We start from the raw sequence: 60948 nt of genomic DNA, 5'->3' as shown, positions 1-60948 counted from the left end.
TTGCCGATTAGTTGCTGAAGCTCGCGTTTCGTCGCTCGCCGCTTTGGAAGCCAATATTCCAGGAGGTCGCTTACTTCTTGTAGCTTGGTATCGTCTAGGGACAGAGTCCGTGTCTGCGCGTTTATCTCGATCCCTAGGAATGTTAAGCATTGCGTAGGCTCGACCACCTTATCCCAGTTTATGGAAAAGCCAAGTTGCTGAAGTAGTTGTAGCAAGGCCTTAAAGGCTTGTTCGCACGCTAGTTTAGAGTCCGCGATGATTAGGAAATCGTCGAGATACACGATTACGACATCATACCCTTTCCTGCGCATCATTCTAGTAATACTTTGCGTGATGCGAGTGAAAATTTCCGGGCTCTTCGCTGCACCGAATGGAAGGCGTGTGTCGACCATGTATGTCCAAGTTTTATGCTGCGTGAATTTGTAACGTAGGCCCGTAGCACGCTGTGAGTCAATACTTATGGGTACAGAGCGATAAGCGGATTTCAGGTCGACTTTGGCCAGATACGATCCTGGCTTGCACATAGCGACCGCGTGATCGATAGTTTCATATTTGAACGAGTTTGTAGATGCATATGAGTTCACGCTTTTGCCGGTAGGTTGGCTGCAATCGTGAATGAGTCTAACCTTGTTTGATTGTTTCTTGGGTATAGCACCGAGGCTGCTTATAATGTGCGGTTTACTGTTCGTGATCTTGTAATTTCCTGCTGATATCTCGTGTAAAATTTGTTGTTCAACCGCCTCGCAGTAAGCTGGATCGGTGCATGATGCATAGTTCGATCGTTCCACTTTTTGAAGGGGGGTGCCAGGGTCGATGATGTCGAAACCGTATTTTATGCCGTTTAGAATGAAGTCGCGATCCATGTCGTATTTGAGTTCGTTTCCCATTTTTCCAGGCAATCAGTCAGAGGGCTAGCTACCTTATGCTAGGCTTGACCACCCAGTTCTTGGCTGAGCAGCGAATTGTGGCGGTGTTGTGGGGGGTCTTTTCGGCAGCCGTCCTCCATGCACACGTGCGCGAAACGGCAGGAAGTGCGGTTGCAGCCGGCTGGTTTTGGAAATCAAAGCAGATTTCGGTTTCTCGTGTGACAAAGTGGCGGCGCGCAGTGTCCTTCGTAGTGTTTTTCTTGGGCGTATTTCCGTTTGCCTGTCGTTTATCGAGGTGATACAGTGATAAATGGAGGTCCACGGAACCCCATGTGATTGAGTCCGTCGCCTGTTTCTTGCGATACTCGTGATCATACGATAAAACTGATGATGTCGTAAAAGATTGCGCGTAATCCCCGATGTTAATTGTGTGATCGAGGTACGCCAATGTGTCCTTCGTGGACATGCCGCGGTTAATCAATGTCTTTAAGATTCGGGCGTTGGCTGATATCCACTGAGGAAGGGAAACTTGGTCAGGTTTCGGTCTACGCTTGGCGGTCCGCATAACTAGCTTCATGTCCCCTTCCGCTGCTAGTTCCGTCTCGTCGGAAGAGTCCAGTGAAGCAGTCTTTGTGGTTATATGGTCCGGAATCAGTAATGGTTTACGCTCATCCTTCGTTAGATTTTGGGATGTGGTGCGCTGGTCCGATACAATGTCTTTTAGCGCGTCGTTGCTGAAAGCTTCGAGGAGTTTGTTCAACTCTTCATCTTTGGCGAGGGACTTTGTAGTCGCCCCTGATGTTTCTGTCCCGTGTGTAGGTTGGTCTTGAGGTGCCTGTTGTTTTGCCGGTTTTGCGTCTAAGTTGTTCCATGCCCAGCGGAGCAGTCCGCGTTGGCCTATAGGCAGTTTAAGTCCGATGATGTCTTGATTGTTGAGCCGCTTCAGGACATCGGTTGATGGGATGCCTTGTGTAGTTAGCACGTCATGTGTATCCTCCGTTAGGCCTGCTGCCTCACACCATTCGCGGAAACTTTGTGCTTTGTCTGACATTGTTGCTATTCGTTGGCGGGAACAATAGCTTTGTGGACAAACGTATCCACATGTGAACGCTCTGAGGGCGAAGCCAATACTGATTAACTATTAAGTGGCCTCGTCCGGAGACCGTCCCACTCACAGCCTCGAACCCGGCCCATTTAAACTACAATAAAACAAGTATTATTGTTCACGGTATCTCCACCAACTAGACATACGGATTCGGTCACGTGAACGTGTCAATCATTGTCTCGCGCTGTACCGATGCCAAGGCAAGATGGCCATCGGCAGACTAGCTTTCACCGTGCTAGCGACGGATAGCCATAGTATTCAGAGTTACTTAGAGTATTTACAAATAGATTTATGAAGTAAATGCAACGACACGATCGAAACAGTAATTCTCATTCTCAGATATGCCGTGGCTTTCAAAATATCACACAAGTTTACGACCTTGGCGAGCGCGAAAGATTATGTTCGATGCCGGGGTTCGATGACACACTCATTCTGCATGTCTTTGCCCACAACGTTGCCGTCACTGGTCTCAGCCGGTGTGAACTGGTCGAGGTCAGTCCCGATCTCGGTCCTCAATATTTTCGTCGTACGGACTTTGATGTTTGCAGTGACACATATCTAGCCCGTGGATACATACTAATTTTGTTATTTGACGGAAACTCTCTTTTGAGTGTTGTCTGAGTCAACTTTCGAAGTACATGGGATTCCACAGCGCTGCACACAGCTCGACGACAGCTTATGTCTTCGCTACAGCCTTATGCCGCGCTGCAAGTTTGATTCCGAGCAGAATCCCGGGCAAGAATTTACGGAGTTTTAGTGCGATTAAGGATATTGATCGTTGTAAGTCGAATGACTTTATGCTTGTGCCTCCTATGTCGCTTCCCCGAAGATTATAGCGAGCGCAGCGAGAGAGCGGCCGAAGGCCGCTCGCGAAGCGAGCATTAAGACTAACACGTGTACAAGAATGGAATCTCTATATACCTACGAGTTTGAAAAGAGAGCACTAATCCATGGAGGCGGCCATTTTGAATACTTTTACACGGATTGCGTGAAATTAAAGATATCATCTACCACAAATCCTACTCGACAATGTGTATTTCCGACAAAAGAATCTCTCTGTTTCAAAGAAAGTGTGAAATTTGGTTCAAAATGACTATTTTCGATCACTTTTGAAGGCCCGGTTCGGTCATCACTAGGCGCCGCCATTTTGAAACAAGCCTATTCTCGCGAGAACGAACGGTCAACTCACGCGAGAATTAAAAATCTTGTGCTGAGAGCTACTGACGGGAATATCAAGTACGTGTTTTACATTAGACTGCCTCTGTTCCCGCCCCTGTTTAATATAATAAACTGATCGGAATCATATAATTTACCAGTTTTAAATAATTTCGCTAGTGAACTTGGCATTTCCGAGTTAAATTGCTATAAATGTTATTCTAGAAAACAATTCACAACAATTCAACCTCAATGGCCAAGATATGCATCATGCATCAAACACAGAAATTAGCATGCTATTGCCTGAAAACATCAATGACGATATACCCTACGCTGCGCTCGCTCTCAGGTCAGACCTGTTACATATTACTGTCCTCATTTATTCAGTTTAACTTACGTTGAGGTGTAGGTTTCGGTTTTATCGCCAACCGGGATCGTAAGGCACGACGTCCACATTGAGCGTACACGACTTGACTGGAGCCGCGACATTACTGAGCCATTAAAATGAAACGATCGTCGGTATCTCCATTCGATTCTCGGAAAAAGCTATAGTTTTAGTGACTTGAAATTTCGTTGGAGAAATATACCTTCCATGTTTCCATGTCTGGATTTATCGGGTCACCATTTTGTAAAAATAATGTGCGAGCTTAGCACGGCATCGATCACAATTAATCTGTTTGTGTCACGACGCCTGCAACTATGCACGAAAAAGTTCCGGTTGATGACGCACAACAGGGTAATTCGGATTTCTTATCTGCCCTGTTCTACGTCACACAGGTGAAAATTCGGGCCAGTTCATGTGCTAAGAATGTTAACAGTAAGAGGTGACACTCTTAAAATTTAATACTTTTGCTGAAGATGCCAACATTTTTTGCTTCATTTATTGGCACAAAGACGGGAAGTTTACATAATTTAGTGATTTTCATACTATGATCACAGATGCCCATGACGTGTCATGGTTCATTGTTCTCAAACCCACTGTTGCAAATGGCCACATCAAGGATTAAGCTTGAAGATGTATCATTTCCATGGGTGCAATGATTCACATCTGTTCTTGTCACTGTGGGTCAGAATACCAAGTATTTGTCCATGGTTTTTCAGGTAACACGTAGGCATCATTACAGACCATCACAGATTTCAATACACATTGCTGGTTGCAGTGTTTGTCCCACTGATGCATGCCTTGGTATCCACTCTTGGCTTTTCTTAGCTAAACTGGCCAACAAGTTGAATGTCTTCATCCTCTTGCACTATTCTACCCTTCAGTTTTATAATGCCCTTAAAGAAAGCACAAATAACATTGCGATAATTATAGGTACATTATCTGGTAGTCTACTGGTGGTGCATGTACTGGTCACAATGCATCATGGGTAAGGTTAAGGTGGATCCCAAACACAAATTCCAGAAACTACAGAAAGTAACAAGTCTGAGAGTTCCCTCCTCAAAACCAGTCTGAGGCTCTGGCCAGATAAAAGACAATTCCGTGTTTTTACATATGTTCCAGTTTTGTGTTGGATTGACCCTTCATGTTCCTATAAACTAGATGTTCAGATGATCGCTCTCTATCTTTCTTAAGACCCTCTGACACAAAGGTCAAGAAACTTCTTGGTAAAGCAATTAAAAGGTTAAAGATTAAATTACGCCTTGGCAGACACATTTTCTTCCACTGTCTTAAAGCAAGTAGACATGCCACGTGGAGCTCTCAAACACTCCAGCCAAAAGTAGGACTGTGGGTGCAACGATGTATGTTGATTTCCTTTTATCAACTCCCAAATATTTAGAGGACCACTTTGAATGCAGTGCTTAGATATTTTCAGTAGAATTTATTTATTTTCTTTCGTTTTCTTTGAATTTGATTTACCTCGACTCTCCGGCATAGACAATGAATGATGCCGTTTTTCACAGCTTCATGAATAAATCTATCTTAACTAAAGCAACTGAAGGTGGTTATTTCTTGAAGTGGTTGGCACGTAGCGGATACAAAAGTAACTGGACTCTGCCACAAGTTTACTTGCATTGGAGCTCACGCATACCATCAGCATTTGCACTGCAGTGCAATACAGAAAATATTATGTCATATTTTCTGTTGATACGCACTCGTAACCAACACTACTGTTGTTTGTAAACAACCAGTATCTTATATGCAAACTGATCATCTGCAAGCTGTACTACTTCACAAGAGAATTCTAGATCCATCTTCATAAGCACGGAGGATTGTAAAACGGTATCTATGACGAAGATTAATCTAAAGAGAGAAATTTTATTTCTGGAAGTTTTGATAAATTTATACAGTGCCAGCAGTGTTATCTCATATTTCTTTCCCTTGCCATCACACCAGCTCTCACAGGCTCCAGCTCCTTCATAAATGGTAACAGTTCACCTGTGTTGCTTTGTCTCTTATATTTCTAACATGTTTGTAAAACATTTAGCATTGACCCTGTAAATTACAAAAGAGGAACTATTTGCTCTGTTCTTTCACGCCTTGATTGCAGCAAAATGCTTGAGAGAGACTTGTTCCGCAAATACACAAACCTTGATTTGACCTTTAAACATGTAAATAACTTTACAAAATAAGTCAGCGGGTGTGTGTCTGTGTGTGTCGTGTGTGTCTGTGTGTGTGATGTAATTAGCCAAATGAGAATTCAATGTCATCAGTGTGCCTGAAACCTGATTACATGTCGCGGAATCTCCACGATATTACTTGTGTGAACATTTCCAGTGTGGATAGTATCGTGAAATAAGTTGGCTCTGAGTAACTTAACTTGTAAATATTCATGAACTCTGTGTAACTTCTATGCGCTTGAACTTTGACTCTTTCTAATGACATGCACAAAATTTGCATGCTCATTTAGATCATTTGCATAAATCCAAATCTTTTCTAATTCTTGTCTAGTTTTTCTCTATTTTTGATTGTAAATACTGTAAAGATGGTTTTGTCACAATACAAGAAAACAAACTATACAACTGGATATGAGATTGGAACTCCTGGAAGTAGAAATGTTTGACTCTGCCGATTCTAAAAGATGTCAACTGCACAAAGATTTTTGTCTGTGCTAAACGAGACAGTTTACTAACTGTAATGTATAGGAGTTCTTTCTAAGTGAATTAAAGTTATTGCTGCATTATTAACTTTTGTCATGTGATTAACTGTGATGCCCTCAACTGCTGACCTGTGATGCTGCCGAAACTTAACTGACTTCCCAACATTACAAAAATTAGACCTTGAGATACATCATTTGGCCAAATTTCAGACAATGAAACACAGCCATTAAGGCATCGTTTTTGCATGTTTCAACACAGGTGACCCAATAAGTTCTGAGTTTTTCACACTGTTTTCTCTATCATTTTCTCTTCTTTCTTCATGCTCTGAATGATCGGAATAAATAAATAAATGGTTTATATAACCTAACCTAACCTAACCTGAGACTCTTTATTTATTTTACACTCCATTACAAGGACGTATATCTCTCATACACACATGCTGTAATTAATTAGTCAACACAACTAATTATGCTAATCCGTGGACTTATCAGGGATTTTACGGGTTGGTCAACATCGCGAAAGATAGGAATGGTTACTAAAACTCCTTTTTCATTAACATCACTATCTTTCCGATGTTGACCAACCTCTGATAAGTCCACGGATTAGCATAATTAGTTGTGTTGACTAATTAATTACAGCATGTGTGTATGAGAGATATACGTCCTTGTAATGGAGTGTAAAATAAATAAAGAGTCACAGAGGCTAGGTTAGGTTATATAAACCATTTATATTATTTATTCCGATCATTCAGAGCATGAAGAAAGAAGAGAAAATGATAGAGAAAACAGTGTGAAAAACTCAGAACTTATTGGGTCGCCTGTGGTTTCAAGTAATAAATAATAATGAACCTACGGCGAGTTGGCAAGCGAACCATACTCTGGATATTTGCACTGGGACTTAATTTCCAGTGTATTAATCTGGCATCTGTCCCTGCACTTGCTAGATGGTCAAGGAGAACAGCCGTACAATACATCACAATTAAGCCCTTGGGCACTTGCACTGTCTCATCATGGGGTTCTGCCATAGTATGCAATGAAATGAGATCATACACTTAAGAAAATACCATCTCTCTAGTTTTAACTCTGCATGCCAATAATTGTGCATCCCTGTTCTCAGTTATGTGCTCTTGTGAAGAAGACAAAATAACATAAGCTACTAACCTGATTTGAAATTCCATGATTACTAAACCTGTGAAAGGAAGGGTGAGCATATTATATTATATCATGCTACCATGCACCATTCTGATTAGACAAGACCTCATTCCACCGGTGCTAAAATACTATTTTAGCACTGATAGTGGTGGTTAAATGGCCTCCTAAACCAGCATTTTCGAAAATTGCCCAGTCGGTACATGTGAACGTATCTGTCTAAACCATAGACCCTCCAGAAAAACCGAAACAGTCCGCTTTGTTTCAAAGACCGAAGACCGAATTTTGATACACAGATAAAGTGTGGGTCTATAACTCACCTCTTGGTGAAAATAAGTTGGGATTGATGATGAAAGACATCTCTGAAGCAGCACATTTGGGTGTGATGTACACAAATTATTGCATTAGAGCGACAGCGCACCTTGCACTTTGCTTGATATTGCGGGAGTTGAGACGCGTCGATGATCATTACAAATTTAAATGCAGAAACAAAACATTTCATCTTTGAGAGATTGCACTGTTGTCCGTCTAGTAATTCATTGCCATTCTTAGTATAATAATGATTTGCCTTAATACGGCTGAAACATTTTGAAATTTACTCTACTTTTAAACCTTGATTGCATTAGAGTAAGGAAGAAGAGCTGAAAAATTTATATTTTTGCTTGAACTTTTAATTCTGACTGAAGTGAGTGGCTATGTCTGTATGTCTACTTACCTCAGGGCTGGGAACATCACTATATATGTGTGGAAGAGCATTGTAGTAATGTGGAATACCGCTACCACTACATGTACCATCAGTGCCATCACTCAGGGTTGTGACAGGCTGAAGATAATCATCAGCATCCATCAGTAATTCTGACTCCTCATCAGGAACTAAATTGCCGTAATATTCTTCCTTTGATGGGCTGGGCAATGGTTCTTCACATTCACTCTGTTGGAAAGTGATGTAAAGCTTCGTTATATTTTCTTCTACTTTAGTTTCATTGGTAGCCATTGGCACCCTGCATGTATGTAGTTTTCCTGCATGATGTCACATGTCACCAGGGGTTAGGGTTCAAGGATTGAAACCTTATGCGAATGACTTCATTTGACTTATTAATGGGACAAAGCAGCCATTTTCATGAATTTTGTTTGATGCAAGATACTTCTTATGTTGTTTGACATGTTGAAAGATACTGAATGAATAGGTGACCATGCAAATATTTGACCCTGGTTTTAGACATGATACATGAAACCATTGTGAAAATGAATTAATGGTACGTCATGACCATTAATTTATTTTTGCGATGGTTTCATTTGTCTAAAACCAGGATATGCATGGTCACCAATCCATTCAGTATCTTTCAACATGTCAAACAATATAAAGTATTTTGCATCAAACAAAATTCATGAAAAATGGCCGACTTTGCCCCTTTATCCGATAATTCAATTATATACCGGTATGCTCAGCTGGAATCTGACCTGTTTAATATTTGAAAGCTCGCATTTATTTAGAACTGGAGCTTCAGAGCTCAATGCGCCATGGTGTTGGACAGATCTACAGCTTTAGGTTAATTTTCATTGTTAAAATTGAGTCAGGCGAAGCTCAATGAACTCACAAATGAAGAGTTTGCACAAGCAGCTACAGCAATGAAACAACAACATAAGTTTTTAAATTTCTTTTCGAGCATTTTTGAAGTAAATTTCTTATAAGATGGATGTTTAGTCAATGCGTTGCATTACCATATTGTATGGAATCAACTGTACACACATGTGCCTTCCGACACATTCTCTTTAGAGGTTCTGTTGAGGCTAGGCTCATGAACCCATTTGTCCCAACTTTATGTAAACATCAACCACCTTCCCCCAAGTCTATTAACCCTTTCACCACCATGGTTTGTCCCAAATCCATTGTTTTCTATGGTAAAGTTGGACCTGTATACAGGGAACTGGGGGTGAAAGGGTTAAGGTAGAAGACGCCTCGGGAACACAAGTTTAGACTCTCAATCTTTTACAATTCTTTTCTAATATACTACTTATGGGGGTTCATTTTAAAGCTCTCGGTGTAAGAAAACCTTACACCAGCTTAATTTTTCAAAATTTGAAAATTTACTTTACTCCATAGAGTTAACGCAGGGATGAGAGCCATTTTGAATTTCAAATATCGGTAAATGTTACGTAATTTGTGTCCCTATAAAGTAACAAAATTTACACTGTGACCCCCAATTTTTATTCTTGATTTTGAAAGAGAATGGTTGAAAGATTCATCAGGGAAAGTTTGAGCAACAGTTTAAGTCTTTTACTTTCTAAGGCAAACTACCTTAACCATGAGGTTATCCTAGAAAATGTCCCCTTCCTCATTAAAATGATATAATAATGACAAAATAATCACCAATGATAACCCAAGCTTCAAATGAAGTCATCAATACTGAAAGCTGGGATAATAACAAAATAACCAAATATTGGTAATAACTAAATAATGATTGAATAACCAAGAAAATGGTAAGCTGACACTGACAGAAGTTCTAAATAAAGAGATCAAACAAATTTTGGCAGATCTCATCCATTTACTTCCTTGACTCATCAATCTCTCTTGAAAAATAGAATTTATGCGTGAACATTTATTTTGTGTAATAACCGAGAGCTGCTGTAGCCCATAACAGGCTTTCAAGCAATTCTGATTAAATCAAAGTATCTAAAACAAATTACGCAGCCTTACCTCTAGCATCAAGAAGCGTTGTGGATCCCGTGCCATTTTGCTGAAAGTTTCAACTAACTCTTTAAAAGTGGGTCTGCTTTCTTCATGCAACATCCAACCTACCAATGGTATTACAGAAAAAAAACCTATGAAATGACATTCCTATAGGATGGCTATCAGTTATGGTAGAAACAATAAGTTACTGAATTTGATTCTGTTTTTTTCCACAAACAGTCAGCAAATTTCAAATCACTTTGGTAAAAAGTTCTTCACCACGGTAAAAAAAATAGGAAAAGTGTTGAAACAAATATGAAAAATTAAAGACAGTACTATGAAAGATTAAATTTCCATAACTTTAGCTGAGGTAACTGCAAATTGAAAATCAGAGCAACCTTAAGGATAGTTTCTGAGTATATGTATACTCTATATTCGCTTGACGGAGGGAAACATTTCCTTGTTTTGACTGAATTGTACGAAACAGATTCGAGTCATCTGCATAGAGTCTGAAATTGAAATAACTGGAAGACTTCGGAATATCATTAATGTACAACAAAAACAATATGGTCCTAGAATGGAACCTTGTGGAACACCACAAGTGATATTTAAAAGATGTGAGTCTGTGTTCTTGATCCTGACAAACTATTGTATGTGATGTAAATAGGCCTAACTACTGAATCATTTAAGATCCAGGCCTCTGATTCCTTAATGTCCACAGTGCTCCAATTTAGCAAGTAAAATATCATGATTGACAGTGTCAAGCGCCTTTGAAAAATCTATGAAAAAGCCAAGTATCGAGTTTCCTTTGTCCAATGCGTCCAGTAAAGACTGTGCAAAACTGACAATAGAAAGTTTACAGCTGTGTTTTTCTCTAAATCCATACTGGTGCTCGCTTTCAAAACTTTTACTGATGACAGGGAGAATCGGCATTATGATGTCATGATGATGGCTTGACACATGAAAAACATTGCAAAAAAGTTCCTGGAAGCCATAACTGGATCATTTTAAAAACCTAAATCTGAATATTTGAAGCAGTCATATTGGAAAAATAGATGAACAATGCAAATGAAGTTGAACGAGTTAAACATTCGATATTTTGGTAACAACATTATCAATTGAAATCTGATTTTTACATCAGTGATGTGACTACCAAGCTACTTACATTTCAACATTAGCATATAAACGTCAATGGTGCATATTGCAGGTTGAGGAAGACGTTCTCCCATTTCAATTAAGTTGCGAACATGTTTTGCTTTGACTCCTTCATAAGGTCTACCACCAAACGTCATGAGTTCCCATGCAGTGACTCCAAAACTCCAAACATCACTTTGATGAGTAAACCTTCTGTGAGTTATACACTCTAATGCTAACCATTTGATGGGCATCTGAAAACATGTAGAGGATTGGTGATAAAATCTCTCAAAATAGTTTCAACATTATATATTTGTACAAAATTAATGTTTACAACAATGCAAATGAAAGAAATATGAATACTTTTCCTTCTAAAGGTTATAAAACTGTTAAAAATCTTTGCACAGGGAATAATGGTACTTTTCTTTAAACAAATTTTAAATATTTGCCCTCCAGGTGAATATCTCACAATATTGCCTTCAGAGTCAATACTTCAATATATGCCTTTCCTGATTGAATAATGACTTCTAACTGTGACTCACCTTTCCACCCTCAGCTTTGTATTCCTCTTCATTAATTTCTATGAATTTTGCTAGTCCAAAGTCAGTATTTTTACTTTTGTAGGGCTTTCCACCAGTACATTCCTTGCTGCCAGATCACGATGGACTAACCGATGCTCTTCCAGGTACACCATACCCTTGGCAATCTGAGTACACCAATTAGGAGATGCTGAGAACTCACTTTGTCTTTGTGTTCACGTATATAGTCGAGTAATGCTCCAAGTGGCATAAGCTGAGTGATCAACATCATGTTTTGTGCCATGCAGACACATAGCAACCGTACCAAGTGATCATGGTGGACTGTTGCCATGACATAGGCTTCCTGTAACCATAGAAACCATCTATTATGATAATTCACAAACAATATGTTATGCTCAGAACAGGTGACATATTAACACACAAGTCATGCACATACACACACAAATGCCAACCCGAGGAATGTGCTAGGCTGTACCTCAATTGTACCTGTGTGCCAAAATTACTCTGCCCTGTTTCTCAAAAGAGCAGATTCAGTCATGATATAGGCACCTGTAGAATCTATATCACATACAGATATGTACACATTTATCTGAGAGTGTGTGTGTGTCACTGACTACAAAGTCTGGACTTACCTCTAACAATCCTTGGTTTGAAAGTGTGTCTCTGTGTGTCTGTATGTGACTGACTATAGTCTGGACCTATACCTCTAAAAATTCTCCGGTTTGAAAGTGTGTCTGTGTGTGTGTCACTGACTACAAAGTCTGGACTTACCTAGCAATTCTTGGTTTGAAAGTGTGTGTGTGTGTGTGTGTGTGTGTGACTGACTAACAGAGTCTGGACCTTACCTCTAACAATTCTTGGTTTGAAAGTGTGTCTGTCTGTGACTGACTAACAGAGTCTGGACCTTACCTCTAACAAATCTTGGTTTGTAAGTGTGTCTCTGTGTGTCTGTATGTGACTGACTACAAAGTATGGACCTATACCTCTAACAATTCTTAGTTTGAAAGTGTGTCTGTCTGTGACTGACTAACAGAGTCTGGACCTTACCTCTAACAATTCTTGGTTTGTAAGTGTGTCTCTGTGTGTCTGTATGTGACTGACTACAAAGTCTGGGATACCTCTAAAAATTCTCGGTTTGAAAGTGTGTCTGTGTGTGTGTCACTGACTACAAAGTCTGGACCTACCTCTAACATTATTCTTGGTTTGAAAGTGTGTGTGTGTGTGTGACTGACTAACAGAGTCTGGACCTACCTCTAAAAATTCTTGGTTTGAAAGAGTGTTTGTTTTGTAACTGACAACAAAGTCTTGACCTACCTCTAAAAATTCTTGGTTTGCCTTTGTTGACATGCCTTCTCTCATAACCTTGATTGCCACAGGAATACGGACATCATCACCTTCTGGTAACCATATACCCTGATGGTGGAAAGAGGCTCTGTGAGATATTTTTGTACTTTGTTATATGACTGTCACATTGCATGAGAATTTTATTTCTAACATATCTGTGCAATAATGTTTCTATGGGAATAATTTCACTCATGGCATTAACTTCTGTAATCTATTTAATCGATCCACTCAAATTAATATTTTAATAACTATACAGCACAGATATAGATTTGAAGAGATAATTTGTTCTTGTAGTTAAGCTACTCTAAAATCATCAATAATTTCTGAAAGCTCCAAAAATGTGATAATTGCACTGTTAACAGGATATTTGTAAAGAATCTTGCCAACCTTGTACACGGTGCCAAGGCACCTGATCCTAGAATTCCACCTTTCTTAAGTTCTGTTTCTTTGATAATACGAAGATATGCTTTGTTGGGTGCAGCACCACTTGGAGCGAGAGGCTATGATGAAGAGATGTGTACTTGATTAATATTGGTATAAATGCTTAACATTGTCACTCTACATGATTTGCAAGTGTCCATATTCACTGTGACAGAAAACCTGGATGCACTTTATAATAATTATATTCAATTTGACAAATGCTGAAATAAGTTACTTTTTCCTGTAGCAGCAGTGTATTGAAAGAGAAGCTCTAGTTTAATGAGACAGGACTGAACTGTTATGAAGGATAAAGCTAAAGGAACTGATATCACTGGAGATAACAAAAACCAACATTTTAGTTCATAAACTAACAAATTTTAAAAAGCAGGACAGCAGTTCTTGAGGTTTATAGCAACTCATGTTGTCAAAAAGCTAATCAGTCTTAAAAATGGTTTTTCGAGAAAGGTTTAATTAACATTCATTAAGGTCTGGTGAAACGCCCATGTTGCAAAATCACAGAAATACAGTTGATGGTCTATAAAACAGTTATATGCTCATTTCTTTTTTCCTTTAGCGCGCGTGATTATGAAATATGACAAAAGAAAAATGCAATGTGGGTGTGTCCCCCAAGCCTCTCCAGTCGACTTTTTTGGCCTTTCGAAGTTTGCCCGACGCCGTATCTCATGACGGGAAGTAACTATTTCACACCTCCGTAAGCTCCCCACAGGGGTAACTTCTAGGGTTTCTGCTTACATGATCAGTACAGAGTCCTCCTTCACTATGGGAAGACATTGTCGGTTGCATGCACCAGAATAAATTTCAATACATCAACCCTGTATCCACTTGTCTTTATTTGAACACTGAAAATTACATGATTCTGGATCGCGATGCAAATCGACAGTAACATATAACGTAAGTGGCACTTTGAATAAAATGCACAACAACACGGAAGGTTGGGACCGCGATGCAAATCAGCTGCATGACCAGCAACACTGAATGTTGGGATACGGTGGTTGGGACTACCCATACGGGACGACTGCATTTTAACTTGCATGGTACCTGAAACTGAGTCCTTGCCTGAGCAACTCGGGTGACAAACAGAAGACTTTAATCCCCAAGGTGAATGTTCCATTGTTATGTTTATCTAATCCAGCAGGTGCTATTGTAGTGCCATTGTAGGAAAGGCAGGTCTGTGAAATTGATCCTCTAGGGAAGTAGGGTATTCCTAAGTTAATGGAGCCTTCCCGTAATGCATTAAAATGAACAACAACAACACGGAACGTAGAGATTGTGATACAAATCATCAAGGTAGATTTCTACCTCCATGATACAAATCGACAGCAACACTGAACCCGTCGTTGGGACAGCGATTAAAATGAAGAACAAGGGGAATACTGGACCATGAAGCCCGCCATGAAAATCGACCGCAACATGAAACGTTTAAGACAGCGATTAAAATGTACAACATGGAACAACTAGACCTCAATGCAAATCAACTGCAACACCGAACGTTGTGGCCGCGATTAAAATGCGTATGTCTGCTATGTATAGCAAAAGTTTCAATTCTCGCTAGCGAGCGTTCCTATGCCTGCTGTACACTAGACAAAATGACGTCAAATTTATCGCAAGGGCTTGATTGCAAATGCCCAAGATGGATAGAACGCAATAATACGGAAGTAGACACAGTTTTTTGCGAATCGCCGAGAGAGAAGCGTAGATCAACAAAAAACAAAAAACCCACGTTTTTGTCTTTATTTTGCCTTATATTTTGACAAAAATCAGTTTCGCCACTGTGGATCGATTGTTTTTCGCCACTTTGGATTTCAATGGCATTGGCGAACGTGGTGAATGGGCAGCGTGAACACAGGTGGGTTGCACTGATCGCACAAAAGACTTAAACTGACTTTGTTTTGTTAGCGGATACCGGGCAGAGATAAGGCGCTGTGGGACTGTTATTCAATGTAAATGAACACCACTGTGACGTCACAGTTGGCCGACCATGACTCCCACTGTGGGCGCGTGACCTTAGTGTCACAAAATGACCCCATAAAAAACACGCATAGAGATATAAAAAAAAATTAACATCGAGCTTACTTTTAGGTTGCAATTCTGTTGTGAGTGTAATAATATTGCCCTCCTGGAAGATATTCAGTCACAAGAACGGGATCATTTCACCAGACCTTTAAGTTTGATGAATGTTGAACAGTAAACGTTCAAAACAAAAGATAATTAAATGATTGAAACCTGTCAGTGCAAGCTAACTACTGATTGGTTCTGTCTTACTGGGTTGTTTTCTGCATCATAGAAACCGTAATCAGTTTCAGTAGGGTACAAAATAAATTTTTTTTACAAATTGAATAACTTTTGCTTTTCTTAGATGACGACAACATCCTGCACTGTGGTGGTAGGCTACATAAATGTGCCACTCAAATATGCCGCAAAATTCCCTACACTACTTCCAATTCATCATAAATGATTGGTTTATGGAACTTGTCATCTTAGTCATACGCATTATTCAAGCACAAGTATCTCATGACTTTTTAAAAAATGTTTAATCTCACTACCTTGAGCCATTATAGCAACATAGTAATGTAATTATATTATTGTAGTAAACTTGTACATGAATCACGTTGTACCCATAATATTATACATTAAAGCATGTCATGTCCTTAATCAATCACACAATAATTTCCAGCAAGCTAGAGAGTCAAAATATGATAATTACCTCTGCAAAAGTATCCATTTTCTGCAACAATCAATGCATGAAATACAGAAACAAAAAAGGGAAATTAGTTTGGAAATTGATATATCTGCTTGTGACACAAAATAAGGGAAAAAGATTACACGAGAAAGTGGCTTGCAAACTTGTAATTCTTCCCTTTACATGCTGTAAATAGTTGGATTTCTTTCAAAAGTATGTTCAAAGGGAAATTAAGTCTTTGTGTACTACAAATTTGTTATGAATTGAATGTACATGAAAATTAGAGAATTATTACCGTATATAAAGTGGATTAATAACAACAAGAAGTTTCACACACTGCTGTATGTAGAGTTAATTTTATGATGGTACTTGGAGATTTGGATATCCTTGATTTACATTGAGGTAACATGGCTATTGTGATATTGGAAGAAACAAAGCATCGTTAAAATAGTGCCATTAAATGTCTAGATTGAAAACACAGACAGTATGAATACAATAATCTCAGCCGAGCTAGCTATGTAACTCAGAAAAAAATTTCAAAATAAATGTTGTATGCACATGGCTGACAGTATGAATGATTCAATATGCCTGCATGGCAAAATACCACAAAACTTTAACCTGTTCACCTTTGATACTTCTAAAATGTTCTACACTCACCATTGATAGCAATGAATGGGTGTGGCAAAAACCATGGTGATAGATGGAAAGGCGGATATGGATGTCACAGGGAGAAACCATGGTGATAACAATGAATGGATGTCACAGGGAAAAACCATGGTGATAGATAGAAAGGCGATATGGATGTCACAGGGAGAAACCATGGTGATAGATGGAAAGGCGGTATTCCTTTGCCAGAGAGTTTGTCCATGTTTTGTCATGGACTATAAATAAATTTGTTTGATGACAATGGTGCATGTTTTGTCATGGACTATGATGAAATTTGTTTGATGACAATGGTGTATGTTTTGTCATGGACTATGAAGAAATTTATTTGATGACAATGGTGTATGTTTTGTCATGGACTATGAAGAAATTTGTTTGATGACAATGGTGCATTACAGATGATATTTGTGTAGTAACAATTTGTAATGATATTGTGTAAACTTTATTGACGAAAAGCTGAAAATTAAACTAAGGCAAAGTCTTGTAAGACGTCCCTATTCACCTTCTTGTAATGTTATTGTGCATTTTGGTATTTTGCAAAATATCAAAGAATGCAGTGTGAATAAACGATAACTGAGCACAAGGCAAATTTAAAAGCAGTTGACTTGATTAAAACTTACATATTCATCTTCCATAAATTGTCGCATCTTCTCTTGTTTGTGTTTTCTTCGCATTAAAAGCCCAACAACAAGGAGTACAATGATGACAACAACGATGACACCCATGATGCAGCCAACAATAATTGCACTACTTTCAACAAAATCAAAGGAACGAATAATTAGCAATCCAGGGTACCTGATACGTAGAAATAAATCGCTGGTCGCACTCAGAGGAATACAATAAATAATTAGCAATCCAGGGTACCTGATACTTAGAAATCACTCAACCGCTGGTTGTCATATAATGATGACAGTCATGAATATTCATGAGCACAGGACTGATGCTTACTAACTCAGGATGATTCAGTGGTTCACTGATCGTTTCATAAATATTAATTATAACAGCAGATAGCTACTTTGTCTCTGTGACAACTTTGCCTCATAAAGACTCTGTCATATCTGAAGTGGACGTACGTATTGTGAACCTATACATCATACTCAACCATCAAATCACTGAGATGATGATGTCTATAGCTGTCCATAGCCATCCAATGAGCAACGTGTTCACTCCTGTTGCCATGGTATTTATTGGTTAAGTCAGCCAAGTACTGATAAAAAGAATTAGGGCAGGAGTTTCAATTGGACTTTTGAAGTAGGGGGGCCAAGATAAAAAAGCAGCTAGGTGGCTTGCAGTTGTGTGGCAGCTAGTATGAGGGTGTTGTGGTCATTTGGTCCGGCTGGGTCCGGGTAGGGAAATATGCTGTCCCGGCCAAAGGCTGAAATTCCTGGAAAATTAGCAAAAAATAATTCGCTTTTTACAGCTCATTTAATACACTTTTATTATTTCTGAAGGTCCTGAAATATTCCAATACTTTGCTCCTGGAAACTAAAAGAAATAATCTTATAATTTCCTGATGATAGTTTTCAAAACTTTACAAGGGAGGATTTTTTGTCTTGGTATGAGCTGTCAGATTTAAGGTCAGGAAATTAGAGGTGACACCAACATTATATACTGCACAGTGAAGTGTTGCTAAAGCCTCTACCATGGTCTGTTACTTCATGTTAGATTTATACATAGTTTTAAGTCTCACTCAATCAAATTCATAATTATCCATATTTGAAAAACAAGAGTCCCAAAGTTGCCGCATTGCATTCTTGTTATAAAACTTCCATAAACAGTCGAGGGGGGTTGGGGGCTGGAGAGATTTCTCTTAAAAAATTAGGTGGAACTAGACAAAAATACCACGGTGACAGTCTTTTAGGGGGCCTAAGGAAAAAATCCAACAATTAAATATTTGCCTAGAAGACCTGACCTTATATGACAGATAAACTCAGAAAGTGTATGTAAACTCAAAATTTGAAATATTCACATTATCTTGTTCTCCTCCTCAAGCGTCATGAAATGTCCAGTATTTAGCATGTAAGCACATACCATACAGTGAACAGTCAACTTGGCAACATATGCAACCAAAGTGTTTGATACAGAACACTGATATAACAACATTTGGGACAAAGTAATCATCAAAATAATCGAGAAAGGGCTATAAAATGGATCATTTATAGTGGACATAATGAAAGAAGTTTTCATGTTTAAGAATTAACTTTTCTTCAGAAATTTACAACCCTTGTTCAGTGATAGCCCTCCCAAATGTGTGCCACTTGCAGTCCCTGCAAAACATGCTCTTTATGGCCACTTGATTGTACATGTAACTCTGAAATGTTTTGTTATATCATTCATTAAATGATCACTGTACATGTACTGTTTCTGCAAAGTGTGATAAACTTGTCAGACTGTATATGTCTTAGAGTGTAAGCAAACACGTATATATTGGCGGGGTGGATGGAAAAAACCCAGGAATATCAGGGGGGGCAAGCTTGTGGCAAATTTGCAGTACCAGTTTGCAAAAGGCCTAAAATATTACTAGTAGTAAGAGTAGCAACAACACAAACCTAAGTGATGAAGTTGCCTGACAAATTCCATTTCCATCATCAACCAATGGGTGAAGACAAGACTCTACACACTGACCAGTTAGTAATCTGTTTTTCTTACATTTGAAACAATCTCCTGCAGATCCACCTGTACAGCCATCAGTACACTGGACATGACATGCTTCACAATGCTTGGTTTTTTCATCTGCATAGTAACTGCTATCTGTGCAGTTACTGACACAGACCTTGTCGTCCATTATATATGGTTGGTTCTGTGGGCATTCGGATACACAAAACTGGAAGAGAGTATGTATTTGGGTTATTGGTATAATTAACAGAAAATATCACAAGAAGTTATTATCAGCAGTGCTTAGCAGTTTTATAAAGTCAGCTTAGAAAATGGTCAAGGGAATATTTTGCAAGAAAGTTTAAAATTCATCAAAATAAGATTATTTTTCCTGCTTACAAGCTCTGTTTTCTAGATGTGGCAGTTGGTAAAACTGACAGTTTGAGAGAAGTTTTTTGAAAACTTATGATTGATGAGTCTTGATGATAAGAATTTCACAAGATCAATGCATCTATAAATGGATTTTCATCATTGAATAAAATACATGGACATATACAGAATAAAAATAAATAAGTAAATAACTCAATAAAAAACCAGTAGTTAAAAGTTATAAAACTACACATCAAAAGATAACATAAAAAGTTAGTGAGCACCGTATATTCAATTAAAACAAGCAGGAAGTTGACATGCAATTCGGTCAAGAAATGGCTCAAAAAAATAGACAGGCACAGTAAAGTAGTTTAAATTATAGTATTGGCAATGGTAGATGAACGATATTTGAATGAGCGACTGTGGGCTTTAGAAACATGATGTTTACTTCTGGTGTTATACTTGTGAATTGTTGAATTTTTTGTGAGAAGGTCAGACAAGTAGACAGGAACTTTTTTGTTGATACATTTGTGAACTAGATTTTTTAAGTGTTGGTCGTGCCTTTCCTGGATAGTTGGCCAGTTGAGTGAATTTCTGTAAGATGTAACATGGTCTGACTTTTTGAGTCCACACTGAATGCGAACTGCAAAATTAATTATGCGTTGAGATTGCTTTTGAGAGTAATATTACAGTTGGAAAAGACAGTGTCACAGTAGTCTTAAAGGGAGAAAACTGTATCTGAGATAACATTTTTGCGAACCTTTTCTGGAATACATCGTCTGACACACGGGCCAATTTCTTCAGACGATAGCCACATGCTCGACGGAGGTAGGCAACATGGTTGGACCAGCTGAGTTCTTGGTCAAGTCTTAAATCTAAACAGGTGGCAGAAGGAGATGCTTTGATTGTAGTACTTTAATGGAAAGAACTTTTATGTGATTTGGTATTTTCTTGAGTTGTTGCCTAGTACCGAAGAGCATGTATTGATATTTCGAAATGTTGGGTTTCAGAGAATTGGAATGGAACCAAGCAGTTAGATGATGAATTTCATGTTCAAGATCATCGTGAAGGTTGTCAATATCAGAAATTGTGGACGCTTTTAGGATGTTTATGTCATCAGCAAAACCATAAATTGGTGTTGTGGAATGAAGCCATGTGGGGAGATCGTTAATGTAAAGTGAGAATAAAATCGGTCCACAAACACTACCTTGAGGTACACCCGTTTTGACTTGAATAAATTTGGATGAAATGTTACCAATTTTAACACACTGAGTACGGCCTGTTAGGTAGCTACTAAACCATTGAATTGTAGACGGGTGAAATTCTAGCGTTTCAATTTACTGAGCATAATGTTATGGTCAACTGAATCAAATGCCTTGGAAAGGTCTAACTTAAAAAGAGAGAAAATTTTCTTATTGTACATGTTATCAAGGATGTCATCGGTTAAACGCTGTAGTAAAGTGGCTGTAGAGTGTTTGGGACGAAAACCAGAAAAAGTTGGAAAGAGAATATTATTTGATTCTAAAAATAAGTTGAGCTGGTTGCAGACTAAACGTTCAAGAACTTTTGACAGGGTAGGGAGTAGCGAGATCGGACGGTAATTTGTAACATCTTGCTTATCTTGTTTCCCTCTTTTAACAATTGGAAAAATTGTAGCTTTCTTCCAGTCAGTTTGCACTATTCCCTGAGATATAGACATATTGAGTACATACGTCACTGAAGGAACAATGGCTGGTATGGACAGTTTGATTAAGTGAGAGTCAGGTCGTTCTCTGATGAGGACTTGTTAGATGGCAGTGAAGACAAAACAGAAATTTGTTACACAGCCATATTGATCGGATCAAAATGACATATGTATGTACGACATAGGGAGTAATTCATGTACCACGTTTGAATGAAATCACTCCAGGAATCACTGAAAATTTGCGTGAACGGGACGTATGTGCCATTGTAAAATACAGGAAACAAAATGGCTGTCACGTGGTCATATTGGATCAGATCAAAACACAAATCGATGTGCATATATGTATAACATAGGGAATAATCCTTGTACCAATTTGCAAGTTTCAATGAAATTGCTTTAGGCAATTCTGAGATATCTGTGTTAATGGCCCTGAGAGACGGATGCATGCACGCACGGACATGACCAAACCTATAAGTCCCCCCGGACGGTGTCTGTTGTGACTAACAACACTCAGAACATCATAATTCAAAGACTTGTCCAGCCTGAATTTAACTATCTGATCTGATGCACTACTCTTATTAATAAGTTAATGTTATGTACAATCCAGAATAGTTCCTATGATAATACTCAACTCATCTTAGATAGTCTAAAATAATGACTCTGATACTGCCCTAATCATTTAGATAGTCTAAAATAATGACTCTGATATTGCCCTAATCATATAGATACAGTCTAAAATAATGACTCTGATATTGCCCTACTCATTTAGATAGTCTAAAATAATGACTCTGATATTGCCCTAATCATTTAGATACAGTCTAAAATAATGACTCTGAAACTGCCCTAATCATTTAGATAGTCTAAAATAATGACTCTGATATTCCCCTAATCATATAGATACAGTCTAAAATAATGACTCTGATATTGCCCTTATCATTTAGATAGTCTAAAATAATGACTCTGATATTGCCTTAATCATTTAGATAGAGTCTAATTCAGATATTGCCCTAATCATTTAGATACAGTCTAATCATTTAGATACAGTCTAAAATAATGACTCTGATACTGCCCTACTCATTTAGACACAGTCTAAAATAATGACTCTGATATTGCCCTAATCATTGAGATAGTCTAAAATAATGACTCTGATATTGCCCTAATCATTTAGATAGAGTCTAATTCAGATATTGCCGTAATCATTTAGATACAGTCTAAAATGATCACTCTGATACTGCCCTAATCATTTAGATAGAGTCTAATTCAGATATTGCCCTAATCATTTAGATACAGTCTAAAATAATGACTCTGATACTGCCCTAATCATTTAGATACAGTCTAAAATAATGACTCTGATACTGCCCTAATCATTTAGATGCAGTCTAAAATAATGAATCTGATATTGCCCTAATCATTTAGATACAGTCTACAATAATGACTCTGATATTGCCCTAATCATTTTAGATTGTCTAAAATAATGACTCTGATATTGCCCCAACCATTTAGATACAGTCTAAAATAATGACTCTGATATTGCCCTAATCATTTAGATACAGTCTAAAATAATGACTCTGATACTGCCCTAATCATTTAGATACAGTCTAAAACCAGATATGAACTGAAAATGCTCACGTGTTTCATTATATATTGAAGTTATGTGTAAATTTGAACCTTTGCCACATGTTTGGAACTTCATTGAAATTATTATGATCAACATAATGAACAATAATCACCGCCGATTAATTCTAAAAGGTCATGAAGTATACAAATATGTCAATAGCTGAAATAAAAATATTAAAGTTATTTGACTGCTCTTATTGTATCACCATTTTATTTAGCAAGTGTAATTACCATTGGCCAAGTCCTTCAAGCCATATATGCCGAGCTGTGAAAGCTCATTAGCTGTGAAAGCTCATTAGATATGCAAATTATAAATTAGCTGACATGAAAATGTGAAATGACTTTCGATATTGTTTTGACCTAGTACCTGGTATAATCATCAATGTACATAGCATGTTTTGCCAACTTTGATCAAGTAAATCCCGGTATATATCCCTATTAAGCAAAGTTCATTAAATATGTAAATTAGGAATTGGCTTAAGTAAAAATGCTTAATGATTGTCAATAATGTTGTATCATGGTATCTGCAATATGTGTAGCAAATTTTGTCAACTTTGGTCAAGTCAATACAGACATATATCTCTAATTAGGAAAGATCATTAAATATGCAAATTAGGAATTGGCTGAAGAGAAAATGCTTAATGTTTTTCAATAATATTGTATTATAGTGTCTTTAATGTACATAGTAAGTTTCATCAATTTTGATCAAGTCAATTCAGATAAATATCCCTAATTATGAAAATTCATTTAATATTCAAATTAGGTTTTGGCTGAAGTAAAAATGTCTTTTGACTTTCAATAATGTTATATCACAGTATCTTTGATGTATATAGCAAGTTTCAACAACTACAATCAAGTTAATTCAGATATATATCCCTAATTGGGAAAGTTCATTAAATATGCAAATTCGGAATTGGCTGAAGTAAAAATGCTTAATGACTTTCAAAATGTTGTATCATAGTGGCTTCAATACATGTAGCAAGTTTCATCAACTTTGGTCCATTCATTTCAAATATATATTCCTAATCAACAAAGTTCATGAAATATGCAAATTTGGAATTTGCTGAAGTTAAAACGCTTAATGACTTTCAATAATGTTAAATTATAGTATCTTTAATATACATACCAAGTTTGGTTAATTTGATCGAGTCAAATTAGACATATATCCCTAGTTAGGAAAGTTCATTAAATATGCAAATTAGCATTTATCTTTCATGTCATTCCTTAATGGTTCGCACTGCTGATATATCTTGGTGTGATCAATATTTGTAGCAAATCTCATCAAATTGTGTGTGGTCGTTTTTAATATATATCCGTATTTTCTAAAATCATAATTATGCAAATAAGCAAAAAGTATGCAAGCCACACCCACCAAAAACTAATCACTTCTTGCCATTTGCTAACTGAATATATGTACTAGATTTGATTCTGATCTGATGAGCCGTTTTGAGATATTGGACCAACAGACACACGGACGGACAGACAGACAGACAGACAGACAGACAGACAGACAGACATCGCTGTCACATATGCTCACGTGTGTAAATGACTCTGATATTGCCCTAATCATTTAGATAGAGTCTAATTCAGATACTGCCCTAATCATTTAGATACAGTCTAAAATAATGACTCTGATATTGCCCTAATCATTTAGATACAGTCTAAAATAATGACTCTGATATTGCCCTAATCATTTAGACACAGTCTAAAATAATGACTCTGATATTGCCCTAATCATCATAGATACGAAGACAAATAATATCACAGAAGCAATTTTAAGTAATACAGTGATATTGCCCTTGTAATAATGGATACAATCTCTAATAATTACCGTGATATTGCCCTGCTCATCGTTGCTCATGGGGATTTGGTAGTTCTTGCATTGGTTACACTGTGTTGGACCATCACCATGACAACCACCTTGACATTCCTCATTGCATCTTTGGCATATTTTGTTGTCATCTGGATAATAGTTTGGGAAACACTGTGGAACACATCGATTGCCCTGCTTGTAGCGTCGGCATTCCGTACAGTTCTCTGCTCCCTCACCAAAGCATGACTCGCATTCTTCATTACAAGCTTGACAAACCTACAATTCAAACAAAGACTCTACTAAAATAGGATCAACTCTGATAAAAGATTGTACTTGATTTAACCTGTTCACCCCAATTTCACTGTACACATGTCCACAATCACCATTTAGAACAATGGATATAATATACTAGGCAATTTTAACCATGATGATTAAAGGGTTAAGATGGTTGTTTGCTTTTCAACGTTTGTGTTGATTCTGCAGTGAATGCTATATCACCTTGGAATCAACTACTGCCACTGCACAGCAGCTATTCAGAGTATAGTCAGTATGAGTAATACAAATGAGCTATACACCAGATTTGTTGGAACACTTAGCTGTGATTGCATTTGTAATTCTATTTACATCTCTTCTAAATCACCTCCACTCTGCACTTATCAATGTGGCATTCACATTGTAGAAAAGTAATTCAAGTTCAAGGCCACTTCACAAATGTTCAAGTTGAGATGCATTTCCAATATGTACCCACCTACTGTTTCTTTGCTTCTTATCGATAGGATTTATTTTGATACAAACCACAAACATGAACACACTGGTACAAGATATTGTTCAATGAGTATGCTAATTTCAATCTGCTTAATGTTTCATTTCAAGAAGAATGCAAAAAGTTTTTATTTGTATGCACTGTACAGATTTCCTTTCCTCCATATTCATGATGTACCATCCACTGTGTGAGTTTTCCTAACAATTTATTGAGAATGATTGACTGCATTTCAAAAACATGAATGATAAACAAATGTGTTTCCTGTGCTCCAACTGTGGAAAGCTTTAAGTTAGTATCAAAACCCACCTATTTAAGAGAGCTTATTGTGATTAATTCTGTAAAACGCCACTGAGCATCCCTGATGGATACTAGGCGCTCTATAAATATTGTTATCTATCTATAATCTATCTATCTATCTACATGTATCTATCTATCTATCTATCTATCTATCTATCTATCTATCTATCTATCTATCTATCTATCTATCAACAACACGGTAAGAAAAGGCATATATTATTTGTATAATTGGAAAACTTACCATGTGTCAATGTACGGCCCCTCTGTATGTTTGTTGAGATAGTATCTTTGTGGACACTGAGACCCGTTTACCATACAGGCAGCCTGGTAAAAAAAGCTCAGATTAATTCATTGTCCATCAGAAAATGAGCGCCACCTGCGTAATGTTTAGAATGGTATGCAAGCTGAAGCTATCTGAGAAATAGGTCAGTGTATAGATACCTACATGACAGGAGTAACATAGCTAATGGCTGATGGTGGGGATATTGGACTTAATTACTAATACCATGGTAGACATTGATGTGGGAACAGCATTGGCACACACTTCCCTAAGTGATGGCTCAAAGCAATGAATGGAAGAAAGAAAAAGAACAGCAGCTATATTCGATTGAACTGTGAAACAATTGATTTGCCCATCTTACATTATGCATAATGCTTTGTCCTTGCAAAACCCTTGACCTAAAACTTATGAATATTACAGACACGTCTTAACAATGGCTTCAGACCGGTAAAATGTCACTCCAGACAGTCTGGCAAGATTTTTTCAGAATAAACACATACAAAATAAGTCATTATAATAAGTGAAATGTGGCTTGAAAATGTATTCCTAGTTTATAGGAACTCATCGTTGACATATTTTTTTCTTAGAATACACTGGACAGCTCACCTTTGAATTATTCCAGAGAATCTGCCAACAAGATTTACATCCATCATCATCTATGAAGTCACTTGAACCGTTGCACCTTTGGGAATGGTTTAAAACAATGTCAACAAATCTTCTATAATATCACACTGCATATGAGAATATGATCTTCAAGAATGACATTAAAATTCAAGAATATTGAAAGTAGAAGTTATCAAACTGGCAACTGAAAATCAAAACAGCTCATACAATGACTGTTCATAAATTGAAAAGCTACACTTGGAAAACCAGCTCCTCTAGCCTAATTCCTGGATATTGATTTACCAATAGTTGGACACTTTTAGATGGACTCATGGCAAATTAACAGGCTATACACAAATGTTTTGCCAGCTACATTACTGTACATACTTCAACATCAATGAAGGGAGCACACCTGTGACATGTCTGATTACCCTGGTTGCCTATCAATGACAATGTTCTATTTGAGCACTTTCAGAACACCCTACAATAATATACCGGTATAGTAGTTATATGTGTCATAAACACAACTAGAAAATCTTCACTTTTCATATTTTAGACCCAGAACCAATAAAAATCACACTCCTACGAATAACTTTGAAAATACAAGTTATGAAGGTCACAGAAAAGGCCTTCATATTAGTCTATATCACTACAGAAAATTTTCTTTAGAATTCAAAAAGCTGAAAAGTAGGCTATCATGAGAATTTTCAAATGCATGGAATCATATATTATCTGTCATACAGTTTAGAAAACTGTTAACTCAAACAAGAGATACTATTACTGAAAAATATAATACAACATACCCAGGATTTTCTCCATCTAGTTTGCAATTTGCATCACATTCATGGCAAGTGTGTTCTAGATCTGGGTACTTATTCACTGGACACTGAGCTACGCAAATTGTTCCGTCTTTCAGGTTTTTGCATTCAGTGCAGTTAGCTGGCCCCTGTTAAAAAGAAAAAAGCCATTACAAATCAACCATCCATGACTTGATATTCTTGAACTCTTTTTATGAAATGCAGACTCTGAAATGATAGCAAAGTAATGAAACACACTGATGTGTATCAACTGTGGTATTATGTGCCTCAAGATTTACAGATTCAGTTTGTTGCCAATACTTTCCTCCAGGAAACTTTTATTCATTTTCAATAAAAAATCAAAATCAAAATCAAATCAGGGGTCACTCTGTAAATCTTGATACAAGTGAAACAAATTACAAAATATTTACTGCTATTTGAAATTCAAATTGGTCGCCATCCCTACGTTAACTGTCTAAGAAAAATGAAATTTTAGATTTTCACAAAAAAAGGATGACCAAAACTTCATTTAATCCACCAACTTCAAAATGAATTGACACAATCAGCAGTGAGGAATCATAGATATTTGAGAGTCAAGATAGCTGTCCGCAAATTATTCTTGGAAGTATTTGGCGGTGAGATTTCTTCATGTCTTATGTACGTGATTACAGTAGTACTAGTCTCAATAGAGACTTTTGATAACGATGGAATTGCAATGACTTACAGGTCCATTACATGATCCACGGCACTCTGGATGACAAAGGCCACACTCCTTATCAGTTTCAGAGATCATATATTGTCTGAAAATTGTTACAAAATACATGAGTGGCAAACTGTGCTGTACACTATATGAAAATGTTTAATTATATTTATGTGTGGCTTCTTTGAGGTGAAAATTAATATGAAAACATGATATATATCAACTTTGATCAATATTAATTGGCAACTAAGTATCGTTGTCATTCATGACAAATTGGGAATCAACGAAAACAGTTTTGATAGTTCTTTATTGCTCACTTTTACAGCTTATAATTTTCATTCCATGAGTCTAGGCTTAACTACAAAATCCTAGGCCCATACTAAACTGTAGTGCAATTCAAGATTATCAAAGACAGTACTCTAGGTATTTATTTATTCATTATGACCTTAGGTGAGCACTGGTTGCTATGAAGATGATCTGACCCAGTGTTCTTAGGTGAGCACTGGTTGCTATGAAGATGATCTGATCCAGTGTTCTTAGGTGAGCACTGGTTGCTATGAAGATGATCTGACCCAGTGTTCTTAGGTGAGCACTGGTTGCTATGAAGATGATCTGACCCAGTGTTCTTAGGTGAGCACTGGTTGCTATGAAGATGATCTGATCCAGTGTTCTTAGGTGAGCACTGGTTGCTATGAAGATGATCTGACCCAGTGTTCTTAGGTGAGCACTGGTTGCTATGAAGATGATCTGACCCAGTGTTCTTAGGTGAGCACTGGTTGCTATGAAGATGATCTGACCCAGTGTTCTTAGGTGAGCACTGGTTGCTATGAAGATGATCTGACCCAGTGTTCTTAGGTGAGCACTGGTTGCTATGAGGATGATCTGACCCAGTGTTCTTAGGTGAGCACTGGTTGCTATGAAGATGATCTGACCCAGTGTTCTTAGGTGAGCACTGGTTGCTATGAAGATGATCTGACCCAGTGTTCTTAGGTGAGCACTGGTTGCTATGAAGATGATCTGATCCAGTGTTCTTAGGTGAGCACTGGTTGCTATGAAGATGATCTGACCCAGTGTTCTTAGGTAAGCACTGGTTGCTATGAGGATGATCTGACCCAGTGTTCTTAGGTGAGCACTGGTTGCTATGAGGATGATCTGACCCAGTGTTCTTAGGTGAGCACTGGTTGCTATCAAGATGATCTGACCCAGTGTTCTGAGGTGAGCACTGGTTGCTATGAAGATGATCTGATCCAGTGTTCTTAGGTGAGCACTGGTTGCTATGAAGATGATCTGACCCAGTGTTCTTAGGTGAGCACTGGTTGCTATGAAGATGATCTGACCCAGTGTTCTTAGTGAGCACTGGTTGCTATGAAGATGATCTGACCCAGTGTTCTTAGGTGAGCACTGGTTGCTATGAAGATGATCTGATCCAGACTTCTTAGGGTGTGCTGATGAGTATTCAAGTATAGGTTTCTGCATTTTCTGATTTGAAAACCTACCCATTGTCAGTGTCACACCGTTCAATGCACTGATCTTCTAGCTTGTAGTTCCTACACTCAACACATTTGTCATTCCCTGGACCCCAACATCCATTGCTTGTGCACTGTCCATCACAGACCTTCCCTTCTGAAACTGTAAAGCAAAAACAACACTGTAAGATAGAGAGATTGTGCTCATTTGGTAGAAAAATAGCCTCAATTGCAGTTTTATCCAAATTGATCAGAATAATATACATTTGACATGCAAAATTTTAAAGCTATTAGCAAGCAGGTTGATAGAAGACATTTTGGCCAATGATTGTTGACTATTGTAATCTACAAATTTCGTCAATATTAAATTAAATCTTAATGTAGTCATCTCCAGGTACCAAAAATCAACATTTGAACACTTTCAGCACCAGGTTAATCAGACTTCATCATCATTTGGACCAATTAGAATAAAGCCCTTCCAAAGCACTTGCAAACCAAATTTGAAAGCCATTAATCATATCTTATGACCTAAAGTTGACCCCAACTTTATACACAAATTCAAGAGTTGGTCAACATTGCAAAGATAGAGATGTAAATGAAAAAGGCCAATTTTAGTAACCTTTCGTTCTTTCGCGATGTTGACCAACCCGTAAAATCCCTGATAAGTCCACGGATTAGCATAATTAGTTGTGCTGACTAATTAATAACAAGATGTGTGTATGAGAGATAAACGTCCTTCTAATGGGTGTAAAATGAATAAAGGGTTAAGAGGCTAGGTTCGATTATATAACCGTTTATTTTATTTACTCCAATCAGTCAGAGCATGAAGACACAGTCCCTATATCCATAGAGGGACTGTGATGAAGAAAAGGAGAGGAACTGATAGAGAAACAGTGAGAAAAACTCAATAATAAGCTCATTAATACTGTCTGGGTAGCCTGTGGAAAAATGTAACAACATGGAACGGGGAGAGGATTGTGGAAATGCTGTCAGGCATGCGGTGAATACAACCAGATCAGTGTACGTGGTCTGGACGCTCGATCGATCGAACCTACACTGTAGGTGCACACGGCACGGCACTAACATACATGTATATGGGTGAGAAAAATCAATCACACAATCTTTTATAGAGCTGTACTTTATCATATCGATATACTTACATGTATATTTCTGAAACATTGTGATGCTACCAAAGTTAGGCAAACGCAAAATTTACAATGAATTATCATTATATATGTCAAGTTCTGTCATCGTGTCAACATCGCCCCTCCTACGTGCACTCTATTGAGACGTTATCACTCTTGGTGGTACTTTTCACGTGTACAGCAGAAAAGGCCCATGTTTTTGTTTTGAAAGTTTGTTTACAAAACAGCTTTTCTAGGTGGCCGAAACGTATCAAAATAAACGTATTTGTGTGCCGGGATTGGTAAGAGGCTTAGCTAAGAAGAGTACTTCAACGTAGTATGGTCTATTTGCTTTAGTTTTACGAGAAAAAATCGACAATTTTGATCCATATTGCAACTTTAAATGCGCGTACTTCCTAAGTGAATCGATCAACATATAAGCACACACTGTCTTTAGCGATCAAAGTCAACAATTATGTCAAAATCAACACACAGCTGACAAAATTACTCAAAATAAGCAACAGAAAATGCAAAAGTTATCGCTGCGTAAAGAGGACGGCATATCTTCAACTCCACAATGACGCTAACAAGTCATATGGACATGCACACACTATGCATGGCCTCGCTCAGGACCCAGCTGCATACACGGGCCGGTGGATTGCCTTCCTCGGTAGATCTTACAGCTTTGCCGGCAAAACAAATAGTTTCGCTGGTACCCGTTGATTATCGCCTACAGAGGCCATCATTGTTCAGTCGATCGAAGGCACCTTTCGTACAAAAAAATACACGACGTCACTAAAAGTACCATCACTGTCAACTTTACATTTATGAAACATATTTAAATATACACTGAAACGTTTACAACGTAAAAAATCGGACTAGACCGAGAAACAAGATGGCGTCTCTTTCGATTCTGCAACTCGCATTTTTGTTCTACAATTGTGCGCATGCGCAGACGGTAGCTTTAGCAAAATCGACTAAAAATCAACTGAATATAAAGTAACGAGATATGAACTGAAAATGCTCACGTGTTTCATTATATATTGCAGTTATGTGTAAATTTGAACCTTTGCCACATGTTTGCAACTTCATTGAAAGTATTATGATCGACATAATGAACAATAATCACCGCCGATTAATTCTAAAAGGTCATGAAGTATACAAATATGTAATTAGCTGAAATAGAAATATTAAAGTTCTTTGACTGCTGTCATTGTATCACCATTTTATATAGCAAGTGTAATTACCGTTGGCCAAGTCCTTCAAGCCATATATGCCGAGCTGTGAAAGCTCATTAGATATGCAAATTATAAATTAGCTGACATGAAAATGTGAAATGACTTTCGATATTGTTTTAACCAGGTATAATCATCAATGTACATAGCATGTTTTGCCAACTTTGATCAAGTAAATCCCAGTATATATCCCTAATAAGCAAAGTTCATTAAATATGTAAATTAGGAATTGGCTTAAGTAAAAATGCTTAATGATTGTCAATAATGTTGTATCATGGTATCTGCAATATATGTAGCAAGTTTTGTCAACTTAGGTCAAGTCAATTCAGATGTATATCTCTAATTAGGAAAGTTCATTAAATATGCAAATTAGGAATGGCTGAAGAGAAAATGCTTAATGACTTTCAATAATATTGTATTATAGTGTCTTTAATGTACATAGCAAGTTTCATCAATTTTGATCAAGTCAATTCAGATAAATATCCCTAATTATGAAAATTCATTTAATATGCAAATTAGGAATTGGCTGAAGTAAAAATGTCTTTTGACTTTCAATAATGTTATATCACAGTATCTTTGATGTGTGTAGCAAGTTTCAACAACTACAATCAAGTTAATTCTGATATATATCCCTAATTGGGAAAGTTCATTAATAGCAAATTCGGAATTGGCTGAAGTAAAAATGCTTTAAGACTTTCAAAAATGTTGTATCATAGTAGCTCCAAATACATGTAGCAAGTTTCATCAACGTCGGTCCAGTCAATTCAAATATATATCCCTAATTAGCAAAGTTCATTAAATGTGCAAATTAGGAATTGGCTAAAGTTAAAACGCTTAATGACTTTCAATAATGTTAAATAATAGTATCTTTAATATACATACCAAGTTTGGTCAATTTTGATCGAGTCAAATCAGACATATATCCCTAATTAGGAAAGTTCATTAAATATGCAAATTAGCAACTATCTTTCATGTCACCCCTTAATGGTTCCCACTGCTGATATATCTTGGTGTGATCAACATTTGTAGCAAATCTCATCAAATTGTGTGTAGTCGTTTTTAATGTATATCCGTTTTTTCTAAAATCATTAATTATGCAAATGAGCAAAAAGTAAGCAGGCCACACCCACCAAAAACTAATCAGTTCTTGCCATTTGCTAACTGAATATATGTACCAGATTTGATTCTGATCTGATAAGCCGTTTTTGAGATATCGGACCAACAGACAGACAGACAGACAGACATCGCTGCGACATATGCTCACGTGTGTAAACACGTGAGTAAAATATGGATAAAAGTATTATTTAAAGCCATACAACACCACAATTTGAACATTTCTGACCATTTAGTTTATCTGTAGGAACCTGTATACCAAATATCAAAGCTGTCAGACGAGCGGTTTTGATGAAATAAAGTTTTGACCAAAAATGACAAAAAATTCCTTAAAAATACAGATTTGCATATTTCATCACAATTTGAAGAAATCTAAGTTGAGTTATTCCTAGGGACCTGTATACCAAATAACAAAGCTGTCTGACCAGTGGTTATGAAGAAGAAGATTTTTTACCAAAAACACCTTTTTTGGCACTAACTTACATATTTTCAACAATTTCAAAAAATTAAAAAAAAACTTTCTCAAAATCATATTTGTCATCTACACAACAAATATCAAATCAGTAAGTACTGCGGTTCTCAAGATATTTGAGTGGACGGACGCCTCACAAACGGACATACATACATACATACATAGACTGACGCCGGACGGATACCCATTCCAATAGCTTCTATAGACTATAGTCTATAGTAGCTAATAATGCTGAAGTGATTCCTAGTAGATATTGAAGCTGTACAATTTTTCTAAAATGACAGCAATTGAGGAAAGGTATGTATGAGTTACCCTAGACTTTAATGTAATTACTCACCACAAGTATCTTGTTCTTTGTTTTTTCCTATTGATATCACTTTTGTAGCATTGTCCTGTATGATATCATTGAACATATCTGGCTTGGTATAGCACATGCGTTGATTATCCCTTACGTAAATGCTTCCTCTGTGAATTTCTTGGAGAGAAACTAGTCCAAGTGATTTTAAATAAGTTCCAGTGACACTCAAAGCATATCCCGCAGACCTTGAATATGAAAGTTAAGTATAGACATCAGTAACTGTGTACTCATGCTTGTTAATTAGAGCTGTGGCTCCCAAACAAAATGTTGTCAGACCGTACACCCATATGGCATGAAGCGTGTGTGTCCATCTACTCAATGTTCTTTATACCACTGAAACAGATCTTTTGAACAACTTGAATGATGTGTTTGAGAATCTTATACAGGTGACATTTTTCAGTCTTGTCTTGAATGAGATTTTTTACTATAGTGACTGGTAATGTGCCTGTAGAGATGGTTGCTGTTCAGTAGTGACAGGCAATAAAGCTGCTTTTTTCCCATTTCCTGGAATGTTGGTGTAGTCATACTACTGCAGACAATAGGCTTCTATCAATAAGCTTGCAGGAAAATGGTGAAACAGTTAAGTTTGTGTCCAGCTGCTTATGCATGGGTTTTATACTGACACAGTGCAGAAGGCATACTACTGACAATGATAGCAGCACTTAAACTTTAGCTAGAAAGTTGGCAATTTGCATTTTCCAGCTTTTTGTGTATCAATGCAAACAGTTATAGGTTATTGTTGACTTTTTGCCAACCTTCAATCCTTTTCAAAACAGACATTAACCACTGTACAAGACTCATATTTTGGATTTATTATGAAATGGATTTGGACATAGTATTGCCATGCATGTTAGCTGCATGTCTCATAACAAACTGCAACCATCATTTACCAAGAAGTGGGGCGCAGTTTGTGGCCATGGGAATGCCTATGGTTTGCCTGAAATCAAGACTTACCTTTTGAGTATGTTACAGACGTCAGTTTTATCACCAGCATCATAAAAGCTTTCCCTCAAATCATCACACCTTTATTTTAGAGATAATATGTTAAAAAAATAAATCAAAATTTTTTTATTTTTCAAACAGTAAAAGTAATATTTAAAACAAGTCATCGTTGATGACACAGTCCCCGCTTGTCCATTTTGTTATAATCTTTGGTGTCTAGGTAGCTGTGGTCTAGGTCGCTGTGAATGACATTGATGCAACGGGTGCATCAGGCCTGTGACTTGCATAATAAGTAATCTGAGGAACGTTCAATAAATGACTCATCTCTGCCGGTAATGACCACTGAAGGAACTTCTGATACATCACAGATAACGATGCCCTCACTGCCTCTAGTGTCATGATGGCACGTACTATACACATGGTTTGGTGGAATTTTCGAAATGCTATGGGATCGGGTATGTTGTTGTAATCAGCCATCAGCCATTTCGAATCATATAATGAAACAAATTAATGTGCACAAGAATGCAGCCATAGTATTTATCTTCGTATCATGTTTGAACAAAATCAGTCCATCGAGGGACAGTGACCTATGTTTATGTTTCAAAGACATAAAAAAATCACACCAAAATTGAAATCAAATGGCTGTCTATTGACCATATGGATCATAGCACAAAATTAGTAGACATGCATATGTATGCCATAGTACTTTATCTTTGTACCAAGTCTCAACAACATTGGTTAAGGAATATTTGCATATGATTAAGCCTCAAAGACATGAAAAAATCCAAAAATGACCATCGGGCAGCGATATTGGAAAAAAAATGACAATCTGGCAGCCATATTGGAACATGTCATGAAGTAAATTGACATGTACGGTATGCCATAGTGCTTGATCTTTTTGCCAAGTTTTGACAAAAGGTGGTTAATGACCTTTGAATTACGCTTCAAAGACATGCAAAATTCCAACAAAATGGCAGTTCTGCAGCCATATTGGATCCTATCGCAAGGTTAATTGATACATGCATATGCATGCCATAGTACGTGCTTTGCCTTTGTGCCAAGTTTGAACAAAATCGGTTCAAGGATGTTTGAGTTACGGTTCAAAGACATGAAAAAATCGCAAAAAAATGGCCGCCTGTTGGCCATATTGGATCATTTCATGAAATAAATTGGTGTTCATATGGAGGGCATACTGTTTTGCTTTTGTGACAAATTTGAACAAAATCGGTTCAAGGGTGTCTGAGTTATGGTCTAAAGACATGAAAAATCACAACAAAATGGCTGCCTCACGCCCATATTGGATTGTATCGCAATATAATTTGACATGCATCTGTAGGTCATAGTGCTATGCCTTTGTGCCAAGTTTGAACAGAATCGGTTTGAGGATGTTTGAGTTATGGTTCAAAGACACGAAAAATCGCAAACAAAATGGCCGCCTCGCGGCCATATTGGATCGTATCGCAAACTAATTTGACATGCACATGTAGGCCATAGTGTTATGCCTTTGTGCTAAGTTTGAACAGAATCTGTTCAAGGATGTCTGAGTTATGGTCCAAAGACATGAAAAATCGCAACAAAATGGCCGCCTCGCGCCCATATTGGATCATATCGCACAATTATTTGACAAGGATATGAAAGCCATAGTGTTATGCCTTTGTGCCAAGTTTGAACAGAATCTGCTCAAGGATGTCTGAGTTATGGTCCAAGACATGAAAAATCGCAACAAAATGGCCACCTCGCAGCCAAATTCGATCGTATCACAAAATAAATCGACGTGCATCTGTAGGTTATAGTGCTATGCCTTTGTGCCAAGTTTGAACGAAATTGGTTCAGCAGTGTCTGAGAAACTGTTGATGACGGACAGACGGACGGACGGACGACGGACGACGCACAGACGGGACCCAATCTATAAGTCCCCGCCGGACTTCGTCCGCGGGGACTAATAAAGCCATGCAATACAATCTGCATAGTGTAGTGAAATGCGGGTTTTCGGCCGTTGGCGGCGCCCTCCTGCACAGGTACTGCGCCGCCGTTGTATTCATGGAATGCCTAGCCTCGCATGTACATTACGCATTTCCCCTCCACGCTACAGCAGAACGATTCCTACCGCCGAAGTGAGCAGACGTCTGATAACGACTAGTCTTCTGCGGATTCAGTGCAACAAAGACTAGGTCAGTCCACCGAGTTTATATCACTGGGTAACACTATAATTTGCGCTGCGACTTTTCCGAACCTTTGTGGGAAAAGGCGAGAAAAGTTAGAGTTTTATTTCTCTAAGTAGAAGTCGGAGTACCTCACGGAAAAACTCGTGACGTGGCCTTCCACTTGAAAGTGATACGAGTAGAGTTACGTGGCATATTCATAATTGAAAGTACGAGTTTACGAGTAGGTAGAATACGCCAAAGTGCTTGGAAAGTTTTACGATTAGAGTTAGGACGCCCAAGTGCTCTTTTGATTTTCAACACTTGCGCCAAATAAATTAGCTGTAGCACAGTTTCTTCGGGTGAGAGACTTAGAAGCTAGTGGCGGCTAAGAGAAAATCAAGAACAAGCTTCCAGGTGTTGCAGTAAATCTTGCGACGGAACAGGGGAAGGCAACTTCGCTGTAACTGTTTTAAGTAAGTTTCTTCATCTGGGTGTAAGTTCACATTCGCTCATTTTTTGGGTGAAACAATTTGTTGGCGGGAAATTTTTGTGTGGTATTTCTGTGGTGGCAGCCAGATTTCCTCGCACCTTTTTCTTGCTGACAATAGCGAATTACGCACACCACGTTTGCACTGCGCATTTTTGTGCGGTCAACGAAATATTCACCACCAGTTTCGGAATTCTACCATTCAGTGGTGCAAAAAATAGCGTAATAGGGGAACATTAACATCTCAAGTTCTTTTTTCATTCTGTGCTCACGAAACATCAATTATAGACTGGTGACGCACAGTTCTTTGGTCATTTTAAGGGACATTTATTTTTCCCTTTTCGTGTCTCGTTTCCATTCTTTTGAGACATCGTTTTTTGGAATTTTGTGCAGTTTGTATTTTCGTGCCTCGTATCCCGTTTTTGTTTTAAAACACCTTTTTTATTTTCGAGTTTCAAGACATTTTTAAAAGGTCGTTTTATTAGGAACTGAATTTTTGTTGTGTTCCGACCTAGCTATTGTACATTTTATTGAATAAAGAAAGCACTTTCCGTCAATTTCTCTGCAAAGTCACGTAACATTTTGCTGACATATTGTGGGAAATTTGAGTAACACTCCGACAGTATTACATTATTGTTACTCTGTATTTTATTGCGAGTAATTGTATTTTACAGTGCCAATTTTTATATATTACTCTGTATTCCATTGCGGGTAATATTTGAGTATTTTAAATCATCTTTCTTTATTACTCTGTACTGTATTGCGGGTAATAAACGTTTTTATTATTAGCACCAGTTCAACGATAGAACAACACAAGTTTTTGCCAGGCAATTATTGTTGGCATATCGCATATTATTGTTTGTGTTGAAATAGAATACTGGTGTGTAATTTTAATAAAACAACACAAATCATTGCCAGGCAATTATTGTTGGCATTACGCATATTATTGCTTGTGTTGAAATAAAGTACTGATCTGTAACTTTATATTTGGGAATTAAATATTCCATCTGTCGCAATCATGAAGATTGATCTCAACACCTGCACCGTTGAAGAACTGGAATACTTACCTGGTGTTGGAAGGATGATTGCAAAGAAGATGGACAAATTGCGTCAGAAATACGGTAAGATCACAAATGAAATGGTCTGCTCGATACCACAGTTCACCCCTTCAGATAAATTTATGGAGATGGCTGTTTTCGAAACTAAACGGAAACACCAATCTTCACCAGTGACACAAACTAAAGGTGCACATGCCATCATCCCGCCTACTCAGGGGGAATGGGACAGTGAATCCGAAGGAGTGAAAAAGACAGCATGGAAGAGTGGATGGATAGGGTAGATAAACTGGCCCAACAACATGAAGTTACCCGAAGACGTACATGGCGGGAACTTCCACATGTAGGTATCAGACCTTCCGGGAGGGAGAGTTGGCGAAAACGTTATTCAGGTCGGAGAAGGCAAGAGAGGTCAGATTTCTGTGATTATCCACCAGACCATCGGGATTTTCCAATGTCTCATCAGCCGACACCTGACCGATACCCTCCAGCCACTGGAGAGTATTATGGGGGCTATGAGACAGAAGTACCAAGGGAGCCAGCATACTACCAGCATCGTAGAAGGACAGATCAATATCGACCATCTATCCCCGTATCAGTGCCCAAGACTTTGGTATATGATGGGTCTGGTAATTGGCGAGCGTTTCAACTGAAGTTCACCAAGTTTGCTGAGACGCAAGACCTGTCCTTCAGTGACTGCAAAAATTATCTGTGCTGGTGTCTGGATGGCAAGGCAAGTGATTATTACACCATGATCACCGAGCGTAATGAGGAGATCAGCTACCATGAGCTGATAAAGAAGATGGAGAAGAGATTTGGTTCACGAGATCTTCCCGAAGTGACCCAGCTTCAATTCGCCCAGTCAAGACAACATCCTGACAAAACTTTAGAAGAATGGGCAGGTAGAGTATATTCTCTTGCAGCACGTGCCTTCCAGGATTACAGCGACGCTACCTTGGAGCAACAGGCTGTAATGAAGTTCTGTCAAGGATGTTACGACCGTGAAGCTAATGAGTCGGTAGCCAACCAAAGACCTGCGAGCATCGAGACAGCCTTGGACAGTATCAAATGGTACCAATACAACCATAGAGAAATATTTGGTGCCAGAACCAGCAGAAGAGAAGTTAGTCCAGAGCCAGACCGGACGAGGGACACTTATGAAGTGCGGTTAACATCCCGTTATGACCAAGAACGAAAGAGGTCACCTTCTCCAGAACAACGCATGAAGTTCCAAGCTAGTAAAACAGATGGAACAAGTGCAATGGAGGGGAGGATGTCACGCATGGAAAGCCAGATGTCTGCTATGAGTGCGACACTACAAACAGTAACATCCCAATTAGCAGAATTAACAAAGGTGGTAAGTCAAAAACAAGCTCCTAGAAGCCGATCACCCTCTCCGAGGAATAGAGGCTGCTATGGTTGCGGAGAATTTGGACATTTCAAAAGGGACTGCCCACACCAAAGTCCAAAGAGGGCAGAAGCACCTGAAAAGAAAACATTGTCCAAGCTGTTAAACACCAAAGGGTCAAGCTGGAGGCCTGAGTTTGGCCCATAGCGATACCAAGGGCCTCAACGCTTCTAAGGAAGAAAAGAGTTTCACCGAAACAACACCACCTAGTGAGCTGGAAAAAGTCTGTGTAAAAGGTGTGTCACCAACCTCTACAGGGGAGACACAAGGTAATAAAGACAGACTAACAACTGAAGTACCTCCAAGCTCTGATGCAAGGGATGAAACCGAGCAAGCCAAGGAAGCAACAACAAACGTTGAACATCAAACTTCAGAAGCTTCACTGGCAGAGGCGAATTCCAAAGAGCAAGAGGTCATCCAAACTATGAAGCAGATAACAAACCTACAGAAAGGTTGTTATCAACTCAACGGACACAAGGGACAACACCGAACATGCCATGGAGGTAAGTGACATATTGAATAACGAACAACTAAACCCACATGTTCCATTGGCAAAGGAGCCAGAGGTTAATGTCACCTCAACAGATAACAAGCCTGTACCAGAGGTTGTTGTGGATGATGTCGTCCGATTACCAACTGGCAGTCCTAAAGGTAAGAACCCTAAAGCTCGGCTGGTAAGTGGGCTAAACGGATCTGGAGTACCAAAGATACAAAGACCAACAGGATACAGTACTCCAGTTACAGGGGCGGCCAATAAAGGGACGACGAGAGATGAGAGGGACTGGCCTTGGGATCCAGGTGGCCTGTCCAACATCTCTACAAATAATGGTACAGAGAAAGCACATGAAGCAGCCAGGAAAACCTTGAAGACAACACAAGAACGGATGAAAAGAGATTACGACCTTTGGGTGAAAATGCACTCCTATGAAGATGGTGATCCTATCTATCTGCTGGACACAGGATCTGCCAAAGGGAAGTGTCGCAAACTTTGTTCGCCTTGGAAAGGTCCAGGAATCATCATTGCTAAGCTCACACCCTACCTGTGACTTTTGCTATGAATGGTTCCACAGAGCATGTGTGAATGTTACACCAAGGGATGTAAAGACACATGACATCTTTACATGTCCAAATGGCAGGTAAGAACACCCGACATGCACTAAAATTGGCAAAACGTTAAGGTGTAACTAACATGCACTCCGAATTACTTCTCTTTTCACAGAGACAATGGAGCACTCTCGGCGACATCGTGGGAGTGAGACACGTAACATATCTTGGGCTGAGGCGGAGGAAGCCGACCAGGACCGGATCCTCCTGCCACCCAAGAGGTTAGTGTACGGGATCGGTATGGCCAACGTCCCTTATCACCGAAAGGAGAGGATGCTGATCCGCCAATACCAGCTGGCTGTTCAGCGTAACCACTGTCGCTGGGTGGAGGACACCCGGAGAGAAGCGGACGTCGTCTTCCCTGAAGAGTTTTTATATCGGCATCTTCTCCATCAGGATCCAAAGAAGAACAGGATCCCGAAAAGGCATAAAACTCATCCACCAAGTTCTTCCACGCATGAGTCCTGCCGTGATGTCCGCTTGAAGACCCAACCCGGCTTGACAGTTGTCAAGCACATACATCGATCATCAGGGGAGGTCATCGAGCAATCAGAACATCACGGCACCAAGAAGGGCTCTCCCTCCAGAGGAATATCATCAACACCCAGGGGAGGCTCACCAACAAGACCAGCTTCGCCCCAAAGTGGAAGGAGGGATCAACCCCAGCTAAGGACTGCGAACGGGCGAAGCCACCTGCACCCCTGGCTCATACTTCCGAAGAAAGGCAGCGTCAAAACATCAGACCTGCAGCTGCAACTCGACCGTGGAAAAAATCTAGCCGTCTTGAGCATCCCAGGAAGGGTAGAGGGAAATCCTCTGTAATGGAGGAACCCTCCAAGAAGATAAAGAGGAAGTATGAGGAAAGTACTTTGGAGGTGACTATCCAGCGTGGAGGAAAGCGGACGAGGCGCGTGGTAAATTGGTTTGGACAGGATCAGCGGGGGCAACTACCAACATCAAAGGTCTCCTGTCAGCAACCACACCCAACCAAGCGTACCTGTGCGTGTCCAGTTCCTGGGTGTGGTAAAGAATCGAGAAAGCTGAAGCGTCATTGCTTAGGGGCTCACATCCATCCGAGCCTACAGGAGAACCCCCGTATCATGAAGGCAGTTGAGGTAACAAATGCCCTGCTCAAAATAGTGGGCTGGATCCTTGGACCAGAGAAGACCATCCTCGACCTACTGAAGTATGTTAGGAAGCACTGCCTGAGGAAAATTCCTCAGACCTCGGTGCTGTCCAAGGCCAACTGCCTCATGATGAAGAAACTGTGCCAGGCCAATGGATGGGCTACACCGTCGAAATTCCAGCTACATCCGCCCAATTCACCGGCCGTGTTGATGCACTGGAGGATCCTCGTCATCCTTCTCGGCCGGTTAACAGAAGAACAACGGACTGAATTTCGACAGGTAGACGCCAAGGTGACAGGGGCGGAGGCCAGAGAAGAAGACCCAACCGAAGAAATGCCTGTCCTGGAGGGCCCACCAGAAGAGTCATCAGTGGGTGAGTATAAAGCTCCAGCCAACCTTTGTAGTCCAGCCCAAATTGGGGACACATTGGTAGAACAAGAACCAATGGAGGAGGGCAAGTGTATTCCAGCCCTGATGGGGGACTCACTCACAGTAGAGGTTAACAGTCCAACCCACAAGGAGAACGTACAAATTAATATGGAAGGTAACAGTCCAACCCAAGAGGGGGACGTGCAAATTGTTAACAGTCCAACCCAAGAGGGGGACGTGCAAATTGATGTAACTGACATGGACAATAGGGAAGGCATGACCTGGGGAGATCAGGTAGAATTAGCTGTTGAAACAGACCAGCAAACTGACCAACCTGTTGAACCAGTGAGACAGGCGTCAGTTTCAAATGGTCAACATTACAACCATCTCTTAGAAGCAGCTGATTCTCACTTCCACCTTGACCGAGTGCTGAATAAACTTTGTGGTCAAAACTGCCCTTCCACAGCATGGGAATTGACCAAATGGCCAAGTGGCCCTAAGGCAGAATTCCCAGTTAAAGTCATTGGGGGCGTAGAAGTTTATTGTGACCCAGGGTATTTTCCATCAAACTTGGAGCGACCTAGGGGGTGGAAAATTGCAGTAGGGATACACCCGAGGAAAGCACCTAGCGCTGATGAGCAAGTATATAAGGCCCTGAAGCAGTATGTCTCATCATCACAAGTTTCAGCCCTGGGAGAAGTGGGCCTGGACCGAACAGAGCCAGCAAAGTTCTGGAGCGTCCAAGAAAGGGTCCTGGCTCGTGCACTCGCTATGTGTGTGTCAGAGAAGCCCTTAATCCTGCACATTAGGGGGCCCCATGGGGATCACTATGGGTCAGATGTCCATTGTCAGGCCCTCCAAATGGTAAAGGAATGGTGTTCGCCACGGCAACGCATACATATCCACAACTTTACAGGTACTATCAACACAGTAAGGCGGTGGACAAAAGCTTTCAAAAACTGCTACTTCGGGTTTTCCATCGTAACGGCCAATTTTGATCAATGGCAACGAAGAGCATTGAAAGAAGTGCCCAGTGATCGGTTATTGATAGAAACCGATTCTCCGTATCTCGGGGGCACTACCATCAGCACCCCAGCCTTAATAGGGGATGTTGCCGTAGCTGTTGCCAAGACAAGGGGGACTGATTTGGTGCGCCTCCTTAAGGCAACAGTTAACAACACAAGGCGACTTTATCACTAGGTATACCGGTAGTTGTATATCTTGCCAGTAACATTGCTAGCTGGCAGCCATTTTAAGTGTCAAGGTCTAGCCAGTAACATTGCTAGCTGGCGGCCTTGTAAAATTAACCTCTCAGTCTTTTGGATCCCTAGAATAACCATTCCTGCAGAAAATAAAAGAGGGGAGAGTGTAGTGAAATGCGGGTTTTCGGCCGTTGGCGGTGCCCTCCTGCACAGGTGCTGCGCCGCTGTTGTATTCATGGAATGCCTAGCCTCGCATGTACATTACGCATTTCCCCTCCACGCTACAGCAGAACGATACCTACCGCCGAACTGAGCAGACGTCCTAACGACTAGCCTTCTGCGGATCCAGTGTAACAAAGACTTGGTAAGTCCACCGAGTTTAATACACTGGGTAACACTATAATAGGAAATGCTGCAGCTTCTGTTTTTTAGGGCAATTTGTATTAAAAGTTAAGAAAACCAAAGTTACAGCATTGCAAAGATCAGGTGAGATTTTTTATGTATGAGCATTTCAGGTGTATGCATGGTGGTTAGAAAAAGTCTGGTACAGGAACACCGCCTACACACTTCCTTGTCACTGAGTACAGTATGGGGGCGCTGTACAACTGTATACCCAGGTGACTTATTAGGGAGTTGGTACTTGACACAAGGGGAGCATGGTGCATAAATAGACCACTCTCGGTTTGAAATTTACAAAAACTTTGTTTCACCTACCTGTCCACTGGACAAGTTTAACACTTTCACCGCGGGAGGGCGCATTCTGCGCCAACGGCCAGACTGCGGGAGGCACGTAAACGCGCCAAGAACGTACGCATTTATATGCGTTCGATATACGTTGGCTCTGTCTAATCTACATCATGTTTGTTGACTATTTCCTCAAACCTAGCTAAGCGTACGAGGTAGAGGTCAAACCTAAATGAGCATGCGCGCCAAATTTGTAAACAAATGCCGCCATACTCGCTCATTTTCTCCGCCGTAATTTGTAAGGATCGTGTGATCAGTTGTTGTTTTTCTGTCAGGAGATATTTAAAAATGGCGACGCGGGCACAGTTTAACACCGACTAAGCATTTTAACATGTTTTTCTAGACAGTGATAGTGGAATTGTCAGTGATCGTGAAACTGAACTCGACGGAGATAGCGGAAGTCAAATTTCAAATTACAACTTTATTACCGAACTTGAATATGTTCCCAAACCAGTTGAGCAAAGACAGACATTGCAAGCAAGACAGGAAGGTAGGCCAGCTGGGCATGCTGAGAGAAAAGTGCGACAAAAGGTCTGTGAACGACGCCACAAACATTGATGGTGTATCCTGTGGATGTTGTACGATATCAATCCATCAATGACAATTACACATCGGACTATCTACCAGTATATAAGCTTATATATAATATAGCTCTCTTTTGAATGTCAGATGATACCTGTTGTTCGAAGATGAACTTGTAATAAATATGCATATTAACCTCATTTATGTGGGAAATCTTTTAGAGTATGTGTTCCCCCTACTGAATTTGAGTTAATAAAATGTAAGTAGTAATTTTTAAAGTGTTGCACTGAAAAAAATACATTTATATATTGAAATAACAAAAAAATGCAACAATTTTTGAATTTTTTGTGTAAAATCCAATAAGGCCGCCGTGATCACGTGACCTTCTAGGTGTGTCACATGACCTTTTGTTCATTTTTATGATGCTCTGTCATATTGCAATACTCACTGAAAAATTGTCCCGAATACTCTTATAATTACAAAGATACAGCTTATGCATGTAAATCAATATTTATAAGGCCGTATTTCCATAGAAAACTACGCACAGGAATGCACGTATAAAATTAATTACGCAGTGAAAGTGTTAAAATAAAAAGTACATATGTCCTAATCCACAAAATACCTGTCCACAAACAATCATCTGACCATGGTGGGTGCATATAAGCTTGTACACGTTCCGTTTTTGATCATGAGAAAATAAAATTTGACCACAAAGCAGTTCACAAAACATGCCAGTAAAGTTACCAAAGGTCATTCTCTTGCCTTTATTGCACTATCCGAGTATGAGCCACCGGTTTGGCACACCAGACAGCTGTAAATCAAGGGGACCCATCTGCCGTGGACGCTTAATTTATGCTAATTTTATGCACGATTTTTTTCAACACCATTTGATCTTCTATCGCTTTCAAAATCAACTTACACGTCCAAAGAAATTGATTGTACAATCTCTGAATACAGAAGTGACATTTTTGTGAAATTTCAGCATCCAAAAACCCCTAAAACTTGAAACAAAGACATAATGCATGCTGCTTGTCAACATGGCCGACCTTAGTGAGACTATTCTATTTAGGGGACGGGATCAGCAGGGTCAGAGAATCAAGAAAGTACTGGAAAAACGTGTCATTTTCCTTACAATGCTGTCAAGGGAACTACAGTTTCCCATTGTTTTAACATCTTTTAATAGTTTCCTTATTATCTAAAAGGAATTTTACCAAGTTTAACTTTTTACCAAGTTTAACGACCAATACACTCTCCTAACATTTCTATATTTGAGTTACACCAGGGTAGGGGCTTTTTATGCGGGTAATTTATTCACGCAGCATTCATTGGTACTAATTTGCATAACAATAGCGATTGCCCCTGCAATGCTTGTTGAGCACTGAGAAAAATATCGAAACACAGGAAATGTACGTAATTGACGCCGCACCAGGATTTCAGTGGGTGATCCCAGGCATTCCCTCAAAATGTTTCTAATACAAGCCGCGGCTTCAATTGGGAATTTTACGGTATTCTTAGAAAATGTACCAAAGTAAACCCATCCGAGAAAACAGTCTAAAGAAATAAAAGTTATTTTGTGTAACACCCCTTTAGATAGGTTGGCAACCATATTGAACAGTCCAGGTAATGTCCATATAGAAGATACTACGATTGACCAATCAGTGAACCTGCTGTCGCTAACATCATGAATAGCTAACCATGCAAACCTTAGGCTCGTAGATTGCAACAAATTCGGACTTTTCTGCTTGATTTCACCATTTATTTTTAGCACTCGGTAGTTTTTAGATGTAGACGTTACGCACAATGTTCGGTATGGTTGACATTGTGACCGACACAAGTGGTTAGTAAATTGAAAATTACTTCTTTAGATCATTAGGGGACGTTTCCATCTAAAAAACAATGCATATTCAATGCACATTCACCCCTTGAAATAGGGGTTTCAAGGGGTACGGAGCTCCTAATTAAAGTTATTTGCCATCTCGTAAGCTGTTTGCAATATGTGATTTGAGATAGCGATTAGTGGGTGTACGGGGGAAGACATCTTTGCCTTGCACACTTCACTAATACAGATAATCGTTCGCCTTGATTTTCTTTGAACATTGTACCCTAATTTTCACAGAATAGGACCTATAAATATACTACAAGCCATATGTTAGTTCAAATTAATAAAGTAGGAACAAATTCCGATGTCCTGAAATGATAATACTGTTGTCAAGGTTTACAGGAGACTGAGTTTGTGCCGCTTCACTGTACAATACCTTGGCATAAAGTAGTACCAGCCCAAGCTATTTGTATCTGAAGTTGTTGACTAAGCGTTATGTAATGTCTGATTATATCTGATATAACTACTTTAGATTGCATATTATCTGAGAAAGAGCCCAAAAAAGTGCACTGTTTTTTAGATGCAAGCGTCCCGTCATGTGATTTTCCTGCCCAGGTACCGCTCCTACAAATCAGGATTTGACCATTGTAAATCTACAGTACGTTATTTGTCGCCAAATATCGCCTATCTTCGGTCAAATTTCAATTTAATCTTGCCATCTGTAGTATGGAGAATTTTTCAAGCTTTGCAAAGATGGGTTAACTTTTCTTGTAGGTCATCGGAGCACGATGAAGCACGATTTTTTCGATCACCATGCATTTCCCAGTACGATTGCTCCTTCGACCAGAAAAACGCGCGCCGGATCAATCGCCGAGAAGTTAACCAAAAGCTGGAAAGGAGAATGAAAAACGTCCAATAACTCTTTGTCGAACATGGTCAAGGGTTAAGAAACTCAGAAAACTATTCCTGAAGAAATCTTACAATTTTTAAAACGGTAGAACGTCGCAAATCGACTCGGGCTGAGACACTTCCGGGTAGCTAACAGTCTCACTAGATCGGTGGATCTGTCAGGTCAGATAGCGATGTCAGCATAACATTTCAGAGCGAAACAACGTAACCTTTAACCCTCGTTACATATACAGTACATGATTGGTTCTTGCCTAAACCTCATTACATATACGGTACGCCTCTGGCTCTTCCAAACTATCCTCTATATGGACATTACCCGGACTGTTGAACAGTCTAAAATAATCTTGGTGTTCTATGATAGCTGATATTACTGGGAAAATGTTAACTCTCAGTTGAGTGACACCAAACAGTTCATTGTTGTTAATCTGGTTGACTGTTAAAAGCATCCTCAACAGTGTGATTTTGAATATTCCAATACCGTATGTCTGCCTCCTATCAACAGTGTTGAAATGATCATCCATTTTTTTGTTTTTGATCTTTGAATGTCAAGATCAATGTTTTTTCTCAATGTAATTAAGTTGCATGGATTGAAATTTTCACATGTATGGTAGAGGAAAAGATTGAAATTCTGTTTGAGGGCTGAAAATTCCACCTGTCCACTTGGACAAGTACTTTTCAAAACTGCCTGTCCAAGGCCTCAAATTACCTGTCCAGGACAAGCAGACAAGCATTATTTCGAGCCCTGAAATCTAGCTGTTGACAAAATCGACATTATTCTGGAACCGGGCAAGGAGTGGATCGATAATTACAAAGAGGGGAATTTTCTTACTTGAGAAGAACATTTCCTTGGATAATCTCCAGATTCTTTAATATTGACAAATCAGCTTCGTGAGGTACTGAATAAGTAACTGCGACATAACCTGTCACAATTCTGATTGTCTTCAAAATTTCCATCTTTTGGGGAGGTTGTACACGTTCTAAACCACAGCGAGGGTCACTGAAACAAAACAGTTGTCATAAAATCAATGAAAAACATTAGTCTTGTAACTGGATTGTTGTGTTACTGAATGAAAGTCAATACAATATGCTAATTAGTATGTGTCAAAATTCAGAATGGGCCTCTACAAGTAATCTAGCCACATTCAGTTGTATCATAAAAAAATTGCACATGTGGATTTGACAACAACCAACGAATTGTACTTGCACAAACAGTACATGCATTGCTGTGTTATGCTCTGGACATGAAAATATTGCTAACAAAGTTAACATGCATGTGACATAGACCCTCGAGTTTTTCCTGAGTATCTGTGCTAGTACCAATAATGAAAAAGAGATTGGTTTTGCATTTGGGAATGGATTGTTGATGCCACTGCCTGGATATGATAATAATCATGACCAAAATCAAACAGTACATGTATACTTACTTTGAAAGAAATCGATCAAAGTCATATTTTTGTTACAGCAAAAGATAAATTGAAAACCGTGAAAATGGCCAACTGGCAGCCATTGCACCATGAAAGTAATTGATGCCCATATAAGTACGGTGCAAGGTTTTGTCCTTGTACCAACTTTGATACATATTGGTCCAGCCATGTCTTACTTATACCATACCTCTAAATGCCTGTCTGGTGGACATATTGGATCTTATCGCAAAACAAAGCAATGTGCATATGTATGAGATACTGGGTTTTCATTTTGATGTCAAAAGTGGTTGGAAAAACTTTGTTTTAAGCTAAAAATAATAATACACTTTGGCAGACTAAAGGTAGGTACGATTATGGGTATGACTGCTTTAATTCTTAATTTATTTATTTCACTTTATTTCAGACTAAATCAGTCCATATAATTCTTAATTGATGTGGAGGAAAATTTTTCTAAGAGCATTAAAAACTAATGTTTCTTGTGTTGGTAGAGAAAGACAAAATCAAAGGTACAGGGAATCGATCCACAATTTACAAATATCAGAGATGAAATAAAGACGATCATGTACCAGCCTAACGATCATATTTTCACATCTCGATAAGTGTGTCATAAAACCATACATTTGTTTTCTACGAAGTGCATCGAAGTTGTACAAATTATTGGTAACAAACATTTCACTGGCACTACTACGTTTGTCAAATCCTAGAAATATCCAAGCCCCATTGATGTAGGCTACCCTCAACTTTCTCAGGGCACTGGCAGTATGATTGAACCAGAGGTGTGCCCCATACAATTGATGACAATAAATCTTACGTCAAGAGAACATGAGGAGAATTTCCTGAGAAGCATATTAGCTGAAACCTAGAATGATCTTTTCTGTCGTTCAATGTCAGCATCGTCTCTGAAGTGAGTTGTTAATATATAACTAAGATACGTTTTGTTCTCAACGAAAACAAGTTTAACACCATTAAGATACACCATGGGCAAACGAACAGTACTTGACTTGTCAGGAGTGACACAAATATTCAGTCTTTTTAGTATTAAAGGTAATGTCGTACATATCACCATAATTACTACATATATTTACCAGCTTCAGTGTCCCTTTGACAGAGGGACTTAACAAACAAATATCGTCAGCATACATGAGGTGGTTTATGAAGCACATGGATATGAGGCAGCTATACATTGAACAAATATTAGGAATATTAACTCGAGTGGGTATAATAAATGGTGTTGTTACCCTGAAATGGGTATAGGTCCTAGGTACATTGTATTACAGGACAAATATTGCTCGCAATACCCTGTGGTATGGGGGTTGGTGTTAATCATGAGTGGGTATGGGCTATGGTGGTGTAATCATGCGTGAGTATAGGGCCTTTTACCATGAATGGGTATGGGGTTTGTTATCATGAGTTGGCACCCTGCGTTTATGGGGTGGTGTTAATCATGAGTGGGTATGGGCTATGGTGGTGTAATCATGCGTGAGTATAGGGCCTTTTACCATGAATGGGTATGGGGTTTGTTATCATGAGTTGGCACCCTGCGTTTATGGGGTGGTGTGATCATGAGTGGGTACATAATGTTGTTGTGTGATCATGAGCGGGTGAGGGGCTGTGTTTTCATGGGTGGGTATGCAGCCAATTGTTCTCATGAGTGGGTAAGGGCCGTGTTATCATGACATAAGTGGGATTGTGTTATTATGAGTGGGTCACATAATTCAGAAGGTGTGACATCGTCTCACTTGAGTTGCAAAGAAAACAGGTAACCTGTGGAGCTGCACGTAACCAACAGAGTTTTTTCAAAGCAATATTTCTCATCAAAGATAACAGGAAACGCCCTATTCTCAAAAAGCAGAGAATCTCAAGTTTAGCATGGTAACAATAGTTAACTCAAGAATGAAGGGATATATATTTGGGTAGAAAACATCAATTTTGGTATTAATGATAAAAATTAACTTAGTCAAAAACTTGATACTATTTTCTGAAATTTGATATTTCACTTGAAACTAGATTTTATGTAGAAAAAAACGACTTTTTTATTTTGCATTATGTATTCTTGATTCTAAAATGGCAGGGGTTGAAAGACTGACATCAAAAAGTGATTAAAATCATTAGCAAAATTGAAATGCCTCTTCAGACCTTTATTGCCAAACAAAATAATTGTTTTGTTAAACAGTATTTGCAGAAAATTTAAGAAAATTTGACCCAGCTAGAGTGGAGGTAAATTACTTGGAAATTTTGAAATTTGAAGAAGAGAGAAACCAGGAAATTGGGACATTTGCAAATATTTACATTTCTTTCTCACCCAACTTATGACTGCTTGACAAGCTTAAAGGTAAACCCAACTGATATTTTGATTTTGGGTTTCATTAACAAATTACTTAGAATAAAAATTGAATGTACTAAGAATTGAATGAATCATGCAAAAAAGTGATTTTTAGCTGTAACACTGTATTACATACAATGCCACCTTTATCTAAAATTGTAATGCTATGTATACTTACCCATCATACGTAACTGCAGAGATTACAATACTTCCATTAATTATTGTACAATTGCGAAAATCCTCAATATTGCCATTATGTATTTCAATACTTCCCTTAATTACAGGACAAGCTGCAAAGAAAAAAACATATTAACAGTTATTTTTTTCTGGGTGCAAAATGATCTGTATATGACTTTTAAATTCACAGACATGTCCATTTAGAGAAAATAAGTGAATCTTTGATTGTTCTGATAAACAACATTGTCCTTGGCGATATTGGTACTGTATTTACTACTTGTGATATGTATCGTTACAAAATCACTGCAATGACTTAAACAAAGCAAGATTCAAGACTGTATTTTTGTAGGAACACCTAGCACCTGGCTATTTTTGATGTGTACACAGTGCCTCCTCAGAGGCATGAGAGACTAGGATAAGGATCAGGTCAGAAAGTTGCCAGATCTGAAGTGAAATCAAGAGGTGTGACAACAGCTGTTGAAAATTGCAATTTTAATGACTTCTAGATGACCTAACATGTAAATCCTGGTGTTTTCATCAGCACTTTTATGAATCTAATGGTTAGATAAAATAATACAACCATATTCATATAGTTCTGTACTGAACTGCCACTACAGGCAAAATTTGGCATTTTTTCATAGTGAAATGTAGACTTTCCAATAAATACCACCATACACAGCAGAAAGTTACACCAGAGAGTTACTCTACTGTGACTTAATATTTAATTTTCCCCCATAATAGATTTGCTGTACTATTGGTACCAAATGTCCTTGTGTGTGATTGCACCCAGTTGATGGTCAAAAGTTACATATTGTTTTAATACTAATATCAGCACTTGATGGGATGTTTGCAGATTGATTACGGTTGCAATTCTAGTTTATTTAGACCACGGTCCCTCTGGAAGGACCATGTTTAGACTGAGTATAGAACTTATATAAGAATAACTATTGACAGAGAGTTCATTACCCTAAGATTTGTGACAAGATTGTACAGACTCCACACTGTAAGCAAAAGATTTGTTTACGCTACTACAGTTCAGATGACCTAAATTGCACTGTGCAATGTTTTCTGTTGCTATATGTATTATCAAGACCAAATATATATTACTACAACAATTAATCATTAGAGGTCAGGCCCTTGGCCTAGCTGGTCCTGTAAACAGCACAGCGCCCTCTATTGCTTGACAGCACCGTATGTGTACAGTTAGACCATGAAGATATTAATAGAAGAATGATTGCAGTGGAAGCAACCTAGCGTGTGGCTTTTGATCCAACTGTATGCTTCTATCTACATATCTATAGCTTATAGGGAATGTCAAACATGCAGTTGCCATCATCTTCCATATTAGACATAAATCATTTCATAATCTGATCCAATGTATAACATCTAGTATATATCAGCACCAATGGTAATTTTCAACTTCTTTGAATTTTTTTCTCACTCCAATCACAGTATGTTTACTATCAATATAACTTTGAAAGTTTACAAATTTAAACAGATGCAACGACACATGAAGAATGCGTATCATCTTTTAACTTACCTGTTAACCCTTGGAATATTTGTTTAGCTCTGTAATCAAAGTCATGCTGAACTGATGAAGGGGAAGTCTCAGAGGATCCTGTATACAGATGGCTCATACTGTTACATGCAGATAAAATTTCCCTGAATTCATCTGAACTTTGATACTTTGAGATGCATTGACACTTTACTAGCTTACACAAGAGTGGTAGAGCAAACATTCAACAGCTGTGACTTAACCCTGCATGGCAATGCTTCTGCAAAGTGTACAAAATATGTCAGGAATGGTGTCATTTGCAGTCAAAGATGGGTTTTCAATCATAACATTGGGGATTATTTGGATGTAATACTGGATCTTTTCAACAAAACAAATGACAACAGCTGATAGCCTTTAACGAGCTGCTAAAATGAGCTGGTTATAAAATTTCTGTATGCCTATATTCAGGATTTTGTGATGCAAAACCATTATATGGGCATACATGTACTTGTTACAACATTCTCTCATCAGCATTCTAGTTAATAACATAAAAAGTTTCCTGTCATTTGTACATGATGAATCTCATTGGATTCCTGCAGAATGCTCTTCTGTCTAAACCTTTCTCAGTTCATGTTTTTAGAATCAAAGTTAAAATCAATCTACTCATCATCACTAATATATCACAGTAATATCTTGTTTAGAAAACTTTGATCAAGTCAATTCACATACATATTCTTAATGGAATGTTTGTCAAATATACAAATTACTAATTACCTATACTAAAAATACCGTCAAGGACAGTGTGCTCACATTTGGTTTGAATTGGCCCAATCAAGAAATATTTAAACCAGAAAAACAAGAATGACAAAAGCATATGAGGTCTCCAACTTAGGTACTGGAGGTCATCTTTATAGGAACATGCATATCAACATCTATAGCAATAGGACACGCAGATTCTACATACATAAGCAAATGTCAACAACAACAAAAAGACAGAGAAGGCTTGATAAAAATAAAAGGTGGGAGTGGGTAAAAAAATGTACAAGGGATCTGGTAAAAAAGTAATGCCACCTCATCAATCTTCTAGACCCTACTCCCTCCTGAATATCAAATGTTCCATCCCTTGGTATTACATAACGCCAGATGACAGGAAATGTATTTACAACCTTGGGGAGTTTTTAATTAATGCCATGAGTGTTATCATTCTAATGTAAACAGCACTTATGTTAGTTACAGATGGTGAAATGCCTTCCACTGTGGGCGGTGATTACAACATCTGGAATTATCCTTGATCCAAAATTCTCATCAGTTCTTGTATGTCTTACATAGAAAAGTTGCAAAAATTGGTCCGCAATGAAAAAATTCACCTCAGCTTTGTTTTCTGGATCAAATTTTCCTACAAATTGATACCAAATATGACAAAATTATGTTCACAGCCTTTAAAACTGTCTCACAACATATCCTGGGTTGGTGTAGGTCATTTAAGGTCACAAACTGAGAAAATTACCTAAAATATACAAATTTGGGGTTTCCCAACACTTTGAGCAAAAAATTTATCTAATAACATCCCTCTGGACTTTATACCAAATTACAAAGCTATCAAACAAGTAATTTTGAGAACAAGTTTTCTTGACCAAAAATGACAATATTGTCTTAAAAATACAAATTTGTATATTTCAGGACAATTTCCACATATCTAACTACTGTCATCTCTGTACGTCTGTGTACCAAATATAAAAGCTGTCTGTCCAGGGGTTTTAAAAAGAAAATACTGTTTAAGATTTTTTGACAAAAATTGACAAACTTGCTCCAAAATTGTAATTTTCCCAAATTTGTCATAATTTCAACAAATTAGAAGAGTAACACCCTCGCAAAGATCCAACCCAAAATGTGAGAGCGATCTGGCTGGTGGTTTCAGAGAAGAAGAATTTTTATTGAAAATTAAAAAATCACCAAAAAATTCAGTAAAATATAAAATTAAGGATATCTTCACAATATTCATAAAACTGTATAAGGTTTACCTAAGGTACTTGCACACAAATTTTCAAAGCAATCAAAACAGCGGTTCTCGAGATATTAATTGACTATTTTCACATTTTGTACGCTCATTTGCATAATTTTGGCAATGCAGACTTCATTTGAACAAAATCCCATCTATAGCCCAGGATGCATCCACACACCAAATACCAAGCTGAAATGTGCAGCGGTTTGCGTGTTTTTGATGTTGACGGACATACTGTACATACATACATACATACATATATACATACATACATACATACATACATACATACATACATACATACATACATACATACATACATACATACAGACGCTATCGACTTCAGCTTATACGATAAACTCACATTGGTATAACCAAATGTGAGCTAAAAATGCCTTTATGACTCACAAAAATGTTTTATCCTCAGGGGTACCTAAGAAATTGTAATTCTGACATTTAAACTGTAGCCGTGCCTCCTAACACTGTAGTTTATCGCTGTTTTCTGGATGTGCGGACTCCGGAAAAGTCGTACAGTCCCAAAATCCATGTAGTGCTGACCCAAAAAGCTAGTTCAGAACTGTTGGTGGCGCACACAACATGGCGGACAACACCCAGGAGAACGGCGACGGTACGTATTTTATTCATTTTTAACATGAATATCGGAAATTTTGGTCAAATATTATACATCATTCAGTGAGGTCGAGATTGATGATTTGGTCTGTGAAGTTTCAGAGTTCAACTTGACATACTTGCCATGAAATTCTGTTCCCGTTTTCCAATCGACATGTCAGCAAAGAAAGACCCATAACATGGTGCACAGAAACGTTGAACGACCAAGTACAATATGAAAATGTATGAAAACCTATCACCTTTTGTTTCTTTCGACACTCATCATACCGCTAAATGTAACTATATTTATTGTTTATTACTTGAACCAATGATATCAGTTGCATGAAAAGTTCACGGTAAGTTATTGAGCAACTCATATGGAGTGCTATGTTGTAAAAAATATTAGAATAGCTGAATATAAGATATGATGTTTACTTCAGGCTCAGCCAAACCTATTTCTGCCTGAGTCGGTTTTCAAAGCCCCTTGACAGAAAATAGCAGTGAATAATTGAAAGATTTTACATAGTAGCACTGATTTTAAAATTAAAGTGAGCATTGGAAGTTTTATACAATGTTTGTGATTCATAAAAAACATTCATAAAATTCATTGTCTTTTTGTTGCTTTCTTATCTCTATATAATGTGTAGGACCACCCTTTTGACAGCCCAAACAGAAGACGTACAGCCAGGCGGAAGGTTAAAGGCATTACTAATCTCCATGAGCCAGCAAAAGGAGTGACAGGAGTTAGAACATATCACAAGATAAATGAGGGGAGACTTAATGGCTTGACTAGATTATGGAAAAGTACAAAATTATATTTGTAATACATGTTACATTTGTAACCTCCACAAATGTAATAATCTCCACAAATGTAATATCAACCACAATTGTAATAAAATCAACCACAAATGTAATAAAACAGTCAACCATTAATGTAACAACCCGCAACCACAAATGTAATGAACAAATTAACCATAAATGTAATAAAACTCAACCATAAATGTAATAAACTTGAACTTGCATATGTGATCATTTGTTTATCAATGCCCTGAGTAAATAATAACTTTAATAAGACTAGTGTAATGTCATTGCATACTTTCCTGAAACTAGGTTTCCTTTCCGAAACACAGAATAGAATACTTTGAGAACACTATCAGAAAACGGCGAGGTACTGATCAAACCGTTAGATAATGGAAGTGGAACAGCAGTTCTAGACACTGATAATTACATAATAAGGAAGCGTCAAAATAACTCGTCAACCAGTGATACCACACAAAGTTTATGACAGATGACTCAGAACAAATAACAGAGAAATATAAACCTTATAACAGAAACTTACGACACAAAACATGTTGACGAGAACATATAATGTTTCAATCTAGTAAAAAACAATACGAACACTACCTTGAACACAGTAGAACAAAATTAGACATCCTGGCATCCCTAGTGAAGGAACAAACTTCAAGTGGGACAACATAGGAATACAGACAATCTATCGATTATTCCACACAATTTATCCACTGAAGACGAATTTGAGGAGATTGATTATAAGAAAGTACGGCAATTTGGAAAAAACGGCGTTAAAGGATCGTAGTGTTATACAGTCTTCCCCACTCTGGAGTAGAGACTGCACTGACACTCAGATTACAGCTGTGCATAGCCATGGCCAGTCAGTTCTGTACACAAAACAGGGAAACGTAAAATACATTTTCAAATATGCAAAACACACTAAACGCAAACAATTAAGAAATGAATAATGTGTGGAGTTGCTTTCCTTATTACATAGATCAATATTTAAGGGCTAATTCCAACGACAAAATAGATTTATTACATTTATGGTTGACAAGTATTACATTTATGGGTGATTTTTTTATTACATTTATGGTTACCATTTATTACATTTGTGGTTGGTGTTTTTATTACATTTATGGTTGATTTTTGTTACATTTATGGGCGATATTACATTTATGGGTGCATTTTATTACAATTGTGGTTGATATTACATTTGTGGAGATTATTACATTTGTGGAGGTTACAACATTGTTCATCTCTCCAGTACATACTGTAATGCTGTTTAGCTTGGCTGTACACTTAGTTTCACAACATACTAAAATGTCAGTGTACCAGTACTGATAGTCAACAATAAACTATATATTCTTAAGAAGTAGACGGGTTTATAATTTGTTATCAGGCTTTCTCTGTGGTCTTTATGCACAGTGTTCACCATAACTGTTAATGTCTCCATCACTTTTATGATCAGAATATTCATGTACAGAGGCCTTGGTGCAAACATGTCATGTTTTCTGAATTTTCAGGAATTCTTGATCACAAATGGTATTAAGATATTTCAGACACATTTACACACCGGTAGATGGGATGCCATTAACCAAAAGGAAATAAAAGCTGTTTTTGATATTTATTGGCCAATATTCCTTATCACTGACTGAATATATGATCTTGCCATTTTCATTGATTTCAATGTCCCCAATTGTGCTTTATAGAGGTCACTGTGTAAACTCAAATCTCCTTAAAGGTAAAGTTTTAGTAGAAAAACTGCAGTAGTCTATTTAGTTGAGAAAACTGTGCATATCTTTGAGATGCTTTCTATGTGTTTTTAAATGTGATCTTTTAGCAATTTATTTGTAAAATCAAACCACTGAAAAGCACCTTTTGTCGAAGATTTTTCTGTATTCAACTTGAACCAAAAAAAACTGGTAAAGTGAATGAAGAGATACTGTACATTAACTGTGTTGTGATAGTTTCTTTGTGGAAGTGTATAGTTCTTTGTATATACCTATAGAACACTTAACAGAGCTAGGAGTTTTATGTTGCATTACTGAATGGAGAGACTGAGACGAATAACTTAATTACTGTAACAGAAACACTATGCAACAGTGTTATATGCAGGTACATTGCTTTAATAAAAAATCTGATCATGTAATAATACTCCATGAATGTATTTCGATTGTTACATGGAAAAAAACAGAACATTTTAGAACACAAGTATTGCTTTAAAGGAGAGTCTCTTCTCTGATGAACTCTCTCTTTACAAGTTTGACTTCGCATGTATGAGGTAGTGGAGTGCTTGTTTCCAATTTCTTTCCATTTTGAAGTACAAACTAGTGACTATTAAAGAATCTAGAACTATAGAGAATAAACACATTAAAAAACTGCAAGAACATCTACCTATTAATTCCTCAAAACTTAATTTTCTCAGAACTCTGTTAATATCATATCTTAATATTCACTTCACATGCATATTATGCCTTTCAACAGTACTGAAAAAACCTGTTTTAACTCTTTTATGACTTGTTTAAGAACTACAAATATGTCAGTCAAATTGATCAAATGAAAGCCCCTAATATTTCCTAAGTCAATGTCCTCCCACAAGAGTGATTCCTGTGCATCATTGCAAGGAAATTTACAAGACTCATGTTTTGAGAGATTATATTTAGTTTTAAAACCATGGCCACATCGGGTACAAATGAAAGGGGTCTCCTCACTGTGTTTATTCATGCAGTGTTTCTTCAAGTCTGCTTTTCGACAAGTTTCATAACTACATGATGCACACTTGAATTCTCTCTCCCAAGATTGCATTTTCAAATGGGTGTAATGTGCCTTGATTTCAACCCAAAGAATTTCCAACAAGAACAAGTACAGTTTGATTAATGACAACCTTCTTTATGTTGCTTGAGGGACATTTTTGAAGTTCAACTTTGGAACATTCATTACGTGTGTAAACATCAGGCCTTGTTTGGTGTGTATGCAAGAGTTTCAGTTTTTTCAGAAAACCCTGTACCACAGGAGCAGTTGAAAGGATACTGCTTTGTGTGTTTTCTACTGTGTTTTCTATATCCACATTTTGATTTATAGATCTTATCACACACATCACACTTGTACTCTCTCATTTTCTTGACACATGCTGGCCTCTCAAACATTTCTGGAGAATCATCGCTTGATATGCTGGTTCTATCTCCACCAACCATTCCATCTACATCTGTACCAGATCCAACAGCTGCCTCATTTGACGTTTCAGCAGTATCAACATTTTCTGGACACAAGTCAGTAGTGACAGGTGACTTTGGGCATATCAAGCCACCAGCTTCAATACCATGCAGCAGATGCATTGCTATGGGAAAAATTATCATATAGAAACACTTAAGGAATACCATGACTTTTTCATATTAAAGGCATTTGGTAAGATGTGCTTTCTCAGATTTTTGACACACTAGTGAGTTCCCATGATAAATTCTGCATGAACATGTAGACCTCAGTACTGTTGTGCAAGTATGATTGTACTATTCCATTAATATTATGACCTGCACATGTACATAGTGTTATGTCCACACATTAAGAAATGGACTCGTTACTGGTTACAATAATTACATTTGAACATAAGTTTTTAATGGAAATTGTAGGAATAATAATCAACAAATTTGAGAGCAGAGCAAAGGGTATCTGCAGGCAGGAGGAGAGGGATAATGGTTGCTGACAGGTGGCACATCACACTGCATAAACAAATTTCAAGACTCAGTTACCAAATATGAATACTTTCCAATAGCTACAAGTTGTTTTCACAGATTTCCGACGTGAAATCTTACGTTTAACGTTAAACAGCTGCATGCATGTTTACTCGCCGGTAGCCGTAGTGCAAGGGAATCATGATGTTGGGTTCGATTGAAAAACGGAGACACGGATTTCTAGGTAATTATCGCACATTGGACCACGAAACTTCACAGAAATACATTCCACTGTCAACCTCACTGAATGCAGCACATTATAGAGCCAAAAACTTTTAGATAACTACGAAAACAGAGTAAAATACGCACCGTCGCCGTTCTCCTGGGTGTTGTCCGCCATGTTGTGTGCGCCATCAACGTTCGAAAACAGTTCTCGACTAACTTTTTGGAGTCAGCACTACATGGACTTTCGGGCTGTATGACTGTTTAGGAGTCCGCATATCCAGATAAAAGCGATAAACTACCGTGTTAGGAGGCAAGGTTACAGTTTAC

The 60948-nt window shown here is 38.2% G+C and overlaps 3 protein-coding genes and 2 long non-coding RNA genes across 5 annotated transcripts; all 5 read right to left on the bottom strand.

Annotated features, from left to right (window-relative positions):
• Positions 1 to 2108: 2108 nt before the first annotated feature.
• On the bottom strand, positions 2109 to 12519 carry LOC139143237 (receptor tyrosine-protein kinase erbB-4-like). Its single transcript, XM_070713382.1, is given in 9 exon segments — positions 2109 to 4404; positions 7329 to 7356; positions 8032 to 8247; positions 10015 to 10112; positions 11153 to 11375; positions 11664 to 11731; positions 11734 to 11844; positions 11847 to 12003; positions 12506 to 12519. Coding segments are annotated over 7 exon segments (867 nt in total). The 5' UTR covers positions 11992 to 12003; positions 12506 to 12519; the 3' UTR covers positions 2109 to 4404; positions 7329 to 7350.
• A 4894-nt stretch (positions 12520 to 17413) lies between these two features.
• On the bottom strand, positions 17414 to 25137 carry LOC139143238 (uncharacterized). The gene is made up of 3 exons (XR_011554563.1): positions 24885 to 25137; positions 19338 to 19612; positions 17414 to 17535 (listed from the first exon to the last, which is right to left on the bottom strand). It is a non-coding gene; the product is annotated as an uncharacterized lncRNA (long non-coding RNA).
• Positions 25138 to 26168: 1031 nt separating this feature from the next.
• On the bottom strand, positions 26169 to 27749 carry LOC139144596 (uncharacterized). Its single transcript, XR_011554820.1, has 3 exons — positions 27613 to 27749; positions 26813 to 26888; positions 26169 to 26250 (listed from the first exon to the last, which is right to left on the bottom strand). It is a non-coding gene; the product is annotated as an uncharacterized lncRNA (long non-coding RNA).
• Positions 27750 to 27783: 34 nt separating this feature from the next.
• On the bottom strand, positions 27784 to 48882 carry LOC139143491 (receptor tyrosine-protein kinase erbB-3-like). Its single transcript, XM_070713853.1, has 6 exons — positions 48736 to 48882; positions 35029 to 35097; positions 34054 to 34259; positions 29803 to 29935; positions 28331 to 28406; positions 27784 to 27834 (listed from the first exon to the last, which is right to left on the bottom strand). The coding sequence occupies exons 1-6, from the start codon at positions 48858 to 48860 to the stop codon at positions 27784 to 27786; spliced, it is 660 nt and encodes a 219-aa protein (XP_070569954.1). The 5' UTR covers positions 48861 to 48882.
• A 10396-nt stretch (positions 48883 to 59278) lies between these two features.
• LOC139144595 (uncharacterized) lies at positions 59279 to 60915 on the bottom strand. Its single transcript, XM_070715312.1, has 2 exons — positions 60766 to 60915; positions 59279 to 60065 (listed from the first exon to the last, which is right to left on the bottom strand). The coding sequence occupies exons 1-2, from the start codon at positions 60794 to 60796 to the stop codon at positions 59680 to 59682; spliced, it is 417 nt and encodes a 138-aa protein (XP_070571413.1). The 5' UTR covers positions 60797 to 60915; the 3' UTR covers positions 59279 to 59679.
• Between the last annotated feature and the right edge of the window lie 33 nt (positions 60916 to 60948).

The sequence above is a fragment of the Ptychodera flava genome, chromosome 11 (genome assembly GCF_041260155.1).
Source record: "Ptychodera flava strain L36383 chromosome 11, AS_Pfla_20210202, whole genome shotgun sequence".
Classification (NCBI taxonomy): domain Eukaryota; kingdom Metazoa; phylum Hemichordata; class Enteropneusta; family Ptychoderidae; genus Ptychodera; species Ptychodera flava.
This window is presented reverse-complemented; position numbering and strand designations above follow the sequence as displayed.

Excerpts from the sequence above, each read along its gene's own strand:
- LOC139143491 (XM_070713853.1), bottom strand. The coding sequence starts at position 48,860 with ATGGAAATTTTGAAGACAATCAGAATTGTGACAGGTTATGTCGCAGTT. Across the intron at positions 34,260-35,028 it reads GTCTGTAACATACTCAAAAG|GTCTGCGGGATATGCTTTGA; the intron begins GTAAGTCTTGAT and ends TTCATATTCAAG. Across the intron at positions 27,835-28,330 it reads GTGGATCATGTAATGGACCT|AGTCTGCATTTCATAAAAAG; the intron begins GTAAGTCATTGC and ends CTATCATTTCAG.
- LOC139144595 (XM_070715312.1), bottom strand. The coding sequence starts at position 60,796 with ATGGCGGACAACACCCAGGAGAACGGCGACG. Across the intron at positions 60,066-60,765 it reads CACCCAGGAGAACGGCGACG|CAATGCATCTGCTGCATGGT; the intron begins GTGCGTATTTTA and ends TTTTTCCCATAG.